The sequence below is a fragment of the Porites lutea genome, chromosome 6 (assembly GCF_958299795.1).
Source record: "Porites lutea chromosome 6, jaPorLute2.1, whole genome shotgun sequence".
Classification (NCBI taxonomy): domain Eukaryota; kingdom Metazoa; phylum Cnidaria; class Anthozoa; order Scleractinia; family Poritidae; genus Porites; species Porites lutea.
In genome coordinates this window covers 10,829,891-10,882,627 of record NC_133206.1, presented here as the reverse complement: position 1 = coordinate 10,882,627, position 52,737 = coordinate 10,829,891, and the positions used below count along the sequence as shown (strand labels likewise).

General features: G+C 38.9%; 3 protein-coding genes across 3 annotated transcripts; 2 read left to right on the top strand and 1 right to left on the bottom strand.

Annotated features, from left to right (window-relative positions):
* The first annotated feature begins 2,990 nt into the window (after positions 1-2,990).
* Positions 2,991-15,815, top strand: LOC140941610 (uncharacterized). Its single transcript, XM_073390630.1, has 12 exons — positions 2,991-3,141; positions 4,767-4,904; positions 5,867-6,425; positions 6,643-7,457; positions 8,260-8,376; positions 9,300-9,386; positions 10,260-10,382; positions 11,692-11,765; positions 12,330-12,413; positions 12,989-13,042; positions 13,895-13,942; positions 14,565-15,815. Exons 1-12 carry the CDS (start codon positions 3,004-3,006, stop codon positions 14,899-14,901), a joined length of 2,574 nt encoding a protein of 857 aa, XP_073246731.1. The 5' UTR covers positions 2,991-3,003; the 3' UTR covers positions 14,902-15,815.
* Positions 15,816-17,596: 1,781 nt separating this feature from the next.
* LOC140941159 (myosin-IIIb-like) lies at positions 17,597-52,527 on the top strand. The gene is made up of 30 exons (XM_073390137.1): positions 17,597-18,153; positions 21,105-21,230; positions 21,805-21,950; positions 22,614-22,765; positions 24,263-24,359; positions 27,094-27,171; positions 29,062-29,136; positions 30,346-30,430; positions 31,424-31,536; positions 32,566-32,692; positions 33,213-33,331; positions 40,314-40,533; positions 41,408-41,511; positions 42,328-42,425; positions 42,768-42,843; positions 43,374-43,420; positions 43,772-43,828; positions 44,219-44,276; positions 44,449-44,529; positions 44,776-44,900; positions 45,335-45,383; positions 45,463-45,528; positions 45,615-45,714; positions 46,706-46,904; positions 47,284-47,454; positions 49,464-49,554; positions 49,910-50,009; positions 50,896-51,029; positions 52,060-52,125; positions 52,226-52,527. Exons 1-29 carry the CDS (start codon positions 17,727-17,729, stop codon positions 52,084-52,086), a joined length of 3,348 nt encoding a protein of 1,115 aa, XP_073246238.1. The 5' UTR covers positions 17,597-17,726; the 3' UTR covers positions 52,087-52,125; positions 52,226-52,527.
* Positions 35,489-36,871, bottom strand: LOC140941387 (adenosine receptor A3-like). The gene has a single exon (XM_073390382.1). It carries the CDS (start codon positions 36,589-36,591, stop codon positions 35,653-35,655), a length of 939 nt encoding a protein of 312 aa, XP_073246483.1. The 5' UTR covers positions 36,592-36,871; the 3' UTR covers positions 35,489-35,652.
* Positions 52,528-52,737: the final 210 nt, after the last annotated feature.

Below are 52,737 nucleotides of genomic sequence, written 5' to 3'. Positions count from 1 at the left end.
GGACTAAGTGCTCCGCCCAAGGGGGGGGGGGAGAGCCCTGGGGACTAAGTGCTCCGCCCAAGGGGGGGGGGAGAGCCCTGGGGACTAAGTGCTCCACCCAAGGGGGGGGGGGGAGCCCTGGGGACTAAGTGCTCCGCCCAAGGGGGGGGGAGAGCCCTGGGGACTAAGTGCTCCCCTCAAGGGGGGGGGAGAGCCCTGGGGACTAAGTGCTCCGCCCAAGGGGGGGAGAGAGCCCTGGGGACTAAGTGCTCCGCCCAAGGGGGGGAGAGAGCCCTGGGGACTAAGTGCTCCGCCCAAGGGGGGGAGAGAGCCCTGGGGACTAAGTGCTCCGCCCAAGGGGGGGAGAGCCCTGGGGACTAAGTGCTCCGAGTGATGGACAGTGATGTGAAGTGATGGACAGTGAGGTGTAGTGATGGACAGTGAGATGTAGTGATGGACAGTGAGGTGTAGTGATGGACAGTGAGGTGTAGTGATGGACAGTGAGGTGTAGTGATGGACAGTGAGGTGAAGTGATGGACAGTGAGGTGAAGTGATGGACAGTGAGGTGAAGTGATGGACAGTGAGGTGTAGTGATGGACAGTGATGTGTAGTGATGGACAGTGATGTGTAGTGATGGACAGTGAAGTGAAGTGATGGACAGTGATGTGAAGTGATGGACAGTGATGTGAAGTGATGGACAGTGATGTGAAGTGATGGACAGTGATGTGAAGTGATGGACAGTGATGTGTAGTGATGGACAGTGATGTGAAGTGATGGACAGTGATGTGAAGTGATGGACAGTGATGTGTAGTGATGGACAGTGATGTGAAGTGATGGACAGTGATGTGAAGTGATGGACAGTGATGTGTAGTGATGGACAGTGATGTGTAGTGATGGACAGTGATGGACAGTGATGTGTAGTGATGGACAGTGATGTGTAGTGATGGACAGTGATGTGAAGTGATGGACAGTGATGTGAAGTGATGGACAGTGATGTGAAGTGATGGACAGTGATGTGTAGTGATGGACAGTGATGTGAAGTGATGGACAGTGATGTGTAGTGATGGTCAGTGATGTGAAGTGATGGACAGTGATGTGAAGTGATGGACAGTGATGTGAAGTGATGGACAGTGATGTGAAGTGATGGACAGTGATGTGAAGTGATGGACAGTGATGTGTAGTGATGGACAGTGATGTGTAGTAGTGGATATTATTGTTTAGTGATGGGCAGTGATGTGTAGTGATGGACAGTGTTGTGTAGTGATTGACAGGGATGTGTAGTGATGGACAATGATGTGTAGTGATGGACAGTGATTTGTAGTGATGGATAGTGATGCATGGTGATGGATAGTATAGTATAGAATAGTATAGTATAGTATATCTTTATTGTGCTTTACTCTCCAAAGGGAGGCATCGCTCTAGTTACAATAAAGGGGGTAGTGATGGATACTGATGGGTAGTGATGGATAGTGATGGTTAGTCATGCAGTGATGCCAAGTCTCCTGCTTTTGGTGGGGGACTTACGCCTTTTTTTTCCTCGTCTCCCTCTGTCCCGCTTTGCTACATAGATCTCCCGCTTTTTACGTCCACTATAAATATTGAATTTTTCGTAAAAAATAAAACAGACTTAGTTTGAGATTTAGCCCATTTTTAGCTCAAAACTTGAATTTTTCTTATTCGCAGTACAGTTTCTGGGGCATTTTTGCACGTATATTTAGTCATTGACAAATATTATTTCTAGCATCAAAACGATGATTTCGCATTTTGATAGTATGTACATCAGTATTATATGTAGTGATATGTAGTGATGTGTAGTGATGGACATAGAGAATACTTCATGGAAAGTGCTGGCGTACGGTATTTACGCACGAGTTGTTGACGTATCAGAAATCGAACGAGTAAGATTTCTGATACAAAAACAACGAGTGCGTAAATATCGTACAAAGCACTTTCCATGTGGTATTGTGTTTATTATATACATACCGAGACATTCATCATTTTGGCGGCCTTTTTATTTTAAATCTTTCAAAAATGCTTATTTGCCGCTACACACTTGCCGCAAAATGACAACGAAAACGAAGTATCAGCTTTTTAGTAAAAACCTTTGTTAAAAACATAAATGACGGTAAGGATATGAGGTAATCCAAGAACTATAAGTAATCTTAACTGTTTGTTGTCAATGCACAATTGAAAATGAGTGAATTTAAGTAAAATGGCCGGTTTCAATATAAGCTTAAGCTTAAATGAAAGGCAAAGTAGCTCCGACAAAAAGCACAACAAAAGCTTACGTCTCGTTCTGTTTTTCCCTTTCCGCTGTTGTTTCGCCGGCTCTCTACCGTTTTCTTTATCGACAGTGAAACAAACGAAACTATTCCACTCCATTTCCGAAATGTTTTTCACTTTTGTAGCGAGAAAAAGCCTTTGAGTAAAACTTTTCTCGTTGAATGTGTGCGAAGCGGCGCTGCAAGCTGCAATAAAAGGCGGGAATTTTGGCGCGAAACTCACACACCTCTGTGGCCTCTGATTGGACGTATCATTTTTCTCACACGTGAAAAAACATCGTTCGCGATTCTGATTGGACGTATCATTTTTTTCACGTGTGAAAACCATCGTTCGCTCCTCTGATTGGCTAGAATTAATTAACGTACGAAAATTTACGACATAGCTTTTTGGTGAGTATTTCTCAGTATGTATATAATAAAGTGATAGGTGCTATGGATAGTAATGCATACTTATGTTGAGTGACACATAGTTACGTGTTACATGAAGATATTTTAAGTGGATTTTTGTATTCGTTGTATTCGTAAATTTACTCGATACCAGATCTCTTTCATCAGCTCTGGCACATCGGAGTTTCAAAAATGGCGCGGGAAGAAGACTCGACGGTAATGGTCGCTTTTTAAACTTTTTATAATCACGTTCTCCTGGGAGATTGACATTCTTTGCACTTGCTTGCAATATATAAGTTAGTTGGATTAACGAAAATGCATTTATGTGAAATTTCAGGAGCGTTATTTGGAAGAGATGCCAGCTTGTTTGCGTGATCTGTTTGAGCAAACAAGCTGTGAGGAAGGGAAATGCCTTTCAAACAACGCTTTTACCTCGGCGAAATCTTACACAAAGATATTGGGAATAAACAGAATGCAACTTCCTCCACCTTTGGTATGATCTGCTTTATTAAAAGTATAACTAGAATGTTTACTTTCGGTGCAAAGAGGTCTTAACGAAGCCAGTTTAAGCTTAAGATAAATTGTGTTGACACAATTTTTTGGCGTCATTGCCACTTTTGTGCAAATACGTATGACTTGTTGGTGTATTTGTAGTATTTTCGCACAGGTTTGCATTTTCAACGAATTGAGAAAAACCTTTGTATTCCAGCTCCTTCTTTTCAGTTCGTGCTATAAATATCTGTACAATTTCACTTTAGTAACGAAGTTTAAAATTCATGTAAACGCTGTTGGCGTCTTTCCTCTTCATTAGAAGTTGATGTTGGCGCGTGATTTACGGCATGGCTATGGCTTTCATGAAATTTAATAAACCTGCAAAATCTGCAGCTAGAGAATGCCTACCCTGAAAAGGCAGGAAACTAATTATTCTGTGTAGCATTCAGCCATTAGTCCCTTTGTCTTAATAAATTGGATGATTGTGTGTTAATTTTTGTTCAGCAGTAAAATAGTATTTGTCCCTTTGAGAGCACTTTTAGAATTATCTGCTCTAACAATAAATTACCATAGTGACCAGCGTTTGTTTTTTGTCTATGATTATAATGCAAATGTTTTGCTGTCTATCATTATTTTGCAGTTGGTAAACACGAGTAAAAGTTGCAATAATGTGCATCTGATCACAATAATATGGTCATGGAAAAATGCAAAATTAGGCAGATATGTTCCACTATGGGTAACCGATGGTTGATTAATGAAACTGACCCTAGTATTAAAGTTAAGAAGCTGTTGACTTGTGCTACTTAGCCATAAAATTTAAGCCAATTGCTTTTTGTTGTTTTTACTTTTGGTTGCGACATTGCTATTGCAATTTGGTATATAATAATATAATGTAGCTCAAGGATAGTGGACTGGGTGAATCGCAACTAGCAGGTGGAGACGTCTGTTCTGGGCTGTTTATAAGCATGGCAGATCTTCAACTGTTCACAAAAATGTTGAGATATGTCATTAAAATTTAATGACATATCTCAACATTTTCATTTAATGAGGTATATTTTGGAGAACAAAACAATCTGGACCCATCCCAAGGGATGAAAGGGGAAAGGTTCTTTCTCTTCTCCTTGAGAGCAAAGTGTCTCAACTTATTCATCACTCCAAACTTTGACCATTTTGATCACCATGGCAAGAAGATGAAAAATTCGGCAACTATATTATTGCAGTAAAAGTCACCAATTTGGCAACCTGTGTTTAGTGGTCATGTACCAAGCTGTGCTGACTCAGACAGGTGTTTCATCAGCTAAAGTTGAAGTAAGATAAACATTTGCATGCAATATTATTATATTTTACTTTTATTTTTTTATAATTCACCTCTCACTTTGGTATCCAGGTATTGGGCCTTGAGATGTTACATGCATGCACCTCCAAAAATCTTCAGAAAAAAATAGTGTAAAGTATCCATAAACCAGTCTCTATACTCCAAGAAAAGAGTTTTAGCTTTCTACCTTGCTCTAGAAATCAAGATCTGATATTTTTGGTAGAAGGTAGCCCAAGAATGATTTTGAAATAGCTGATATTAATAATTAATAATTATTAATAATTAATGATTTATAGTTATTTTTGTTGTAGCTGACAGAAGAACAGAGAGCTGAGATGCGTGAGTACAGAAGACAGGCAGTGAGGTGTGAAACCAAGCTTTTTGACAGAAGAAGAGAAAAGTACTCTGACCTTATCTTGCAAGTCATGTCTGTAATGGACAGGATTCAGGTACAATGCCAAGAAAGATAGCATTTTGGCTTGTTTAAGCTTATTTACTCCTAGCCAAAATCATTTTTTACTCTATGACTTTGGCTGTATTGCTATGGTGGGTTTCATGCCCGTTTACTTTTGTTGGTCTGAAGAATCATTTAGCTTCACAATGCAGTTAATGAAAATATGAACATTGAATTGACTTACTGTGAAACTCACAAAACTGTGAACACCAAAAAAAATTAATGGAATGTTATTGTGTTGCGAAGAGAAAGCTAAACCGCAAATAGCAACAGTAGTTAGTTTGTGAAACTGTGAAAGGTTTCAACCAGGCAGGAGTCATTTCAAAAGTAGGTTGAGTTTGATCGCCCAGGTGTCAGAACGTAGTCTTGAATAGGACTGTTGTTGTTGACAGTGACTGACGTTTCGACAACCTGTGCGGTAGTCATCTTCAGAGTCAAAGTGAGTTGTATCACGTCAGTTGATGGTATTATACTCTGGTTATTGATCTGATTGGTCAATTACGTCGCGATGTTATTGGTCGTCTGTCAGTTAAGCCGTGATGTTATTGGCTATGAAGACTTGTAATCAGTAATTGGTGTGTTTTGATCCGTCTATTGTCACAGTTAAACAGTCGTCCATTGTTAGTCAAATTGTCAGTTCTTCAGTCATTTTCTTGTAGTTAGTTTTGCTTGATCTCGTCTTAGTTTGTGGTTTTGTGGTTTGCTCGCAATAAAAAATTGTCCTGAACTTCATTGTGATTGGTCACTACATAATAAACATTCCTGAAATTTTTCAGCCGTTTGCGGTTTTCTGAGTTTGACAATAATATTCCAACTTTTTAACCTCCAATCTGTTGGATGTGTCTGGAATTTCTTTCTGTTGTTTTTAATGGAACAGCAGAAGGAATTCTGTTTCCACTTGTTATTTTTCTTAGCACCAGTGTACTGCTAACACCTGTATTTTGTTTAATTCCATAGGGACAAAGAGAGGCAAAAATGTTAACTGAAATGAATGATGATACTGAGAGTATTTTAGAGAGAACAGTTATTAATGAAATTGCCGACATGGCAGGTACTAACAGAACATTGCAGCAAAATCATTCACAACCTGTAACACATGAACTACATCCATTTGCTTTGGATGTTTCAAGTTATGGGAGAAGTTCTGAAAATAAAACTGACAAATCAAGAAGAGTGTTGAGCCAGATTGGGTATCTGCCTGAGTCAATGCTCATGAGCTCTGGTGAAAGTGAATTATTAGAACACCAGTTTGTAAGAAAAGTAGATTCCAGGGAGAAAATTCGAACTGTACCATTGGGATTTGACCACATGGATATTCCTCTTAGCTCCACAATGGATAATGAGATTTCTGAAGTTAAGAGACCTTTTTCACAACTGTCTGTTGCTACTGATGAAATGTTCTCAGACATTCCTTTGGATTCAACTTTGAGAAATAAATCAGCATCATTTCAGCCAGAGAGGAATGGACTGGAATATGATTCTCTTGCATCTACTTCCCTGTCTTTGGCTTTTTCAGGTGAGGGAATGATATTGTTGGTAATAGAGGTTTCAGAATTGATCTTTTTATAAACAGGAACTCTTAGGCCATGTTCACACTATGTTCACACAGTGTCAGTGTATAATACTCGCTTTGATAATCACACTAATGTAAACAGATCCTTTTTTAGGTACCCGCACCAGGTTTGTGATTATTTTGTGTGCTTAAAGTTGCTTATTTATATAATTCATTGCAGATTCAAGCAACTCAACTGTGCGTTCTGTTGTAGAACTACAGCCTCAGTCTTTAGCCAAACAGCAGATTAACAGAAAATCAGGAACTGTCCAAGATTATGTTAGCCATAAACAACAGCCAACTACTACCCAATCGAAAAATCCTAAGAAACTCATAAAACCTTTATCCTCAAAACAACAAGTTGGAAAAGAAATATCTGAGACTTCTGGATGGTCACAAAGACCCACCCTCTCTGATCAGGATGAAACACTGATAAATTTGGAAAAGCTGAGGCAAAAGTTGCTTGAAGAGAAGCAAAAGCACATGGATGCTCTGAAGCAACAAGAGCTGCAGAGACTTCGTAAACAGCAGAGAGAACATTCAGTAGAGTTAGACCAAAATTACTCAACTTTTCAAAGCAGTACTCCTACATGTGCATCTGGGAGACCAAGGTCTACTTCATTGCCATCAACAAGGACTTCAGACCTCAAAGAATCTCTGGATTCAAATCGTCCCCATGTGATTGACAGGTCTTCACCTCTCCGTAGACCTCTTTCAATGCCACCGGGTGAAATGTACTCCATACTTGAGCTCAGTGCAGAAAATCTTGACCTTGATGCACAAGACCATCACACTGAACCAGAGTCTTCCTCTGATAAAGAGAACCATGTTGTTCACATGGAGTCAAGTGTGACAAGGTTTAGAGAAACTTTAATTTCTGAACGTCCTGCCAGAAATGTGCAGACTGTAATGAATGATAAGGAAAACATACACACAGGCTTCTCGAAGAGGAATTACAGCCATAAAAATTCTGCAGCGTCAAAAGGAAATCTGAAGGTAACTTAGTGTTAGCCTGAGAAAACAGCTGACATTTGGTGACGCTACCACACTGGTTTCCCTGCCAAATGACGTTTGAGAACCAAGCGTAGAAATTCCATACTGATTCCATACACACTACCCAGATCTGGGGACTACTTCTGATTGATCGTACAACGTGGGAAATTTGATTTAACCAATCAGAGGCACTACCCAGATCTGGGTAGTGACGTGTTATCAGTATGGAATTTCTGCGCTCATTTCTGAGACGTCATTTGGCGGGGAAACCAGCGGTAGCATCGCCAAATGTCGGCTGTTTTCTGAGGCAAACTTTGTGTTAGACATCCCAGCATTTTTCTTAACTTTTCTTGTTGAAAGCATTCATGCGATCAGTCCCCCTTCCGTTATCTTAAGATTATTAAAGCTAATGACAGTGCATGATTTTAAAACTTGTGGCATGTAGACCTGGAAATGCATATGGTTATTTAAGTGACACCATGCCAAATCATTGGAATAATAAACATAAATAATTTAAGTTTACACACTTTGAATGTTGACTTGTGCATGTACGTCAATTTTAGACCCCGGTAGTTTTTACTTATACATGACGTTTGCATTATTAATTTGCAGTGTGTTGTACTTCCAATGTTGCTTTGTGTTGTTAACTGTGTCAATTTACCATATCATCATTATAAAACAGTTGAAAACAACAAACAAATTTTGTTTGTTTTTTTGAACTGTTTTATAAAGATGATGTTTCAAAAATCTTACAAGGTCATATAATAGGATGTTATTGAGGGTCTTGTTTCAAATTTTTTTGTAGTTTTTTGAGAGCAATGGAAGAGACAAGTTTGCTAAACTATCTGCGCATGCAAAGGGATTTTTGACCAGGTGTTTGATGAAAACAGCCAAAGTACAGGGCCTTATACAGACCATTAAGGTAAGAGATTCGCATGCTCACTGATGTTGATTAGTTTCCAATATTAATATTATAACCTTCATTCTGACCATTGTTTTTGTGTTGTGGACTAGCATCCCACAGGGTTCTTTTGAAGCCCTGATAAGTGTTGAATTGCCATCTAGTTGTCATGGAAATACTGGCTACACGCAGAAAATAATGTATTTTAAGGAGGTTAATAAATCTGTTGTATTAATTGTTTCACAGCATGTCATTGGATGAAAAAAAGTCAATAAAAATCACTTATGTTATAGGGTCATGTAGCAGCTAAATTTCTTCCCCTGGTCACTCATAATGCACTGAAATTCACTTTTCAGGGCCCCAAAATTATAATTTTCCCTGGAGAGGTTCCCAGACAACTATTTGAAGGGGGGCAGTGGGCAATTTTTGCCTTCCATTAATGTACTTCCAAAGCCTAATTTTTTCTCCCCCTTCTTTCTTTATTTTTTTGATAACCCTGACCCTATGGTTGTTAATGGACAAACTTAAGACCTGCTGTTTTGAAAGTCTGAAATATCAGACTGGATAATATTCTGATACCTGCTGTGCCAGGCATATAATACAACACCTTGCTAAGTATGTACAGGTTAAATGCCATGCTTGCAGTCTGTGTTCACCGTTAGTCAAAGTTAGGGATAGTAGGTCCAATGGATGGCGATCAAAAGATGCAATCTGGTTTGGGCTGATGGTTTTAAAATCAGACCAGTTTGGGGCCCGTGCATTATGAATGAGATCTTTATATTTGTGGGATTAAAGAGAGTAAGAAGGCAGCATAGCATAGCTGGTCAGAGTGTTAGACTTGCAATAATTGGCTGGTCTAGTTTCAAGTCTTAAGTCAAGATTATGTATTTTTAAGATACTCTTTTGCTAAATGCAGTAATGAAAAAAATACTTTTCAATGCCAGGATACCAAGGATGTGCTGGCAGACATATCAAAAGATGACGGACAGTCCATGCAGGAAAAAATGTTGAAACAAAATGTGGAGGGTCACGTAAGTAAACTATGATCCAGTATAACCATTTTAAAATGACTTGATCCTTTGCATAAAAAAGCCTTACTATAATACTGCAGTTAAACTGTTCATTAGTAACCATGCAAAATGCCAAGAGTGTCGGGTCCACAGGAGTGAGTGGAGTCCAATTCGGTCTGTAATCATACGAGTGATTAACAAAATCGTGGGAGTCTGATTTGTTTAATCACGAGTTTGATTACAGACCGAATTGGACGACACGAAGTTCGGTTACCAATTAATCATAACCTTAACAAAATTTGTTATATATATAAGGCTCTTTTTTAAAATCAAAACACGAGGAATTTCAAGATCTTCTTTTTACCAGTAGTGAAAAAAAGCCATTTAAGCGCACATGTAATGGCGCGTACTGTCCAATTACTTATGCATGATGCGTACTGTCCTATTAAACTGTCCAATTAAGGCTGAAATTAGGTAAGTTGATAGCCAACCAGATTTGAGAATTTTGTTATAGTTATGATTATAATAATAATAATAATAATAATAATAATAATAATAATAATAATAATAATAATATCATTGTGATAATAAAAATAATAATACTTAAATTATCCCCTCCCCTCATGGAGCTTTTAAGGGATAATGAAACAAAAAATAATTTAAATAGATCATAACATGATTAAAAACCCCAACTGGTAGGAGGTGAACCAGTTGGCTATTTTACAAGCATGGCCAAGGATTTGAACTCAGGACTACTGCAGGAGAACAAATCCAGCTAGCAGTCAGGACAGTACTTGAACTCGGGGGCTCTAAATTACAAGTCCAGGTATCCTCTTACTAGAGTTAGTTGCATGTAGTCAGAAGAGGTTATTAGGTATTTCCTTTTCTCTTTAGCTCAAGATTGCCAGGTGTAGCCTCCATGATGTGTTCTTTAGTATTCCTGTGAAAGAGAGAATGTCTTACATTGCTCAGTCAAGAAGTCTGGCAAGAGTGAAGCAAGCTAAAAGAACCACCAGGGTAAGGGATGCGTATCTGCTACAGTATACAATAACAGTTGGTTCAGGTTAGAATTCAATTCAAGATCCTGCTTCTCACTTTCAAGGCTATTCACGGTCTCTCTCCTCCCTACATCAGTGAACTTATAACTGTCAAACCCAAATCTACTTACGGTCTGCGCTCAAACAACAGTACTCTGTTGCTACCTCCTACACAGAAAATGCTGTCTACAGTTGGTGCTCACTCCTTTGGTGCTGCTGCCCCTGCGCTTTGGAACAAACTGCCTGCTGATATTAGAAGTGTTGCTTCGTTAAATGGTTTTAAGAAATCAATCAAGACCTTTCTTTTTAACGAATCGCTTTAAATTTTATTTTTTACTTTTTCTCCATTCAATATTGTATGAAATTTTTGTAAAGCACTTTTGATCACATCTGGAAAGAGTGCTATAGACATTTTTAATTAATTAATTAATTACTATTATTAACCTGATTTTGCTGCCTTTACATTTTAAATTAAGCTTAAGTCTTTTTTGACAAAGTGCTGGCCACATAGCAAACAAACATCTTAACTGAGCATATTAAATAACACTTCCCAATATTTTGGCCTGTTGTATTTTGCCAAAAAAAAATTAATGCAAAGACTGTGAGATTAAATATTTGATGGCAACTTAAACACTGAAATAAACACTGAACTGAACACGTGATACCTACATAAGAGGTTACCGTAAATTGACCTAATAAAAGCCTGAGTGTTCTGTTTAATTTTAGAGGTCCAAGTGGGGGCGTTTAATAGGTAGTAGGCATTTAAGAGAGAGAGGCGTTTATTCTTATAACCGTAAAAAGCTCAACAAAAATAATATGCTTTCGGCAAAAATATCAAGAGAGTTAGAAAATAGCAGAATATCCACTCTGTCAATTGATTTGTCTAGAGATCCATATCGCCCTTTCAAATTTCAACATGGATGTAAGAACCCTCACTTAGGGTTATTGTGTTGCCATCATCAGTCCATCCTTACTTTGAACTTGACATTGAACAAAATGAAATATGCAAAGCCTTGTTAATCAAGCAAGAAACTGAATGAATTGAATGATTTAAATTTTGCTCCTCTTTGCTAATTCCTGGTATTCTGGAGTAATTCTCATTGGGCATCTATTAGACGGTGGGAATTTATTAGAGAGGGGCATCTAATAAAATTTTAACAGCGTTGAGGGGGTGTTTATTAGATAAAGAGGCATTTATTAATTGGAAGTGGGCGTTTATCAGGTCATTTATGATATTGCAGTTAATGCCTGTGGCTTGACAATGTACATCAATATTGATTTATTGACAGAGTTCTGTAGGCCAATCCAAGCTATCTGCTGTCACTCTACGAGCAATCCAGCGGAGACAAGAAGGGTTCAACCAGTATCCTTCAGTTTAAACTTTATTGAGACCAAGCAGACTTCTTATCTCTGTAAACCTGTCATCTGGGGTAATCAATGGGAACCATGAGTTGAAATCAATTACAGCTGGTGCTGGGTTTACCAGGGCCTCCACCCGTGTACCAGGGTTTGCGTATGTGCTGTTATTGGCTTGTTTAAAAACTAATTATCAATTTGCCAGTCGGGTTATCCAAGAAGGGAATTCAAAATGCACTTCCAGTAATTTTTTGAGTATGTAAGAGGCCCTGTCCAAGGATCTTGCCATCTGTCTCTTAGATGGTTCCAACTGGGGCTAGATTACGTCTGTGACACACGTTAGAGTTGGGTATCAAAATTTAATGTTCAATGAAGCATTACATTTTACATTTAAAAAATGGTGCACTTTCACTGCTCAGATAAATAAATTTGGCATGCAGTTATGAAACAAACTGGCTTAATTTTATGGTTGGAAGGCTTCTTGCACTGAAGAACGGGAACCACTCTTTTCCATTGCACAAGTGTTGTCAAGTATACAAGCATTGAACCTTAACTCCTATTTTGCTGAAAGTTCTGTAAAACAAACTGAAAATACAGAAGTGAAGTTAAAACATGATCCTCGGGAAGAGAGGAAAAGGAAGAATTGGAACATTAGGTCAGTTTGCTTGTTGGTTAGACGTTTTACTCTTGCATGTCATGAAAGGACAAATGTGTTTTAGTTTCTGTAATCCTTGATCTTGAGGGAAATGACAGATCTATTTGCACTGTATGTACCATGTTAAAGCATTGTGCATCCTTGCCTCATAACTTCAGTTTTCTCCGCCAAGAATCATTTTTGCTGTTAACTCTCGCCAAGACTGAATCACAAGACAAAATACAAACCAGTGTATAAACGAGTTTTATTTGCGTGAGATTTAGCATGCAAATAAAGACTTTACTGTTATACTTGTGTTGAAAAGGGACCTTGAGGTAATTCAGAAATAGCCCATTATAATGATCCTTGCTTTATTGACTGCTTTCCCTAGTAAGTAGCCTAAGAAAACAGCTGGGTTGGGTTGTTCGAAGCTGGATTAAGAATAGAATAATTAAGAATAAAATAGAATAGTATGGAATTTCTGCACTCGTTTCTCAGACGTCATTTCACTGGTAAACAAGCGGTGGTGTTGCGTAATGTCATCTGTGTTCTTAAGCTACATAGCAAGCTGACTTAATCCTTCTTTGCTTCTCTAGAGTACTCAAACCACAGCAGGGACATACATCACCACCTCTACCAGACAAGACAAGGTACTGGGTTATTTATATAACCATACGGCAGTTAAACTGGCCATTGCGTGTTAGTAGAAACCAAGCTGCAGTCACCCATGAGCTAGACTACGAGCAGTCTCTCTTTTTTCTTGGTCCGTCGAGCAAAACTCCCGAGACACGCAAATGACCACGCGCGTGACTGAAGGCACGCGACGGGGCCGCCCTCGTTTCTCGCGTCTCGCGGCTTCGCCGCTCAACGCTCGCGCGCGTGCATTCCCCTTACTAAATCTGAAGAAAAAGAGAGACTGCTCGCAGTCTACCCATGAGCAATTCATGATTGGGTAATTGACCAAAGAGAAGGCGAGATTTACTTTATGGTGTTTTAATGTGTAGCACTTAACCGCTAATACCGCCACTGGCTTCGCAGGCTTCTAAGGAAGAAGAAGATATACTAATGAACCATACTATCCCAGAAAAAAATGAAGTAGTCTCAAAATAAGAAATGAACATTTCAAGGCTAAGAAGTTCAATAATTGTTGTAGTTTTAGTAGTTTTTCAAGTGACAAACAATACTTTCATAAATTCACGTTGTGAAAACAAATGCTTATGGTTGCAGGTTGCATTTTTTCGACAACACTTAAATTTTGTTTTCTTAGAGTCAAATAGTCAACTTGGTGCCACGTACCTCACTGATTATTGAATCATAGTAATTGTTAAATAGGTGATCAAAGGGCTTTTTCACTACAGTCTCCTCAGCACTTTTTTAAAGTATACCAGCCCCAATCCAAATTTTCGTTTGTTTTGAGTCTGTTGTTTTTACACGAATCAAATTATTGATAAGTCTAAAAAGCGATAAATTGATGATTTAAATTTATATTTTTCTTGTTGAAGGTCCAAGAAACAAGTCAACAGACCGACTACAGCTCCAGAGAGACCATTGTAAGTTATGAATTGTAGTTACATTGCTGCTAATTCCTAGAGTAGGCGCTGACAGAAAGAACGCAGTAGTTGGCTTCGGATATTTGTTTGAAGAAACATGTATAAAAAAGTACTCCAATTACACATTATGAAGAAAGATATAAGGATTTGTACTCGGGGAATTACTGTACTACCCAATGGATTAAAAAATTTTCTTCGAGAGCTCTGGTCAATTCTTTGAAAATTGTTTTTATTCTTCCCGCGTACGGTAAACTGTTGCAATTCCATTATTGTATTGGATGAAGTGAGATGGGGTGTGGTGGATTAATAGAGGCTGTTAAAGTTTAATATTTGGAAATTTATTTACTTAAAGCGCTTTATTAAAATGGTCGAGTTCTGGGTTCTGGAATTTTCATTTTGTACACTGGGTAAACTCCTAGAAATTTCGTTCTCCCCTAAAGCCTGAAACATTTATACAACAATATGATGTAACCTTTTTCTGGCCAATCATATATTGGTCGCCATCTTTTGAGCGTGTTCAAATATGTAGACGAGTAACTGGAAAAATCACTGATAAAATGTGGAATTTCTTGAAACAAAATATTAAAATATGAAATGGTAATCTAAAGTTTCTTTTCTTTAGAAATGCAAGGATGCAAAAAGAGGATTCGGTTAGTAAGAGACCACAGACAGCTGACCACGTGCGTGGAATCTCCGAGAGACCTGCAAGGTCGAGCTTGGCTGGTGGGATTACAAATCAACCTGCAAAAAGACCAGGAAGAAAAAGTCTTGGAGGAATTATCCAGCAACCCAAAATGGCAGGAGCCTTGGGGAATACAAAACCAAGAGCACAGAAAAGATTAAGTCTACCAGCGAGCGCTCAGCCTAGAATAAGAACAAATGACGCGACGCAAAGACCACAGACAGCTTCAGAAGTGAAAACACGCTCCAGAACTTTGGCTGCTAACTTTGTAAAATGAAAAAAAAAAATTGACACGGTGTAAATCTGTAATTTTGGAACTGTTGATAACGTCAAAGTTGTTCATGTAACGTATTAATAACTGAAATCATGATTAATTGAAGAAGGAAGTAGAATCTGTTGCGGCCAACATTCACAGTGCTGCAATCTTCTTCAGCTAAAGCACACCGTAAAATCTGGCCCCCAGTCGTTCAAAAGATGGATAGCGCCGTCCAGTGGATGAGTTTCTGTCCACTGGATTACACAATTGGTTTCTTAATACTTATCCGCTGGATAGTGATTTATCCGGTGGACAGCGTAACATTTGAACAATCGGGGTCCAGAGAAACCTACGTCGCAGACCTAATCTAACACTAGGCTGATTTAGCAACAGAACGGGAACGTCAGTTGACGACGGCACGCGCAAATTAAACAACTGGCTTGACCAATGGCACAACGGCAAATTGGGCACCGGAAGTCGTGTTTAGTCCTTTCCGCGCGTTTTGCCGTCGTCAACTGACGTTCCCGTCCTGTTGCTAAATCAGCCTACTGTTTTATAGTAACCGGAAGTTTAGTTCCGTCTGAGGCGCAGGCTAGGGCAGGAGGGATCGAATAAAAAATATCAATAGCCTCTGAAATAAGTCCTAGAGTCGGATAAAATAGTTTTTTTGGTTCAAATTGTGTTTAAATGACCCCACTATTTGCTCAGGCAGACTTTTTGGGACCTGCAGGGCTAAAATCAGTTCTGATGCATTTACAGCTTTCTGTTAGGGCAACATTATGTTTCTTTTTCTATATATTTAAGGTATTTATTAAAGCAAAAGCTCGTTATTGTATCAGAGAGCATATTTTGAAGACCGTTTAAAGGGTGTATTGAAGAAAAATTAATTGATTGAACGATGGAGTATAAATAACTATGTGAAGTCGAATAAAGGCCTTTTAACGAAGAAAACCGCTTGTTTTCACGCTCTGCAAAAAACCAAAACATTGATAAGACTTGAGCAGCTGATAGGCCATAGTAAATCTCTTACAGATCTGATGCAGCCTTTTATATCACAATGAAGTTTGAGAGAACAGCTGAGAACGGGAAATCACCTTATTTTTGACGTTTTCTTTGTCGTCGTATACGGCAACGCAAAACATCATTGAAAAATGGCGTTGTTTCCTTCCACATATTCGACCTTTAACACGTTTGCGTTGGAAGAGAGGTAACGCGGCGCGTTCGAGCTTGCCCTGCTAGCAGAGTCGCTTCGATCTTTCCTAGATACGTCGGGAAAGAGGAGGCGTTCCTTCCTCTTCCCGACTTATCTACGAAGATCGAAGGAGACTGATTGCAGGGTAGGTCAAGCTGAGATCGATGCGGTAAAACAAGTTTATCACCACACCATTTAAACTTCAGATTGGTCATTTTCACGTCGTATTTGTACAGAGAGGTCGAGGAAATTTACAGAAAAGCGTGATACTTGTGAATTAGAGGTGGTCTCAATTCTTAACTGGTGGCAAGGAGAATCTGAATACTCATGTACAATACTACAATTATCAATTGAGCTACGGTAAAACGAGCAACAAAAACGTCCAACTTGCAGGTTTGCATTATTGCTGCAAAACGAGTTTAAAATCTCGAAAAAAGCGATGCTGCAGGGTTTACCACCTATGTATACAAATCAACTTGTCTTCCAACAGATTAGCCTGAATTTCAGACGATTACTTCGAGTCGTTTTTACTCCCTCAGTCAGAACAACAGATCAATTTGCGAAACTTACATTCACTCAACCTGCAACAAACCTGATTTCAGTGGCAGATTCAGGAATTTTTCAAAAAGGGGTTTGCAAGTGTAACTGAGGAAAAAGTAAACGTCCCGCGAGCAAGGAATGATTGAATTTAAATCATGATAATATGTAGATTGTCCTTAATTTGGATTTCTCAGGGAATTTGATGCACTATCACTAAGGACTAGGAGTACAGTATATTAAACAACGATAGTCGATAGTTGTTTGTCGCTTTTTTAAACAGCCTTCTTCGATTAGCCTGTAGAAAGCCGCCTTTCTGAGGGAGGGGGTGAGGGGGCTACTACTATGTACGTTGACAACGAGAAGAAGAGTTATTTATTTTTACGCGAAGAAAATTTACGTTACACAAACTTAACGCGAATTTTCCAAAAGTTAGGTTTACATCACCGGCATCACATTAACGCGAAATTTTCGAAAACAATGTGTGCTTACTTTATTTTACGAGAATTTGCTGCAATACAAACTTCTAAACATACATACCTAAAGCAAAAAACAGCAGCATTTCCATGAAGAAGAAAGACTGAAGAAGTTAGCTATCCCTCGGGGAAACGGATCAATACGAAGACCAGTCGAAACACATAAGAAAATCTACCAAAAAAGCAAACCGACGCTTGCAAGATGTATTTTGAGTGATCATGATTTCTTCAGGTGTTTAATTCGCTGGACACCGTAACATGGACGGCAAGGCCCCTACAAATTTGTTCAAAGGAGGGCCAGAAACTCGGCTAAAGCAGGGTTACTGTGCCAAATACCTAAAAATTTTGCTACTGTTCACTCTATTCCTAGGTTTGTAAGTTTCCTCCCATTCCAGCTTTTGTTCTTTCATTTCTCACGGAAATGGGAACCTGGGTCCTGGTCGGTTTCATTGATCCCGGGAAATAAATCCTCACTCGTGATTGGTCAGGCTATCCTGGTTCCATGTAGTGAACAAATTTTTCAAACTGTGAATCTGTGTGTGGTTTCGCTCGTGGAAAACATGAGTCCAGCTGAAATTCATCGTTCCTTCTTCGTTTTGGATTAATGTCGTACCTTGAATTCTTTTCTAGTAGCGTATGGTATGGCTGCCAAGCACATAAATTCTGTGGACGTGAACGAGTTCGATCGTCTTCGAAAGGAAAACGCTGTACTTCGCGACGAGTTAGCCCACTTACGAAATGAAGTCTCAGGCGAGAGACATACTCATGAACAAATGTTAAAGAGTTTTCAAGCATGTCACAATGAAGATGCAAGAAAACTGCGAGAGGAGAAGAAACTTACATCGAAATTAGCGGAGGAAAACGGTGAATTACGTTTGGAATTGAAAGATCTCAGGAAACGCGCTTCGTCTTCTTCGTCAGCTAAAACAAAAACATCAGAGACAGAATTCAGCGCGCATCTGGTAAGAGAGCTTTCAAATGTAGGACAAAGGCTTGAAACGTTACACAGAGATCTACTTTCGAGTCCTGTTGCGAAAGGCGTTCATGGAAAGCACTCTACAAGTCATGGTGAGATCGGAATTTCAGTCTTCGTGTGTATATAATGCTTATAGTTTAGGAGTGTTCGCGCGTCTAAAAGCATTACCCTTCCTTATGAGCTTAAATGATGTTTAAAATGAAAGCTATCCCAGACAATTAAAGAGCAGATTACTTTAGATAAGGATAATATCAATCGATGGATGGAGAAAATATCTGTGCATCTTTAGGAATACCAAAACACGGCCTTAATCCTCTGAAACATTTAACATGACAGTATGAGGGTCGCAAATTGACATTCGATCGTTTTATTCGGACAGTGAGCTGGCATCGTTTATCCTTCAGAAAACAATCAATTAAAACTGGTAAACGGAGCTGGAAGTTTCATGGCTTAAAGTAAATTCTGTGTGTAAAAATCTCTGTGTCGTAGTTTAAAATTATTCAAATTGTAAATTAATTCCTCAAAACCGTCGTTCAAAGCTGTTTTGTTGACCTTTGTTAGTCTCTTGTGTAAATTCTCTGCTAATTTTATATTCTAAAGCGGTTTGTATTTATACTGTTACGTATGTACTTCAAGTGTTTTCGTCTGTGGTATGGTTTGTGGTGGTTAAATTGTCTTTCATATGCCATTTTTAACTGTCAGGCACCCCAAAATAATCAAAAGTGTTTCATTCCACCATTATTTAATTAGGCTTTTAATTGGCTTTCTCATGACAAGCAAAAATTACGCTACTTTTGGAATGTAATAGTGGTAGTCGGCAAGCTTTCATACCTAGTATATAGTCTGGGGTAGCTATTTTAAAACTACAATTCCCATTAGGTAACTTTAAAATTATTTATAGCCTCCACTGGGTGTTAATTGCTGTAAGACCTCATACTGTGAAAAGTCTTACACTTAACTGCAATTTAATAGCAGGTGTTAATTTTTCATTACCTTTGATTTAACTCTATTCGAGTTAAATGACTTCAGACTGAAAGAAAATCAGTCATCACTGAATCATTAATTAACATAAATATGCATCATTAATTAACGTAAATATGCACAATTATCTTAGTTGTAAACAGAATCTTAAGTTGGCTCAATTGGATTTTGTCAGGGGCAATACCTCCCAATTTTGAGCCTCTGTAAATCACCATTAACAAAGATACCAGAACACAGTCCCTGCATCTGTACTAGATAAGGATAAATTTTTTCATGATCAGAACAATTATTGTCAGTAAAAATTGGCTAATATCCCTCAGCCTGCGTCGCAGACAGTCTAAATCCCTGATATAGACAGTCTGTGTAACAGCTCCCAAAAGCTCGTTCTGGTATCCCACTAGCCTGAACACAGACGTTATTTTATTTTTCTTTTCGTTCTTTTCGAGTGCGGAGTGCGAGAAAGAAAAATAATATATTTGCTTCTTACCCCACCACTAACCCCCTTGCGCTGGCAGTCAATAAATCCCCCACGGTTTATATTTTATCACGGGTGCTCGACGGGCTTAGAAGAGAAAAAAGACCGTCTGTGAACAGGCTAGTATCCCGCAGGTTTGCAGGGATGTCTGTATCCATTTCTGATTGGCTTAATTTTTTAACACGCTCTGTGATTGGACATTTTCTTTCAGAGCAATCTACTGATACTCTGCTATCCAACCACGATGCTAGAAACAATACAATTTTTACCTTTGTATTTCCCTGGGTATTCCATTGAATAATTGGTGAATAAAAATGAATGACTCTATATCTGAAGAAAAGTGGGCAAGAACGTTTAGAGGCGGAAAATGGAGAATGAAATAGATAATCTTCTACCAGAATAAGGAAATTCACTACGGAAATTTCTGTTAAGGAAAAGGTTAAACAGAAATTCCGGCAGTGAATGTTGGCCCAATTGACCTAATAATTCAAAATATTTTTTTGAATTTGCTGACTGACCATGGTCAATCTCTCATTTTCAACGTCTTCCAGCTGCGGAGAAGGCTTTTTTTAAAAGACCTTGAGGTTCCAGTATATATATTGTAGTGTTATCAATGTTGCGAGCGCTTATGGAGGACCAGGTTTGTCATCTAAATTATATTCCAGTTCCTTCGATTCCATTTGAAGTCAGGCCATCCTGATCACTGACCAGCAGTTCTCCTGATCGTTTTAATGCTAGTGAAACTTCACTTCGATTCAGGCTTTTGAGTTCTTCTAACTTTTCTATTTGCTCGATAAGTCCTCATGATTTCTTCAGTTTCGCAAGGCAGTTTCTACAGAGAGGGGTTTACAGACTTATTGTTTTCCATTGATCTCAAAGCTGTCAAGATAAATTTAGACGCGGGTTTTGGCAATAATGTCAAATTGTTTCCATCCCTTAGGGAAAAAACCCCTTTTTTTTAAACACGATAGCATACATTGTAAATAACAGAAATAACTTCTTTGGCCTTTTGCTATATAAAGTAATTTCTTTTTGTCCTACTGCAACTTTTTAGCCTTGTGGAGTATTGTGTGATTGTTGTGTGAAGAAATGTCCTATCACAGAGCGTGTTAGAAATTTAGCAAATCAGAACTGGATGCAGATTTTCCCACAAACCTGCAGTATATCAGAATAAGTTTTTGGGAGCAGTTAAGCAGACGGACTATATCAATTTCTCTATCTAGGTCTCTAGTGACAAGTCTGGCTGCAACCCAGGCTAATATCTGTAGAACAAAAAGTTTTTTTTTCAGTTGCAGTAATTATTTAATCTCATATTAGATTTATTTCTTTTTGTGAGGTTAATGTGAAGAGTTCCTTGGGATAGTTTAAGGTGATTTTGAGAAACAAGGATTTCATTTCATCTTCATGGAAGACATATTGCCTCTGAAAAATCCAGTCAAGCCACCTTTAATCACATCTACGGGTGCAATGAGATGAACAAAATGAAAATACTTAACACATTGTGAATGATCAGCTTTAGTCGGCTGATACTCTTAAAACTTTAAAATTATTGATTTCTTACCAATAATTATTTTCACTATCACACAGAAAATGCTTTCCCACACAAGGATCACTTTAAGAAACTAACTGCTGAAATGGTCAACCTGAGATCTCTTCTGGTAGCAAAATCAGGCATTGGAATAAATGGAGTTATATTAGCCAATCATAGAGAAGGTAAAGAATCATAGGACCATTAGTTTTATATCATGTCTCAAGAAAACAATGTTATTCGTATGTCCTGGGCTGGTTTAGTGTTCCAGGCTTCAAGATAGAGCTTGGCAGAAGATACAGTGGGTTAATAATACAGTAGAATCCAAAAAAAATTGGGGGAGACTGGGCACCCCCCTTATCTAAGGGTCTGGATGACCCCCCCCCCCCCCTCCCCCATCTCAAGGTCTGAATCCAGCACTGAAGAGTCTGAATTTTTATTTATTGTCTAATTAATTAATTGATTTATATATTTTTCCTTGTTTAGGGTATGGTATAGTACAATTATACAGAGCTGTCATTAAGGGCCATAACCGATAACACCTGTTACAGCTGAGCTAACTTGATTTTATGGGTTATCTGACACTGTAAGGGTTTTGGGAGATATTGAATTTTTATTTGCTACAGCTGCTCTAAAAATAAATGAGAGCCCTGCAATATTACTTTGAAACAAAGAAAATTAACATTTCAATTTAAACAAGGATAAAATAATATTTATAATTATGTCAAAGCTGAAAATGTTTTATTCATGTCCTCCTAGTCAAAACTAGAGGTATACCATCAAATTCTGTGGATGGAAACTTAACTAATCTTCCACCTGGGGACTTAGTTCATCTCAGTGGACCAGTTACAGAAGATGCCATTACCAGAGCGTTGCAACAAAGGAGTGCAGTAGGAGAGAACTATGTACGTACAAAAAACTCTTGTCCACCGTTCTGACTGTGTATGCTCTTCCTTGTATAATGTAGTGTGAAATTTCACTAGCAAGTTACTCCAGTTGTAGCTGGAAGAGGCAGGTGACAGGCTCTACCAATGTATGTTGCATGAATGTGGGATGACTTTAGTTTTTGTTTATACAGTTTAGCCTCCATGTGTGACCACCACCTAAAAGCAACCACCTCCCAAAAGTGATCACCTATCCAACACACCAAAATGTCCCTGTCAAAGCCCTAAATTTGGAACTTCTAGTAAATGACTATCTACTGTAAGTAACTGTGACCACTTTTCTTGGCTGATGGTTTAATAGTTTTCCATGGTCTGATCTCTACATTCACATGCACTGTGTAACTTTGAGGGCTTAAAGAATTTTTGATGACATTAAATGAAACTACACATATCCTAACTTAGAGAATGCGTGCATTAAATTATCTACATTGTACCATCAAGTAGATGTGTTGGGACCCCTTCTCGGATCCCTTGTGGTTCAATTCTCGTAAACAACCACCTGTCCTGTTAGTGACAACTAAGTCTTTGCATTTTGGGTGGTCGCTTATGGGAGGTTCGACTGTAGTTTTTAAGGCTTTGACTGTTGGTTTAGTTTTGTATACCTTTTTTTTTTTCAATTCTTAGACTAGTCTGGGTCCAGTCTTGATTGCTGTGAATTCATTTGACCAAGTGCAATCCAAATCTAGCTTTCAACACAGTCAGAAACTTCAGGAGGTGGTTCAAAGAGTAACAAGGAAGTTGGCAACCTCAGGTTCTCCTCAGGTTATTGTGCTAAGGTATGCATGCTTTCTTCCTTTGCTAAGATTTTTTTTAAATGCAATAAGTAAAGCTTCCCTTCTGGCAATTTTGCCAAAAAACACTTAGCTGTTTATACACTAAAGGTCGGGCCTGCACAGAAAGCAAAATGTGGGTTTAAAAGTGATACAGCACACAGTGACACGTCTTCTTTCACTTTTATTGTCCCTTTTTTTTCTTTTGCTGCTGGGCATTCACTAATTTTTGTTTTTGGGAAAAGAGTTTTTGGGAAAGCTTTTGGGATCATTGGATTAGATGGAAGGAAGTACAGGTGGGTGGTTCAGGGTGGGGGGCACATATGTCTGTCATCTGAATTTCAAATAAGGAAATATGGTCGTCTCGTGTTTTGAGGAGTAAGCCATGCCCCTGTTGGTATTTAACCCATCGTTATGTTGTTTGTTGCCTTTTCATCTAGTCTTATGTCGCTGTTTCAGGCCCATGTCGCTTGTCGGAATTTTACCCTAACAGGGCCTCTTCAGTTTGCATTTTTCTCTGGCCGCCTTGTCTGAATGGTGCTCATTTGAAAAATCTCTTTTCCCTGCATAAGTTTGTTGACAAAGTTGTCTTTGACTGTTGAAACTGATGTTGTCACTTAGTGATGCAAGGGACATTGGTCTGTGCCAGTGGTTATGAGTGGTTCAGGGGTGAATGGGTTAACATTTCATGACTTGTTAGCCACTTGGGGTTTCATTGGGGTAGCTGTAGGTAGAGAACTGTACATTTGACTCTCTCGTAACAGGTACCTCAGTAAAACAGACGCCTAGAGTTGGTCTCTGCCTTTTTTTACTCCTTTCATTTGATTTGATCGCGATAACATGGACATTGCCCTTAGACGGACACTTAGTACCGGTCCTAAAGGTGTTTTTCTGAGAGAGAGTCGACTGTATTTTCAATTAATAGAGCTTCCACCATGTATTCTAAGATAAGATGAACCAAGTGAAGAAATCAACTCAAACAGCAAATTTGCACCTCTTCTCCTGCCAGGTTTTCTTTCAGTTGATAGAGAGCTGTAGTATTGATGATGGCCACAGCAGTGAAAACATCACTTTTAAAATGAAGTTCTCAATTGTGTTTTTTAAAACTTTGTTGCAGTTATTCCAATTTGTTGAAAATGGCAAATGTAGGCAAATTCATTCCCCTGGAGTTGATTTCTTGGGAACTGCACTCAAGTTTAGAAAGAGAAAGAAAAATTTGTCATTACTTGTTCACGTCCTCCCATAAAACGTGAAATTAGGCATTTTCACGTCACAGTCAGTAAAGAAATGTACAAGTGTGCTGCACATGCAAAGTTGTTGTTTTGCTTAATAAACCTATTACTTTTTTGACATTCTCGTTGCCGTCGCCGTGGTCATTGCTAAATCTCCCTAATAAATCATTGTTTTAAAAAGCTGTGCCTCATGCTTAAAAGTGCATTTTTGGAGTTCTTCTGTAAGGTTGGCCTATATTAACCTTTAATTTGTCTTGTTTGTATTTTTCAGTGGCAATGGAGGGAGTGGAAAAACATTCACATCACAGGCTCTTGTGCAACATCTGATGGAACAAGCTGGAGGAGGTCTGGAGTCTGATATCTGCAAGGTTTGTATACATTTGTCAGACTACCAGGGATGTAGCTAAGAATAATATTGGCTGCAGAGAGCTAATTTCATGAGCGGGCCAAAGGATGATAACACCATCTGGACCAGATAATATCTATGTATCAGGTAGCTCAATTGGTTTCACTATTAGTCTATACTAAGCTGCTGCATAGTGATATATCTGGCGGATAGCGCTATCCAATGTTTGAACAACCAGGGCCTGAAAGAGATGTCAACACGCCAGCTCAAATTGCTCTGAAAAATGAAATATAGGTAATTTTGATGGTGAAGTTGAGTAAAAATGCGAGCTTGATTTGTTAAATAGCATGCTGAGCCTTTCCTTATAGCTACATGTACATCCCTGGCCTCGGTTGTTCAAAGGCTGGATAGCGCTATCAACCGGATAAATCACTATCCAGTGGATGGTGCAATTAGTTTCCATAATACTTATCCGCTGGATAGTGATTTATCCAGTGGATAGCCCTATCCAACGTTTGAACAACCGGGGCCTGGACTACACTTAAAAATAAAATAAATAAATAACTAACAATTTGCAGGTAACAAATCCACATAGTGGTTCTTCGTCTACCTGATTCCAGATCGAATTGGAATTTGGAAATGTTGGTTTTTGAGGAGAGGGGAAAACCGGAGTACCCGGAGAAAAACCTCTCAGAGCAAGGGAGAGAACCAACAACAAACTCAACCCACATATTATGGCGTCGATGCCGGGATTTGAACCCGGGCCACATTGGTGGGAGGCAAGTGCTCTCACCACTGCGCCACCCTTGCTCCCAAACACTTAAGACGAAGACAGAGATTTTATGTAAATTTGTCCCAAATTTTAATTTTAGATTTTTTGTTTTCGTAATGCGTGACCAACTTGTGTCAGAAAAAGTGTATTGAAGCTTGTACAGGACAACTCGGATTAATATCAATCGGATTAATATTAATCCTAATGATTATTATAATTCAGTAATAGATTATTATAATCCAGTAATAGATTATTATAATCCATTACTGAGGTTTGAGCCGTGCCTTGATCAATTAGGATTACTGTTAATCTTATGTAGGATTAATATTAATCAGATTAATATTAATCCTAATATTAGATCCAGTAATAGATTATTATAATCCATAACTGAGCTTTGAACCGTACCTTAAACGATTAGGATTGGTGGATCTGTTTGTTTGTTAATTTGCTTGTTTATGTTTGGCGTGTAGGCTTTCATATAAGGAATATTTGCCATATATTCTTCCTGACAAGAGATGTAGATTATGTTGCAAACTGTAGAATTAACTGAATTGATAATTAAATGACACCATTAATTTAATTCTGAATTTTGCTTTATTCAGTTTACATATATTACAGCGCACTACTTTCCTGTACAACAACGTCATCGACAGATTTTACAATGTTCATGCTTCTTATCTTCTCACTTCAAAGTCACTGAAAGCGTTTTCTACTTGCTCGGCATCCCTTTCATTAACGTTAAACACCACGCGTACTTTGTGAGCTCTTGCTGGTCGACCGGAATCTCCCCTACTCCACTTTGCATCTTCAACCACTAAGCTAGGAATAAATGCGAAGCTATGAACCTGATGCCCCACCATAATTAATTGTTAAAACAGCTGAAATATTTTTTTCGTGAACTTAACATCACATACAATATACTTACCATGTCAGTTCCCAGATAATATTTTCATCCACGAAGGGCGCCAAGAGACGGGAGAAATTCATGTTCATAGTCGCCATCGTGATATGCCGGCTCCGAACCTTGAAACAGTTAGTGTCTTTGGGATTGTCGCGATTCCTACGCAGCTGGTAGTTATTCCCTTTCTTAAGGTCCCCTTTCTTGTAAAAACACATACCCACTGCACGGATTCGCTGGCCCAGAGGCGCTTGTTCCTTTTCATTTACTTCTAAGCTCAACATCGCTACCAACTCTAACATATGCAAGTGATCGTGTGACTGATGTGATCAGTGTTATGTCCTGTCAGTCCCTTGTTCAGCGTGTAATGTCTGCAGTTTGTCTGTCATAGCTCTGATCTGGATTATAATAGAGATTAATATTAATCCGGATGATTATTATTAATAATAATCTAATCCTTCCAATTTTTGCCGTGCTTTAATCTATTACTGGATTATAATAATCTATTACTGGATTATAATAATCTATTACTGGATTATAATAACCATATTATAATCTATTATTATTATAATCCACGGATTAATATTAATCCGAGTTGTCCTGCTTGTACTTTACTGAAGCTTTGGTCATGTTGTGCATATGTTTAGACTTCTCCCAGAGTGTACCTACGTAAATGATGATATGTAACATAATGAGACATTGTGAGTATTGTGCACAAGAAGAATGACTTGTACTAAAAACTAATTAGAACTCTTTTCAGTAATCAGAGAACAAAAAATTTGCTTTGAAGTATTGTTCTCATCTACTGTGTAGCTGTCAGTTATGTTTATTATTAATTATTATCCTGTCCAGACTTTATTTACTTTAGCTTTTTACAATTTGGGCTTACATACCCAAAATGTATGAAATAATTTTCAAATGGGAGTCAGAGTAAATTTGATGAAAAACACCTTCCGTTTGCTAGTTTTTGAGACATTAAGTTTTAATTTTCAGATAAGCATTAACTTTTGTCTTTGAATTTGACAGGTAGCTGAAAGCAATCATGTTATCAAATAATGCATAGTTAACTGGTTTTTCTTTTCACAGCATTTTTTAGCCTCCATCACAGTGATCCAGTCTTTAGGAAATGCAAAAACAGCAACAAACTCTGACTCTTCCAGAATAGTAAGTCTCTTTCGCTAAACAAATGTTTATTACTTTTCAGCAGTCAGAGTTGTTTCTTAACAATGTAAATAACTTATTTTTGCTGTGACAGTACAGTGCAAAAGCTGTCAAGATGAAAGAAAGGAAAATTTTCAGTATTCATTAAACTCTCAATTGGAACAATTAATTGAATACCTGACCCTGTTGAAATAGAATGTAGGGAAGTTTAAATTCATCTGAGCTGGTAGTGTACATTCTATCCAAATAAGTTTAATTCCTATCCAAAACACCAAAATTTTCCCTGCCTAAGCCCTGTAAATGACCACCTCTCTCAAGTCACTTTGACCACTACTGGCCTGACGGATTTACAGTTTTTCATTAATTGTTTTTAACCTTTTGTAAGCATGGTGTGTTCTCTTTGTTCGCTGTACGCACCACGCCACTCTTTGTATACAAAGAACTCTCAGTGGAACTAGATGTAAATGTAACTTAAAAATTATTGTATGCAATAAAATCTGCCAACAAGTAGATGTGTCTAGACCACTTCTCAGCAGAGGACACCTCTAGTTTAATTGTCATAAGTGATCACTTCCTATAAGTGACCTCTAAATCTTTGCCTTTTGGTTGGTCGATTGCAGGAGGTTTGATGATAGTTTAATCCTCAGGGCTGAGTTTTTCAAAGCTGGGTTAAGATAACCCAGGGTTAGTGCGAGATTTGAATTCAGATTTGAAAGCTTAGAAAGCATTTCAGTTTAATTCTTTTTGTCTACAAGTTGATGATTGGAAGCTCTAAAAATAGCACAGAAAATTATCCAAGAAAATGCTTTTGAACACATGAAAAAGAAACCTGGGTTAAATTTAACCCCTCAGGGCTCGAAATTAATTTTTTGGATAACTAACCCTTCGGGTTAGTGGACATAAATATTACTAACCAAATTATAAATTTTATTATCCAAGAATCTGTTCTTTAACTATTGAAAGTACTGCTACTAAATGGGGCAACTCAACGAATGGATGGATTGGTTCAAATTTAATGATGATCTGCAGAACGAAATAATGATATAGAAAATTTACTGCTCGTTTACATTTTCCTTTTAATTACGTTACGCGAGGGCGGGAAAATCACCATAAACACTGAAAACGTTGTTTGTTGAGACTCATCGAACTGCAGCCAGGTGAATGCCTTTTTCGATTCCTGGCTTGGTAGAAAGTTCTTTCTTTCTTCATACGTTCTCCGCGCGGGAGCCTTCTTTAGTGTTTGAAACTGAAAGTCGTTGTTCTCGATCTTCCATTTCCTCTTCACAAATTTTGGGCGACGACCTTTTTCTGAAAATACTATCCAAGCATCTCTGTATTTGATCTGTATAATAAATAGGTTGCAGGGTGTGAACGAGCCACTTGCAAAAGATACATTTTTTAGGCTGCGTCCAGATCTCCCCACCCATTTCAAAAGCCTGGTTACCTTGAGTTCTGTGAAATGTGCGTTTTTCGTTCTGTTCGATTATGCTGTAAGCATATCTGTTAGAACAATAAATTGATCGAGATAGAACACAATGTTATGTAAAAAAGAAAGAGGTGTAACATTTTCAATGACAGAAATTTTTACTAACCGTGTCGGCATAGTAAGGCTCATTTTTAGTAACCAAACGCTAGAAACTACTAACCTTTGGTTAACGGGTTACCGTTAATTTCGAGCCCTGCAGGTAAAGTGCTAATCGGCCTTTAAACAACTGGGCCCTGATGTGTAGTTCCAGAAAATATCCATACTCCCTATAAAGGGTACTTTCGCTTTAGACCCCCACCCCCCTGGATTTTCCAAATCAGGGAATATGAATATTTCCTGGAACTACTCAATTAGTGATGCATTTTAGGCTCACAATTATTGGTTGTAATAAATTTTTGTTTTATTAGGGCAATTTTTTTGAGCTTCACCTGTCTGATGGCTTGATATCCAGAACGAAAATTCAGTGCTACCTTCTCGATTCTGTAAGTTATCTTCATTTAATTTGCAAGTGTAAATTTTATACAGTCTTCAGCTGGAAAGATCACTCACTGATTATAATATCCAGTTTGATTACCACTGATACATGTATATAAAGGACAAACACTCATACTTGTACATAGCTGATGTAGGTGGAAGTACTTTAGGTCACAGAATACCAAAGTATATTTAAACCTACCGGGCAACAAAAACGTGCAACTTGTTTTGCAACATTGCTCCAAAACGAGTTTAATAGCCACGTTGCGCGTTTTACCACCCACGAATCAAACCTGTCTTGCAACAGATCAGGTTGTTGCAAGTCGGGGGAAAACTGACTTTTGATTGGATAAAATTTCGCGGGAGTCACCCCATACACGGGAGTTACGTCACTTGTTGCAAAACAAGTTTGCCTTGGGCCAGTAAAACGCGCAACATGTACAGTTTTTGTTGCCAAAAGTAGAACTACTCTCTACTTTCTGTAACAAATTTTTGCAACCTGTAAAAACCTGATTTGTTGCAAGACAGGTTTAAATGTGACTACGCAATATCACTTTTCAATTCGTTTTGCAGCAATGTTGCAGAACAAGTTGCACGTTTTTGTTGCCCGTTTTATTGTACCTTCAGAGAGTACTACTACCTGTTTCTTGTGGAAATTGTAGTCCACTGTATGGTTGCCCCCCAAGCAGTATGGAGACAAAGAAAATCGAGAATCAACTTAGGTTAAAAAATTTTATCCTGAATTTAATTTTGACCTGTACAATACACACTGCACTCGTCTGGTATGCTCCTATATAATCATGATTAAAGGAGGGCATATCTGAGAATGTGGTGTGTTCTCTGAAGTTTACTTTGTGTTTTTCTCGTGCGGTTGATGCATTAGATAAATGTTTAGTCCTAAACTTATCGGCTTCTATACTCCCCTGGGTGGAGTTAGAGAGTTAATGCAACTCAAGGTTTCTTGATTAAAGAAAATATGACACTTGTAAGTATCCCTGAAGTATGGTAGAAATCGGGCCACAAACTACTGAACTTTAGGGCTGTTGTTGAGCTTGCTTGTAACTACGTGCCTGTCCTCCATGTGTTATGCAGTAAACTAGGTTTTGAAATTATAAGATTTTTTTCCCTCACTTGCGCATGCAAAACATCAGCATTCAAAACAGCGACAATGAAAATCATAGCTCTGCCTTAAAAGTTCACATTATTAACTTTTACAGACAAGAGTTGCCTGTCCAGCTGCTCAAGAGAGAAATTTTCACATATTTTATCAGTTACTTTATGGTATAACTCAAGAGGAAAGAGGTACAGCCATCATTAAGTTTATACTAAAAATTCATACTGTATTACAGTGAAAACCGGTCAAGAGTACATCGGGAGAATAAACTTTGGACTTGATTCTTTCAATATTTAGTTCATTATTGGTGTTCAATATGGAGTTCTCCGGTTGAAGGATTAAAAAACCAAAATAAATCTATATTTATAATAATTTGGAGAAATATAAACAAGTAAAAACCAACGAGGTAATGTTCTGACGTTTGGGCGACTTCATGACGCCATTTTCAAGGAATTGGAAATACCGGTAAACACTTGCGAGTTCAAAAAGAAGAGTTTCAATCCGTTTTGTTTAGAAAAAAAAGTCTGTCTGCCTCTGCTTTAGTTATGCAAATTTAGCGTAGTTTAACTCTTGTTGAATTCGCATCTATTTGTTTCCTATTCCATTTCGTTATGGGGTCGCCGGAAAGTTGGAACAATATTTTGTTAGCTTTTACATGTTGATACAACAATCTTTGAGTAAAGAATTGAATTCTGAAAAGATTAGTGACTCCTTAAAGCGGAAGATCGAGGAGTCAGTCTTAATGAACAAAATTAAAATGCAGAGGAATTAGAAATCGGATATGAAGAGTTTTTATGGCCCAGGAAAGTCTTTTCGTACCCTAGATGTCAGAGACTTTTTATGCACGGTTTCCGACGCATCCTGCCACGCGCGAGGAAAAACAACCTCTGGTACCCAGGGTAGCCTCTGGCTGCTCGAGACTCTGGCTGTTTCTGTCGAGCGCGGGCTTATTTCCCGAACAGCGGCTGGTAATTGAGCCCAGCTGCAAAGGCCGACAACAAGAATAACATGAACTACTTCCGAGATTTGAATGAAATCCTTAACATCTCTCTCCAAAACTCTGTGTTCACTTAGAATAATATTTTGTGGGAGTATGTGGTAATAATCTCTGTCTTGAAGGAAAATACAGGTCAATAGCAATAGAGTTTGTTTATTTCTTGTGGGGTGTTCTCCTTTTGTAGTCAAACTACATCTGCAAGGATACAGCGTTCACTCTTTGTCATACTTGAATAAAAGTCTCATTCCTTATTCTGAAGATGAGGAAGAATACAGAGCTAGATTTGAGAGATGGAGAGTAAGTTTACTTGATGCTGAATAAATAAGGCAGTTTTACAACACTCATACTTTCCTCTGTGTTTTTCTTATTTTCGTTTTTATCTATTGGTCATTTTGTGTGTTGAGTTGTCTATTGTTCCTTTATTTACAGTTTGTTGCCGTGTTGCTCTAAATTTTTGTGGGTTGAAATGTTTTTGGTTTTTTCTGCGTTTAGCGAAAAAAAAAAGAATTAGGCTGGTTTTCACTAGCGACGGAGTCGGAGTCGGAGTCGTAAGAGCGCTTATGACTCAGTGAAAATCAAAACTCGGAGTCGTAAGCGGAGTCATAAGCGCGACGGAATCGGAGTCAGAAGAGTCGGAACGTTTCCATTTCTTCCGACTCCACTTACGACTCCGTCGCTTACGTTCCGCTTATGATCTAGTGAAAACCAGATTGTCGGAGTCGGAAGCAGAAGCGGAAGGATAAACCAATCACAATGCACGTTCCCACGCTTTGTAATTGGTTTGGTTCCTCTTCTTCTGCTTCCGAATCCGACAATCTGGTTTTCACTGGATCATAAGCGTCATAAGCGGAACGTAAGCGACGGAGTCGTAAGTGGAATCGGGACGTTGTTTTCACTAGATCGTAAGCTCTACGCCTCTGATTACGACTCCGACTCCGACTCCGTCACTATTGAACCGGTGTCTTTGTAGCGCACGTCTATCTCAAGGAGCACTAGCTGTTATTGAATGATAAGGATTACTGTAATTCTGTTTTCCATTTGCTTAGTATTGTTAAAAAAGTGTTTAATTCGATTGCTTGTACTCTATTAAAAAACAACAACAAACAAACGAAAATGTTACCAATCTTTTGAACGCGACTTTCTGAAAATCGCAAAAATCATTGCCGTATTGAAAAAGTACTGCCCTAATCGTAAATGCAAAACAGCGAAAAAACTCCTAATGAGAAATGGGAAAAAATTGAAAGAATTATATTGTTTAAAAGTAACACACATTAAAAGGTTTTCAGTAGCTTAGCGCTTACTGCAAAGTTAATTTTTTTTCCTCAGGCTGCTTTAGCAACTTTAGGAATTCCATTTCTTGATGTGTTGAGAATATTAGTGGCAATCTTACTACTTGGGAATGTGGAGTTTGTTGATGGTGAAGGCTTAGAGCTCGATGTCAAAGGAAACAATGGTAGGTTGTTACGGCAATGATGAGCAAAACAAACCGTAAGGTAGTATGAACAGTGTTTCTAAGTTGGCGATCATTTAGCGATCTAAGTTAACGAGCACCTTCAAAAATTACATGACCATCAAAATCAAGGGAATGTCTTCGGGAGTTTGACGTTTACAGTGTCTTACATTTGATATTTTATTGTATGGCTAAAAGTTTTACTTTTTCTTTTTACTATTAAATATATCAGTTTTCTATGCTTGTCATATATTACGAAATTTTTTCTTTAATGTTTTACGTGAGGCAAGAATTAGCCGGCAGGCAAGCTCTCTATTTGATGGATATGGCGAAAAGTCATTCGCGAGCAGCACACGAAACGAGACGCGAGAGCGCGAGGTTTTGACGCGCGCTTGCGCGTTCGCTCGCGGGGAGAGCTCTCTCGCAAGGATAGGCAAGACATGTGTTAAGACCCGTTTACCTAGCATTTGGTAACCTTCGGTTATTTTATTTGTAACTATTCATTGCTTTCTTTTGATAATAGAGATTAAAGCAGTTGCTGCTTTGCTTGGTGTATCTGGTGTTTCATTGTACAGAGGCCTGTCAACAAAGACCAAGAATGTTAGAGGGCAGATTCTTAGGTCACTGTGCGATGCAGCAACTGTAAGTACAATATTTCTTTTTTACAGTTTTTGCAGATGGTACACTAGCCTGTGTGGTAGGCGCAAGAAAGAGGAGGGGGGAGGGGTGGGGGAGAAAAGCGCTTAAGGGAAAAGGGAGAGGGTCACTTTCCTTCTCTACCCAACCCTAGTCTTTGATAGATTGCGCTCGCAAAAGTAGCATAATTATGCTTGTTTTTGTAAATTATGCCCATTTTAGAAAAAAATGCAGAGCCTTATACTTCTACTTGGTAAAAACACCCAAATATCTATGCAACAGACAAGTAAATGGCAAACACATTTACCCTATTTACAACTGGAAACTTTACTAGTGCGTGATTCATTGTAAATGCCATGACTTTTATCACTGTATGCAGTCACTGTTGCAGACGCCATCTTGGGTAACCGAGCAAGTTGTGCGCATGTGTAAGTCCTGTGGAAAGAGTCCTTGCTCACTTCCAGTGGGATCCCGGTTCCATTAACGTGTCAATCAGCAGACAAAAAAATGATTTTGTTGCTAAGGGTAAATTTGCCCGTAACATTGATCTCGGGCCAAAAAAATTGGTTGCATGATCGATAAATGACAGCAGTGCTTTTTTCGGAAAATAGACGAAAATTATGCTCGTAACGATGAATTATTAAAAAAAAAAAAATTGCTAGCGCAATCTATCTAAGCCCACCCAATCCCCTCTCCCCTTTTCCTGCCCTACCCTTCCCCCCCCCCCCCCCCCCCTGGACACCTGCGATGGAGACCTATGGTACGCTTTCATGAATAGAAATGCTTGTGGTTGAAACATAAGTTGAAACCGTGGCCAGTTAGTGACACGAATCGGTAGTTTACATCGTGCCTCACAATTTTTGGGAAAAAAACCTAATACCAATATCAGTAAACTGAAAACCTGTCATTTTAATTTAAATGTTAAGTTTAATTTCTGAGATATGTTGGTCACGTATTGCTGTAAAGATACATCCTGCTGATTGAATTTGTGTTTATAAAGAGCATGTTAGTTTTTTGTCCCCGGCCATGTTTGTATCATTAGCTGTAAAGTTATACTCCGAATGATTGCAGTCATTCACACTCCTATAGGTTTATACAAATGTTAAGTATATTTTCAAAGTTATATTTGTCAGGTTTCGTTGTAATTCGTCATCAGGTTAGACAGCTGTTGGGATTTATATGTTGCTTGTTACGTATCTATCGTCAATTTCTGATTTGTTTAACTCTCATATAATACAATTTTTTTTTGGCGGTTAATTGTTAAATATTCGAGAGATATAGAATCACGTGTACTGCTAACAGAAGACGTCACACGACAAGTGTTGGGAAAACTTGGCTACGTGGTACAAATCTCTCTCATAATGGGAAGCAAGTTACAACTGTTAGAGAAATGACATCGCTTAGTTATCAGTCAAAAGGGGGGAAACTACATCGCTTTCCTTACTCTTATCAGCTCTTTCTGTCATTCGCTATTATTTTCTTGTCACTTGTCCTATGACACAGATCTACCATGAAACCTACATAAGATTTAAATTTCCATCGATAGCTAACCTGGAAGTGATGAATGAAATCGACCCGGAAAGGGAAAAAGTTGTCTGTTTTGTAAATGGTTAAATTTTCGTTGTGTTCCCCAACTCTTCTACCCCCGTTCAAATTAGTGGATGAATTTTACAAGATGTTCAGTCAATGACAACTCTTTATTTGAAAGTTCTGAAATCTTACAAGCTAATTCTCCTTCTGCAATTGTAAGTTAGATCCTGAAATTGTGATTTTGAAGCATTTTATTGCCGGGTTGGTAAATTTGACGTGCGTTTTTATTATGTTTTATTAATTAGTGGATTTTCTCTGACATCGGTTTCTAAAATTGAAAAGCAGGGCACCCAACGAGAACATAGTTCAAAACCACTTAAACATAGCAGCGTTAAACGTATGTTAGTATTTAAACGGTAGATATAGGCATATTTTTATCCCCTAAAAATTTTTCATCTGTTCGGATTTCCTAGCTGAAAGTCTGGTGATCCGAAAATTATAGGGATCAAAGCTTGCCTTTTCGAAAATTTCAGCCAGAAAAAAGGCTCCCCTCCCGCAAGTTCTAAGTGACCTTTTTATGGTAAAAATTTGTTAAAAAAGGGCAATTATACCATTTTTTTGAGGTTCGAAAATCCTAGGAGAGGCAGGCAAGCAAGAAATTTTACAACAAATGTTCCGAAAATTCCAGATGTCAAATCGTCTTCCGAATAGATATTTTCCGAAAATTGACGTTGGGTGCCCCTGAAAAAAAGGTGTGAATAAAACTAAGCATATGTACACCTGAGAGTTACAGTAACCTAGTGAGATTTACAGAACAGCCTTTTGAGGGTATCAATCGCTGCTTGCCTTACTTCCCTAATTTTCCCGCAATAAAGTATCGGGTTCAAGGAAGAGTTTAAGTAAACTGGAATACTTGTAACCTGCCAGGAGAGGTAGAGTGAACTAGAGAACCCTTTTTGAGGTATCAATGCTACTACTATACTATACGGCAAATAACAAACAACTAATGCTACTTGTAACCACCATGCACTAGACACTGCCTTTCTGTATCGAACAATGTTTAGTGGAGTTGGACGCGTCGGTTGTCGTTGGAAAGCGTCATTTTTAATATCACGTTGGCGATGACGTAAGGTGTAGAAAATCTTCGTGTAGGAGAAAATTGTGGTGGCTAGACATACAGATAAACCAATGTAGAATAGCCAGGAAAATACTCGAGGATTCCAAAAAATGGTTGAGGCGAAGAAGATGGAGAAAACCCACATTGCGGTCACGGCTACGTATGCTCTCCTTGATGTTACAATATGTCTGTATCTAAGCCCCAATAACAGGGCGAGAAGTCTGTCCACACTTATTGCAGTCAGTGTGAAAAAAGACGCTGTGCAAAAAATACCGGCTGTGGCAAAATTCATCAAATGTGCGTAGTAGCAAACATCCCAGCTTTCGTTCACCACGGACATCAAGTAAGCGACGGCCAAGGGCTCTGCAGCGATGCCAACGCAGAGATCGGTTGTCGCTAAGCTACGAAACAGGACTTTGGATGAAGGATGAAGTGAAGTTTCCTTTTTTAGGGCAATAAGGATCAGAGTGTTTCCCAGAAAAGCGGTGATGGATAGGAAAATGTTAAGCGCCGAAAGAAAAATTAGCTCGTTCGGAAATTTTGCTGTGATTTCCGGGGAGCAAAACAATTCCCTGAATGTTTTCTGATTTTCGTGTTCGGTAAAATTTGCCACCTCCATTTCTCTGCAATGCAAGTACGTACGAATGGAGTGAGTTGTTCTTAACGTTTCTCTTGACAATGACCGTTTATGAGTGTATATTACTTTTTCCTTTTTTCCACTTTATTGTTCTGCTGTTTGTAATTAGTATTTGGGGACACTCCTTAGTGTAGATAATGTCAAGGCCAAATGGATTTTACAAATAATTGTGGTCTGATGTAACGCATCCAAAAAACACGGGAAAACACCACCAATGTCAATAGTGATGCCACGAATCTTTGGGAAAGAAAAGTGGATATTGCCACGAGCGAAATCACACCCCAGAAGGCTGTATTTATTCTGTATCAATCCAACTGCTTTACTGGCAAATATTTTAAAGAAAATTGTTAGAAAAATGATATCAGAGGCCATAATTTGTTGCAATATATTAGTCCTTCAAAACACCTGCCAGGTTTCTTCGTGAATTACCGTATCCGCAGATTAAGGAAGTGAAAAGATAGCTTAATTCCTCCACGACCCCCTTGAGCATAACATTGGGAGACTTAATTGATGTGCTGTAATTTTTACCACTGTTACTAAATAGTTTTGTAAAAATTGTAAAAATTGTTTGTTTTTTTGTTTCGTTTATTTCAGTTTTTTGTCTTGTCGGTAAAATAGTCAAAACCTTCAACGACGAAAATAGCGCTGGAGTCATTAGTAATCACACAGTTAATTGGGAGAGTGACAACTAAACACCTGTTTGTTGATTAAACGCATGATTTCAGAGCTACATTTGTCACGTATCGCTGTGAATATAGGTTTTCATTTTGGATTCGTGTAAAAAAGTGTGTACATTATCAATTTTTCTCACGGAAGTTTATTTCTTACTTAAATGCCAAGTGCATATTGCACTAAAAATTGCTGAAGATAGGTGTAAAGCAAATTAAATGAAAAAAGATCCCTCTAAAATTGAAATGTCAGTGAGGAAAAATGTGGGAAAGCTCTTTTCCCTTTTTGTATTTGACTGACACGGAACGGCCAATTCATCTATATGAATGAAGTCATAGTTGAGGTTTTTAACTGACTCGCCTCGTGAGTAATATATGAATTTCATTTTATAGATAAGTAACTAATGATGTATGAAAAAAAAAAGAAAAAAAGTAACAACAAACGCCGACAACTTTATTTAGTCTTCTAGTTTTATTGTCTAAACATGAAAATATATATCTCAGGCCTATCTTCACTGGTAAAAAGATCACCACTGCTTTTGCTCTGCAGCAAATGGCTAGTCCTTCCCATGGCTCGGATGAGCACGTAGAAATGGTAGTATCGTCTCCACGAGGAGACGTAAACGTAGACGTGTTCTTGGAGTGCGTTTTTTAATACCATATCGGAACTATACGATACAAGGCTGGACCTTTTGCCGGATGAATCAGATTTTCTATGAACGTGAACTACAGTAAAACGTACGCTATGAGCAAAGATATTTCTGACGTTACCGTGACTGCGCTTTTCAAAAACACGCGAATTATGAAATTCAAAAGCCAACTGACGATTACGTTTTTCGCTGCCGTCAATCATCTTAGCGGACCTCTTAGAAAACAAAACTTTACTTCAACGGGTTGAAAAGGTCATGTATGGGATTTTCCATTGGTGGATTTCGATCCGATTTTGGTGTTTCTGTGTTTCAAGTTTCGTTGCTTGTGATCGTAATTATGATTGACGGCAGCGAAAACCGCAGTTGTAAAGGCGGCTTTTGAACTTTAGAGTTCGTATGTTTGTGAAAAGCGAAGTAATATATTTCCATTTTTCAACTGAGTAAAATTTATTGCTACTGTATTTGAAGTTGACATGTCCAAATAGATTACGCAGTTCCATTTTCCAATAAAGTTTATTGCTTCTGTATAAAAGTTGGCTTGTTCAGATAGATTATATTTTCAGTAATTTGTAGGTTTTCACGACATAACTATACCTCCAACTATAAGCTCATGGGATTTTGAAAGGCTATTTTCCCTCCCATAATGAGCCAAACCCACTCCATAAAAGGGCCCTTGATAGATTAAGATAGAAGTCCCGGGTTTATTTGTGAAGGCGCACAGTACTTCTTGCAAAATTCATAGCCTTCTCATTTTGTATTTGAAGCACTCAAACATACTCCTTAGTGAAAGTGGAAATATTTTTTTCGACTTGTGTCAGTTAGCATTAGATCTCAATAGAGTACTAAAGTGATGACGTCATAAAAATGAAATTTCTGAAATTATGGGATTGGTCCGGATATTCTGAAAGAACAATGTCCAAGAGGCCTACTTGCCAAAAATGAGCATTTGGGGGCAAATTGTCTCTGAGATCGTAGCCCAGTTATACTCAGAAAACTCCATACAAACCCTTCTAATTTTTTTTTGGGTCGACCCAAAAAAAATTTAGAAGGGTTTGTATGGAGTTTTGTAAGCATAACTGGGCTACGATCTCAGAGACAATTTGCCCCGAAATGCTCATTTTTGGCAAGTAGGCCTCTTGGACATTGTTCTTTCAGAATATCCGGACCAATCCCATAATTTCAGAAATTTCATTTTTATGACGTCACACTTTAGTACTCAATTGGTCTATAACCTCGTCGGACACGACGTTTACACAATGCGGTATTCCTCGTCCTCTAAGCACAGGGGAAACCCGTTTAGCTAGTGGGAAGAGTGGCGAGGAAATAGAGCTGCGATTAGGCTGTAGAAATTAAGAGCCTGATACTAATGTAGAAGGTTTACAGTTGAGCACTGATTCGAACTGGTTAGCTTTCATTCTGTGGGCAATCCCTTGTACAAATACCATGCAAATTACAGCTCAATGTAGTTATTTCTAATCCGGTTGAGCGCAATGAATATGTATTATGTACTCTGTAGCTTAAGTTCTTCCCTCTCAGTTTTCTTTGAAACTTGAACATTTACTGAAACATAAAAATTATCACTCAAAACAGTCAAAAAAAAAAAACAAACGGTGTAAATAACACTGCTGATATTAAATTTGACAGGGATGGACAAACTTGAAGAAGATTAAAACGGATCAAAATTGTGGGTTTTTGAAAACTTGTTAGCCTAACAGTTTTTAAAAGTTCATTTTTGTTGTTTATAAAGTTTGATATAACGCTTGGCAAGTATATTTTTTGGACAAGAAGATGTGGTTTTTGTCTTTTGCAAGTTGTTTCTTTGTTAGCGCTAAGTTCCTTAACGCAAAAAAGTGTAATTGGCAATGTTAACAAAGTGAACTAGACAACCGTGTCACATGTACAGTCCTTTATTAAGGAGCATCGATTTACAACGGTTTCGCTACTTGTCAAATTCGCTACGTTCCAGTTCGCGACCTACATATTCGTCTCGCTGCCTATTGGCAAAGTCCAAAACTTGCACCCTCGAAGGTGCAAGCTTAATAGAACGATAAATATATTAAAAGATTTTTTTCTAGAGCGATTAAGGGAATATTTTCAGTGGTTTAAAGAAAGTAATATGTAGCGAATTTGTTGCGAACTAGGACGTAGCAACTTTGACGAGTAGCGAAACCGGTTGTTACCGTTCTGTGCGGGAGGTTTTAAGCAAGGTCGATTCGCGAGTGCAACCTCAAATTCTTGTTTTGACTTTATTCCGTTCCTCGATGTTGCTTTCAGTAGTTTTAACTACCCGTTACTTTCTCTGTAGGCCAAATTGTACATTCTGGTGTCTCAAGTTTGACGCTTTTTGGATCGACAAGCTTATACTCAATCTTCCTCTTACCAACAGGCAAATTCAAACAGAGATGCTCTTGCCAAAGCACTTTATTGTAGGACTGTCGCTGCTGTTGTGCGTCGAGTTAACAGTTACAAAAGACCTACTAGCATGTTATCATCCCCCCATGGATCGTATGAATCACTAAGAGCTTCATCTCCAGGCTCTGGCACCGGATCTCTTGGGAGAAGCCCTGTAAATTCCAGCAGTGGTTTGCTTATGACACCTGGGACAGGTACTCAAAAAATATTTCTACAATAACTGAGCGATTTCTCGTGCGCTGATTGTTCAAGAGCTATGTCCGGTAAGAGAACCAACCATGGAAATGCGTGATGATGGTGCGATTTGTTTTTCTCTTTCTCGCCCGCGCGACTTTCTGAAATGTAGAAATGACGTCAAAATGTTCAAAACTTTGCAGTGAAACCACGAGCCGCAGGCGAGTGGTTCCACCTGTGTTTTGAACATTTTGACGTCATTTCTATGGTCGATAAGAGTACAGACCATGGAGAAATTGTTCTCGAATCGATTTGTTACTTTGAATTGAACTTTAAAAGCTATCAGTTATCAACTTTTCTGAAATTTTCCCAGTTGTTCAAACGTTAGATAGTGCTATTCGACGGATAAATAACTATCCAGCTGTTAAGTATAATATAAACCAATTGTGGTTTCTACTGGATTGAGATTTACCCACTGAGATAGCGTTATCCACCTTTCGAGCAACTGGGCTCTACATTGCTTTCTCTACAAACCTTTACCAATTGTATTCAAATCTGTCCTGTTCCATCCAATTTATGTTTACCCAAGATCCTATTACAATTAGCCTGGTAGATAGCAATATTAAAAATCGAGTACTGGGTAAATATCTATCCAGCCTACAGTGCAATTTGTTTTCCACTGGATAGTGATGTATCCGGTGGATAGCGCTATCCAGTTTTTGAACAACTCGAGCCCTCTTTACTCCCCTTAATCAGATTCAAGTTGAAAGGCATGTACACCATAAAACCAAGAAAAAAATACTTCAGCCTTAAGAAATGAGATCGTTTTTAGGCTGCAGAGAACTATTCATTTTGTGTTATCCATTGGTTATTATTTTGTGTTATTTCTGTCAGTGTCGACTCCATCTTCTCCAGGGCTGGATGGTAGCTTCCAGTTCACAAGAGGAGCGTCTGGTTTTATTGGCGTAATAGATATGTTTGGCTTTGAAAACAGTCAGGTATGCCGGCCGTTGTAACGTTGTAGTGTTTAGTACTCATAGAGCTTAAATTTCCTCGGTCGATGGTAACTCAGTCCGACGTGAGGACCAAATTTTAATTGTCATAAGTTCAACAAAAGGTTAGGGCCACTATTAAAGATGAAGCAGGTATGATAGCCATTCAAATATTATCCTTTTAAAAAAATTCGTCTTTTTCGTGGCGGTTTAGCTTGGTAGTTAGGTGTTGAAGGAGATAGAGACATTAAAAAGAGAAATTCCTTGATTCAATTTTGGGTAGTGAACTTCTTTTTGACCTTTTGAGCAGAGAAAGTTTGAAAATTGACTGTTAGTGCTTAAGAAATGACATCGACCGTTTGGGACATTTTTTTGCGAAGGCTTTATTTTCTGCTTGTGTTTAAAACCCATCAATCCTATCTGGAACATTGTTTGTATCTGATTATATTGGTATTTTATACTAGATTCATAAATGCTGTTTTTAACAGCAAATGTCGTTAACGTCCTTGTTGGAAAAAATTTGGGAGTTTTTAGCTCGGTAAGGAAACAAGAGTGGTGAGCTTTCCATCCGACATGCAATGAGCAAATCTGAGACCAGGACAGGATATTTTTACCCAGTTTAAAATTGCTACGATTTAAGTAGTTGGGAATTTGTTTTAAAAGCCATTTTCAATTGTTTAGAGCAGTTTATTGAATACTAGGCATGTTTGTCGAAAAAAGGGAAAGATTTTCAACGATAATATTCAATGATAAATAGATTGCTTTTTGTTTGTCGGTTTAGTTTACGACGTAATTCCTGTGTTTCCTGTTGTCTTGATACAGGTTAATTTGCTGGAGCAGATCTGTGTCAACTTGTGTTCTGAAACACTTCAGCATTTTTACAACACTCACGTTTTTAAAAGCACGGATGAGTATACCGGGTGAGCAATAACTCAGCTGACCGCTTACTTGAGAGAAGGTGAGGAGGGAACTGGGCCGAGTTAAATTCGCCAAGACTTCTGGGACTGTTTCTATGGCAGGGAAAAAATTGGCCAATAGCTGACGGACCGTCACGTCCCCAGTAGCGATCCCAGAAACAATAGCGGGACATATTTCGGCTCCAGTTCCCTTCTCCTTCTCACGTGGCGAATGCAAGACCAACGAAATCGGCGCCAAATGTGCTTAGGACACTCAACTGACAATTGCTTTAATTGCAAAGTAGTTTGGATGCGGTTTGTAAGTTTCCGTCGTGACTGCTAACTGTTTTTCTCTTTATTCTGCAGAGACGAAGATGTGCTTTCAGATCTTGACGTGGATTATTATGATAATGCTCCATGTATTGAGTTGCTCACATGCCAGGTAAGCCTGAAAGTAGCCAAGAGGGTTTTTGCATGAAAGGTCGTTGTCTATTTATAGGGGACTGATGATGTAAACCAGTGGAAAGGGGACAGTTTTATGCAATTCATTATCCAGACCAGTTCAAAAATTCTGTCTCCTGTCAGAGTACTTGATGGGCATGCAACATGGGTTGCGCTGTGTGTATTTAAATCCTCTGCGCTATGCAAATAGCCACTTACTGTGCCTCGCTCCATGACGTCTCTCTGTTGATGTAAGTTTGCGCGCAAAGGAAGGCTGGAAGGAAAAAAGGCTTCGCTTCTTCTCTTTCTCTTTCCCATGGTCCCTTGCGTTTCGTCACCAGTCACTCGCATATCGCGCGCGCCTATGTTCGCGACCAAAGTGCGCAAAAACAAGAAGCGCCTAGGAAGAAGCAGGAGGCAGACCACTTAGTCATAACACCAGCAGTCGAGATTCTTTTTAAACATTATCGTTATTACCGCATTTCACCCCCAAACAATTCTAATCTTTCAATTCCTTTTTTCGTTTTTAAGCGTGCTGGAGTTCTCACAATGTTGGACAAAGAAAGTTTATTTGCTAGGTGCGTAAAACTCGACTAATTAGAAACGCTGTTCCTCGAAACCAGGGTTATCGTACCGTCTTATAGTTTGCACCATGTATGGTAAAAGGACCCAGTCTTTGAACTGCTATAGTCCATGTTCGAAGCAAAGCTGACTTTTCTGAAACCCCAGATAATTTCTTTTTCCCAGAGGTTCAGCAAAAAATCGGGATACAGCTGATATTTGAAATAATATTGAAGGTGTGTCAAAGCATTATGTAGTGGTTAATTGTGCTTGAAATACCGGTAACTAAAGTATAAGCTTTTGGGTGCATGTTGTTGTTTGATCGCCGGAGATAGTTGTCAATTTATCGTTGATAAAATGTGTTGTAGGGGAAGCTATCAAAATTTCTTACAAAGGGTGAAAGAACAACACAAAGACAGTGAGTGGTGAGTGGAATCTACGTTTTTTTGTCCCTATCATGTTTTTGTTGGTAGCCTAAGTAAACGATTGTGATTTTTACATATGCGCTTACTGAAGCGTGTTTATTCCCAGACCCATATTGCTACAGTCAAACCTGTTTTGAGCGGACCTGCATATTAAACGGTCACTTACTTTAGTCTCGAAAATCATTTTCCTTAATTACTGTAAAACTGACCAGTAGTAAGCGGTCACCTGCGGGCCATCCACGCAAGGGTGACCGCTTAATACAGGTTGACCGTAAAACAACCTCGTTCCCAGGGTGGGCGGGTAGGAGAGAAGCCTGGGAACGAGGTTGACCATAAAATAGACGATGTATATGTATTCTCATACCAAAGTCCTTCATTTCTTTATTGCAGTTTCTTCGATCCTGATCCCGAGAGTTCATGCTTTGGAGTATCGCACTATGGTGGAAATGTAAGTGAAAACGCCACTGACTCAACCTCGTTGCGAGGATTCTCGTCCCTCACGAAGAGATGAGAACCCTGGGAACAAATTTCGCCACTGGCTCTTCCTTTTAACGTGGAAGCGCGATAAAGAAAGCACTTTTCATCATTCATAAATTATGCATGTATTCTTCTTTTTTTAGGTTATTTATGACGCCAGCTCTCTGCTGAACATTAATCGCGACACTATTCCAGACGACATAATTTGTGTCTTTTCGCGACAGGTAAAAAGATTCCTTGGTTTCCTGTGGGAGAGGTTTTTGAAAAGTTGGTTGTGTAGCAGGAAAAGGCACTTGAAAAAGAATCTACCTATCATTCCTTGATTGCGTCCTTGAATCGCTGTTACTTTTTAATGGAACTAATGTCTGGAAATAAACTTTTCCCTTCCATTGTGTTTGTTCAGAAGATACCATGAAATGTTGTTTTTTCCTCATATATTGTTTGTTTTGTTTTGTTTTGTTTTGTTTTAGAACTGCAATTTTGGGTTTGCAACACATCTGTTTACCAATGATCTAAAACCACAACAAGGACAGACAACAGCTCCTAAGGGGGTACTACACAGAATATCACCCACCCCTGCTCAGGAGCCACAGAGGTGAGAGATTTAGAAAGTATGGGTTGAGCGACTGAGGTGTCAGACAAATACAGCTCCTGATATTTTACCACTTTTCCGTTCCCGTTTTGTCCAATGTTTTGAAGAAAAGTGGTAAACTTCCCTTGAAAAAATTGCATTCATCGTAAACTTCAATTGTTACTACATTGATGAGTCTTCGGATTTCACACACTCCGTAATTCCCCAAACCATGATTCAGGGAGAATGAGTAAAAGGTTTCAGCGCAACGAAATGTTTGGTCGATGGTATCCAAGGCAACCATAATAGCCAATTATATTGCCCACCCAAACGATCCCAGAAAGCTTTTCGCCGAAAGCTTGTACTCACTGCGGCTGTCTGAAGTATGTGGAGTGACGAGCTTATCGAAGAAATTGTACGCCAGTCATTGATGCAGTTTTTTATTTATTTTCTTGCAGTGGAGGCTCCATGGATGCACCTCTTCGCACCTTCTCTCAAGGATTTCAGGTAGCTTTGTGTACCCATTGGTGAACCGTTGCCATTTATTTTGTTGTAGATCGTTGAATATTTCTCTATTTATTTCCAGGAAAAAGTCGACGTCTTACTGAAAACTCTGGTTCAAGCTCAGCCGACATTTGTCAGATGCATCAAGGTAAAACCTACTTACAATCTTTCACGCTTTGATTTTCGTACCGTAAAACTTCAGCAATTGCTTGTTCTTTCCATTTTGTCGAATAGATCAACACCCGGGAAGAACCTCATTTCTTTGACCGTGGAATCGTAAGTCAGCAGATTCGAGTATTACAGATTTTTGAAACGCTTCAACTACTCCAATCAAGTAAGTTACTCGTGCAATTATACAGTCGAACCTCCAGTAACGGCCACTTTATTTTGTCCCTTGCAGACAGTCCTTCCATTTACTCTACAACGGCAACGGCCACTAAAGCGTGTCCCCAACTTGTACATTGATTGTGTTCCATTTATGCTACTGCGGCAGTAGGCATAAATTGTCTACGATACTTATAGCGAATGTTGCGAACCTTGCTCGTTTTGTCACGTCAACATTTTGATGCAAATCATAATACAAGCTTTTTGTGTATTTTATCTAACCGCCTCCCGGTTAGCTCAGTTGGAAGAGCGCCGGTCTGCTGGGCGGGAGGTCGTGACTTCAAACCCCGGCCGGACCATCAACCAAGGTCTTTAAAAAACTGGTGAGATCATGCTAGCTGTAAAACCCCTTTCTCAGTTCAGATGATCGCGTCATTGGGCGGTGACCTTGTCTCCTTCATCCTTGTACTTCAGTTGGAAGGGGACGTAAAAGAACCCGTGACATTGTTCGAAAAGAGTAGGGGACGTAGGCTCCGATGTCATAGTCTATCTAACTTGTGCCGTCATCGGTCTGGGTGGGCGAGGTGTGATCAAAACGTGGACTGAAGTAGCTGCAAGAGTGCGCCTTTACATGCTGACATCCGATATCACCTCTCTGGTTCCTCCGCAATTCATCCATTGGCTGCAAGTGAGGAAAGTGGGCACCGTTTATCTACCTCTGTATATTATTTATGATCGGATTACCATTATGGGATACAGTAAGCATGAACTTAACACAATAAACTTGTTGTACTCCCTAAAAAAATTGTCAAATTACCGCCCTTCCTCCCCATAACAGCCACGTCTCCACAATGGTCACTTTCTTCTATCCCCAAGGCGGCCGTAGTTTAGAGGTTCAACTGTATTACAGTGGAAACATCTCATTTTTTCCAAAAGAAAAAAGACAGCAAAAAAGCCACATTAACCACGATTTGGTAATAATGTGTTCTGTCGTGTCCCAGGTCTTGCTCATCGCACTCGGTTTCAAGCATTCGCCAAGAAATACAGCTTTTTATCACCACGTAAAATGCGCAGTAAGGAAGAGCCGGGGTACGAGCACTGCAAAGTTATCTTGGAGACTGTTATGAGAAAGGTTGACAGATCGAAGGGAGACGCAATGATGGGATCATGGATACTGGGAAAGACTTGCGTGTTCTACAGGTAATGACCTACAATTATTCGACCTAGTATAGTTCTAGCCTGTTCCAGGCTCTCAGATAGTTGAGAAGACGCGAAAGTGATACCCGGTTATGTCGGAGCCTGGAACAGGCTAGTATAGTTTCGCCTCCTCTTCCTGTTTTGGAAATGGGTACGGTACTTATTTAAGAAAGGATGTGTGCGGTACTGAGATGGTGAATATCACGGTTGTGCTTGCTCAGAGTTCTCACCTCATTCCTTGCTCGGGGGCTTGAGATTAACTTGCGATATCCCATACAGAGGGGGAGGGGAAGGATGACTAGTATTACTCGTAGTTGCTTAATGCTACCCAACCCGGGCAAAGTACCATTTTTGCTTACCCTTGCCTGTTTACCCATCATAGTGAAGTTGTCAAGCAAGAGTTGGAGCATATTCTTGAAGTCTGCCAACTGACAGCTGCTGTTACCATCCAGAGCTGGGTTAGAAGGTGGATATGTCGGAAGAGATGGCCCAATCTCAAACGTTCGCTTGAAATGCAGAAAAAGGGACGACACGGCAGCCGAGTGCATCACAAGTGAGTATTGAAGACATTTTTGCTGAAACCTCTGACGGTAAAAACCTCGCTATTCAACTCGCAGGCATCCCAGACCTCTTATATTTCCTGTTTATCCTATAATTTGTGTAGGATCCCATAAAGAGCCTATATTTTAAGAAATCCTCCTATATTTCCTATAAATAGGACTTATTCTGATATCTGCATTTTGCACTGTGAGGCAGTTTTGTTGTGAATCAACAAAATCAAAATTCTTTATCAGTAAAAATAGGATTCCCTTTCTATTTCTTCTTATTTGGTGAAGCTAATGAACGATTAAAGAAAAATATAGTACATATACATTCTTGTGGTATGTACTTCTTCGTCTGCCATCGATGGGTTGTTGCCAAACCTGCCCGCCAATATCAAAAGACGTGACGCCAGGTACTCAACGAACTTAACCACCGTTGGTTCTCATTGAGTAACTGACGTCACATACAAATTTGTTTCCTGAGTGGCAACCAAGAGACAACAAATCACTGGTGGACGAAAAAGTAATCGCGAATTTCAAGGTTTTCTCATGGGAATAGAAATGCGAAGAATTAGAGAGAGTTTATTCAAAACACAACCTTTGCAACAAAAGTTATTTTAAATAATATTTTTATTTTAAATTTTGCCATCAAATAACATTCTTGTCCCCCTGTAACAAACGGTACTGTTTTACAAGTTTGACCACCTCAGAGAAAAGTGTGTCTCTTGGTCTATATTCATTGTATGAAATCCATTTTGAACTTGAACAGCCAACCGTAAAATTCCGAAAATGAGCCCCGGGGCTTATATTTTTCAAAGGCCCTTTTTGAGGGGCTTATTTTTGGAGGGGCTTGTATTCGGAGGGGCGAATTTACGGATGGAAATTTGCGTTTCAAAATCAATTGGGCTAGCCTTACAGTTGGAAGTAAATTTTCCTTTTTTGCTTTGTTTTACTTTGTATTTGAGGGCAATTTTCCAAGTACAAGCCCCCGGGCGGCTTATATTTGTAGGGGCGATTTAACGGAGGGTTTTTCGCGTTACCGGTTTGGGGGGCTTATACATGGAGGGGCTTATTTTCGGAATTTTACGGTATTTTTCCTATCAGATTTGCCAAAACGTGGCTGGGATGCCTGAACTCGTTTTGCAGAAATCTCGCAAAACAAGTTGCACGTTTTTGTTGCTCGTTTTACCGCACCTAAGAAGGACAAAGTCGTTTGACGCTTACGCCCACAAGTATACAAAACAATTATTTCTCTTAAACAAGTATAAACTATTAGCTTTCTCAGAAAGCGACACCCTGCCGACTGTATTCATCATTAACTGACTGGCGAAATAATAAGCCATTTTCGGGTGGCCTCAACTCTATGTTTTAAAACTCCTGAGGTAATTGCAGAGCTTTGATATGTTAATGATTGTTTTTAATGCAAACAAAGCTCAATTTCAGGAAAGTTTTTGCCTCGTTTTGAAAGAGAGGGTTTTGGAACTCATAAATGGCTAGTTAAAGTCTAAGGGAGTTTTTACTAGTATGTTAATTCATGACTACGGCCACGAATGTATAACTTCTCTTTACTGCTGCTACTCAGTATTCTCAAGTTTATTTTTGTTCTGTTGACTCATTGTTAGACTACGAGCAGTCTCTCCTTTTGCTCAAGCTGTCGAGCGAAATGGGCGAGAGACGAAAATGACCACGCGCGTGACTGAAGGAGCGAGGCGGGAGAGGCGCGAGAAACGAGAATGGTTCGTTTTTCCTTTCGGGCATTCCGGGCTGCCGCCCTCGTTTCTAGCGTCTCGCCCGCTGCTCGCGCGTGTGTGTACTCCCCTCACTGAATCTCAAGAAAGAAAGGGACTGCTCCCAGTCTACTAATTGCAATGTTGAGTTTAAAAGTGCCCCTGTCATGTGTCTTGTCTCACACTCATTGTGAAAGCTGATAATCATGAGGCCAGTAATAGTTAATCAAGGTTTAACATTGTGCAACATTAGCGGACGAACTAAACACCGCTTTGTTCTTTTTTATTTATAGCCATGTTCGTAGGTCGTTGTCGCCTTCGGATGAGCTTCGTGTAGACACGAAAACAGCTGATCAAACATGCTGTCTATATGGACTTGACATGGTGAGTGAGATGTCGTAGATAGTGTACAGAGGTTCGCTGTTGTGTAAACTGGTCCTCGATTGTGTTAGATACTAAGGGGCGGTTATTTAAACGAAGTCTAACTTAGATCGCGGTTTAGGAAATCTTTGGACCTCCAGCTGTCTTATTGATGAAGCTTGTTATTTCGTTAGAAATATGACTGTTGCATTTGAAGGTTTTTTTTAAACATTTTTGTTTATTTCTATTTGTTTTCGAATTGCCAATAATATTACGAGGAAGATCGTAATTTAGATAGAGGTCAGATTGGATTCTGATGAAACTTTTACGAGAATAAAAACAAACCAGTTGGTAAGGTTTTTAAAATCATCTTTAACAGGAAACTCCTCCTCCATTACCTAAAAGCCGACCATACACTGTGATGGGAAACATGAAGATGGGATTCCCGCAGACCCGTATTATGAAAGTCGATTATCCAGGTGAGGCTGCCTCGATTGAGATGTAATTGAGTAAAAATTTCGCGCCACTTTTTCAACCAATCTACCCTGGGTACCAGAGGTTTTTCTCGCGTGCAGAGGAAATTTTTGGCGTTGGCCGAAGGCCGACACATCTTCGGCCGTACCGGAAACCGCGCTAGAAAAGTCTCTGGCACCCAGGGTACAACCAATCATATTAGAACCAAGACTCAGATGTAACTTGCTCGCACGTCTTCGCACGTCATTTCCCGCGCTTAGCGCAGGACTACTTGTCCCTTCCGGAGACGTTCTTTGTGTTGTCACACAACACTGTGGATAGGAGAGTTGTGTAACGGCACAAAGAACGGCTGCGTAGAAGTCTAGAAGACTACTGGATGACGTTTATTTGCTTGGATTTGTAAAAAACTGTGTTACAATAAAATGGAAGTTGGCACTTTTGCTCAGCTTGTCACTTACTTCTTCAGACGTTGACGCACTGCTCAAAACCTTTAAGTTCAGTTACTTAGAATGAAATCAAAGCCATCTGTTTTTTGGACTGGTGGGGAGGGAAAAACCCTGGGAACGATTTTGGTCACGTGATTTCACATGACAAGTTGATCGTAAGTTGATTAATTTTTTCCAGAGAGTTAGAACTGTCTTGTACAGCAAAATATGAGTAGGAATCAGGGATTAGAACCGTGATAAACATTCCTTTTTTATGATAAACATTACCACAGGGAAATACTGGTTATACTATTTTGCAAACTCAATTCCAGTACCATATCAGAAGACTATGAATTTGAAACGAATCCTTTGCCTTTTCTTGACTTCTCTTCTTGAGGTCTTTATCGGCTTTGTTGAGCCGATGTTTTATTCGAGAATGAACACTTCCTTTCTAATTCCGTTGCAGATGATGGTAGCGAGGTTATATTGAAGAAAGGTGATGCCGTAAAAGTCATACGAGCATCCGAGAAGAGAGGCTACCTTGTTATTGAACACAAGAACACCACTCTCCATTTGCCTTTTCAGGTCATGGAACTTAAGGTATGAGCTACGGATTTCGTGAATCGTGTTGTGTTGTTTGATAAATGTCTGATCAATTCCCAAAGTACAAACAAAAAAAATTAGAAATAAATCCGCGATTAATTCTTAAATCTGCAATCAAGCAAAATACGATCTGTTTACATCCCAGGTGTTTAATTTCGTGATAATCTCTTTACTTCAGAGTTTTCGCTTCTTGAAATCAGAGGCCAAGAAAAATTACAAATATTATTCATTTTTTGGAAAAATAGAGAAAATAAACAGCACCTTGCAAAAATGCTGTTAAAGGGGTGTCATGTGAGTGGTCACATCGTAACACTTTATTTACGCCCTCAAAAATTAGAAACAGCAGTCATACATAAATGACTGAGTTAGAGGGCAAAATGCCGGGTTAATCATGATTTAGTCTTAAATGTTTAGTTTCGTTTACGTTAACTTAAAAGGTCCAGATCGTGATACTAAGTTGAATTATTTTGTTTACTTTACCTAACTGCGAGCTCTACACTTACAGCTGGCGACGCACTTTTGTATTTTTTTTGGATAAATCAATCAAGTAGAGAGAAACTTGCCGTCCTTTTTCTAGTTACTAGGGTGCAGTTCCTTTAAATCGTTTCCCATTTTGCCGATCCATGTCACCTTCTTGCTCCGTTTTCCTTAAAATTATTTCGTGCTGATTTTGTGCAGTTTTAAGCTGTCATTTCAATATTTTACTCAAATCAATTAAGCAAGTACGAAAATTGCCCAAAATTCCGTGACTTAGCCTTTTTTAAGTAGATCAATATTTTTTTTTTGTTTGTATAATCCAATGATTAAAAATTAAAGTGTATTGAAAGGGAGGATCCAACTACCAATTCAACTTTGTTGATTTAACTGTCACAATCGATGAAGTGAATAAATATTTTAGTTGGTTTTTCTACCATAGGGCACTTATTGCCCGTGATGGTACATGGCGTTTCCTTCAAACTTATATTAGCTTCAGGAAACGTCTCTCTAGAAAAGAACTTTTGACTCCGAAAATCTAAATTCTCTGTAGAATTCTCCAAATCCTTCGCCAAGATGACCAAGACGAAACGATGTGCAGGTCATATTTCCAGTTCTGGTGAGAAATATTTTTTGCCCTCTTTTGTTATTTGTGTAAAGCCTTTTTTAATCTGCACTTGACTTACGTCTAATCTCAGTTTTGGTTTTGATTTTTATAGGAAATATGATTAGATCCCATTAGAAGAGTGTTTTTCAAGGTGGATATTTCTAGTAATGCCTACCTTCATTAGAAGGTTGAGTGGCTGTAAGGAAGTTTTGATCAGAAGGAACAGCGAAAAGACTGTGGAAACCAGGAGAGGTGTTTACAGTTGTGTATAAGTAAAACTTTACTCCCGTTAGGGAGGACTTCTTTTCCAGCTATTCTTTCACTCAGCGGGTGAATTGAGAGCTGGAAAGGATTCAAAGCATCTGCTTTCGTAGGCCAGCATAAAAAAAAAAGACGCTGAACAGTCAGTATTAAGGGGGAACCGGTTTAAGGGGGGGTGGGGGCGGAGGTAGAGTCGATACACCAAGGGAAAAGAGCCAGATGTCGCTCCTCACATCCAAGCCTCGCAACTCATTCCAGTAGTTGATGACTCCTGTTACTTTACTGGGTTGTGAAGGGTGGGGTTTACTAACTGTACTGTTTGCACCCGTATAAATGCCCCTCCCCTTCCCTCCCTCGACACAC

What these genes read in the sequence shown, in the direction of transcription:
- LOC140941610 (XM_073390630.1), top strand. Translation starts at nt 3,004, where the DNA reads ATGCCAGCTTGTTTGCGTGATCTGTTTGAGCAAACAAGCTGTGAGGAA. An exon ending in TGCAACTTCCTCCACCTTTG is followed by an intron (nt 3,142 to 4,766) that starts GTATGATCTGCT and finishes TTTTTGTTGTAG; the next exon opens with CTGACAGAAGAACAGAGAGC. An exon ending in AACAAAATGTGGAGGGTCAC is followed by an intron (nt 9,387 to 10,259) that starts GTAAGTAAACTA and finishes TTTTCTCTTTAG; the next exon opens with CTCAAGATTGCCAGGTGTAG.
- LOC140941159 (XM_073390137.1), top strand. Translation starts at nt 17,727, where the DNA reads ATGGCTGCCAAGCACATAAATTCTGTGGACGTGAACGAGTTCGATCGT. An exon ending in ATTAGCCAATCATAGAGAAG is followed by an intron (nt 21,231 to 21,804) that starts GTAAAGAATCAT and finishes ATGTCCTCCTAG; the next exon opens with TCAAAACTAGAGGTATACCA. An exon ending in TGGAGTCTGATATCTGCAAG is followed by an intron (nt 24,360 to 27,093) that starts GTTTGTATACAT and finishes TTCTTTTCACAG; the next exon opens with CATTTTTTAGCCTCCATCAC.
- LOC140941387 (XM_073390382.1), bottom strand. Translation starts at nt 36,591, where the DNA reads ATGGAGGTGGCAAATTTTACCGAACACGAAAATCAGAAAACATTCAGG.